At 40.8% G+C, this 72,089-nt stretch overlaps 1 protein-coding gene across 1 annotated transcript; it reads right to left on the minus strand.

Moving 5' to 3' along the window:
- Positions 1 to 445: 445 nt before the first annotated feature.
- On the minus strand, positions 446 to 41,600 carry THEM4 (thioesterase superfamily member 4). The gene is made up of 6 exons (XM_065890830.1): positions 41,499 to 41,600; positions 32,609 to 32,795; positions 12,580 to 12,736; positions 11,880 to 11,990; positions 4,477 to 4,601; positions 446 to 1,088 (listed from the first exon to the last, which is right to left on the minus strand). Exons 1-6 carry the CDS (start codon positions 41,595 to 41,597, stop codon positions 1,048 to 1,050), a joined length of 720 nt encoding a protein of 239 aa, XP_065746902.1. The 5' UTR covers positions 41,598 to 41,600; the 3' UTR covers positions 446 to 1,047.
- Between the last annotated feature and the right edge of the window lie 30,489 nt (positions 41,601 to 72,089).

Consider the following 72,089-nt stretch of genomic DNA (forward strand, 5'->3'; position numbering starts at 1 on the left):
TATCTACAGATAGACCCTGCCCCACCACCCACCCCCAGCCCAATTCATATGTTGAAATCCTAACGCCCAGTGTGATGGTATTAGTAGGTGAAGCTTTGGGGAAGTGCTTAAGGTGGAGCCCTCACGAATGGGATTAGTGTCCTTATCACAAAGGATCCAGAGAGATCTCTAGCTCCTTCCACCAAATAAGGACACGGTGAGAAGGTACCAGATATGAACCAGTAAGTGGGCCCTCACCAGAAGGTGACATGTTGGCATCTTGATCCTGGACTTTCCATTTTAACTGTGAGCAATAAATTTCTGTTTTTTATAAGCTACCTGGTCTGTGGTATTTTGTTACAGAAGTCCAAATGGATTAAAACACTTAGGAAATGAACACAGGCTCCTTCCAGTGATGCTATTACCAATATTATGCTATTGGTAAGATACAATAACACAGCCTATGTTAAAATGGCACAGTAGTTTAATCCCTAGAATCCAAGACAACAGATGTGAGGTATCCGATCCTACAGGAACTAGTTGTGTTTCCTACTGTAGCCAAAAAGATTTGTTTAGATACAACAAAGCTGCTTTTGTAATTTATAATGCACACACACACAACACACACACACACACACACACACACACACACACACACATATTCGTGCACCGACATATTTATTCCTTCCTTTGGTTTTCTGGCATTTCCAGGTTTGTGGTAAAAGTTTCAATATGATTTTTTTTCTCCAGAATGCAATGGATCAGACATCACACCTATGCAAACTTAAGGAGCCCATTCAAATTTTAGGAGAACCAGACACTTATCCTAAGGAGACAGAAAGAACTGCTGATACTCTCACAGGGAGTGTCTCTGTAAAAAAGTTTGGAAGGTGGAAATGGAGCTCCTGGAATTGTATTCAAAAGACTTGTTTAGGAAGGTCTGTGTTAGCAGGCTTCACCTGATGGGGGATTCAACAGTGGGTGAGTAGAATAGGACTGAAGACAACTGCTTCTTCTGGAGGAGGGACAGCCTTACGCAGATTGGTGTGGAATTCACCAGAAGCTCTTTTATATCAAACTTTTTTCAGGATCCAGCTTTATAAATAAGCCTAAACAACAAAATAACAAAAGATGATTATAAGTCAACTGACTTCAATCTATCTGATGGGTCTTCTCTAAGTAGAAATACATATATACACACACAAAAGCACTTTGATTCATATTGGTACCTTCAGGATATCTGCCCACTCTCATTTTTCAGCCAAATTAAGAATCAACTTTTGGGGACTTCCCTGGTGGTCCAGTGGTTAAGAATCCGCCTTCCGATGCAGGGGATGCGGGTTTGATCCCTGGTTGGGGAACTAAGATCCCACATGCCGCAGGGCAACTAAGCCCATGTGCTGCAACTATTGAGCACGCAGGCCACAACTAGAGAGCCCACGTACAGCAACTACACGGCCCACGTGCTCTGGAGCCTATGTGACACAACTAGAGAGAAGCCCCGCTCCACAATGAGGAGCCTGCGCAGCACAGTGGAGGATCCCGCAAGCTGCAATGAAGATCCTGTGTGCCCCAACCGAGACCCAACACAGCCAAGAACAAATAAAATAAAAATAATAGAATTTTTAAAAAGGAAAGAACCTTAAGAAAATTTATTTTAAAAAAAAAGAATCAACTTTTGATTCTCACAATACTGTATTAGCTCTCCTGGGTAACCAGGTCCTCTGCCACTTGGTCATTTCATGGTTCATTACCACTTCCATTAGAGATAGTCAAGGAAGTGAAAGGAAGTAAAATTACAACTGAGCCATCTGTTACCTTTATGATACTGAAAGGTTTAGTGAGACAGAAAGTATAAACCACAGCCTGGAATAGGATTTTTACATTGACTGTGGATTCAAATTATTCATGATCTTCCTCCTGCTTCTTTTATCTATCATTCCAGCAAACAGCTGACACTTAAGGGAAAAATGAATTTCTTAAACAAGATACAAGAAGCATTAACCATAAAGGAAAAAATTTAATAAATGTGACTATATTTACATTAAAAACTTCTGTTCATAAAAAAGATAACTTAAAGCAAATAAAAGACAACTTATATACTAGAAGGAGATATGTGCAACTTATATAGCCAACAAAAAGATTCGTTTTATAAAAAATAGATAAAGAATTCCTATAAATCAGTAAAAAAAGAGGAAAAAAACAATAAAAGAGGCTTAGAAAACAGGAATTTCACAGAATAGGAAACAAATATGGTCAATAAATATATGAAGAGATGCTCAGCTCCATAGGTAATCAGGGAAATGCAACTTTAGATCAAACTGAAATACCATTTTATAACCATTTGATTGGCAAAAATCAAGAAATTTGACTTTACCAATTGCTAGAAAAGACAGGGATCAACAGAATGTCATATATTGCTGGTGGGAATGTAATTTGGTACAGCTTTAGAAAACAATCTGGCATTTCCCTGTAAGGCTGAACACTCTTATACCCTCCAACCCAGAAATTCCACTCCTAAGTATATGCCAAGCTCTTGCCCATATACACCAGCAGGAGACATGAATAAGAATGTTAATAGTAGCGCCATTCATAATAGTCAGAGGCCCACCATTAGAGGAAGAGATAAATCCATTGTGGTATAGTCACACAATGGAATATTATACTGCAGTAAATGAGCAAACTTCATAGCCAACCACATGGGTGAACTTCAGTAACAGGAAGCTGGGTAGAAAAAAAAAATCAAGTCCCAGAAAAGCACATATAGCACAATCTCTTTTCTACAAAGTTCAAAAACAAACAACTAAACAATATATTAGGCACAAATATATTCTTTTTTTAAAATAAATATATTCTTAATCAAACTTAAAAAAAACCCCAATAAGGTATAAAGGAATGAAAATCACAAAATTCTAGATCAGAGTTACCGCTGAAGGAAAAATAGGAGGATGAGGTGGGGAAAAGTAATTAGGGAGGGATCTAATATTATTAAGATTCTGGTTCTTGTTTGATTGTAGGTTTCAGGATGTTTATTATTAAATTAGAAAAATAAATACATTAGTGAATGAGTAAGTAAAAGATGACCATTCACGTACCAATAATGGCTCTGTATCCTAAATCAAGGATTCTGAGTAACCCAAACATGTGCATCTGAGGTCCATTAAAATAAAAACAACAAAAAGGGACTTCCCTGGTGGTCCAGTGGTTAAGACTCCATGCTCCCAAAGCAGGGGGCTGGGTTCGATCCCTGTTCAGGGAACTAGATCCCGCATGCTACAACTAAGACCTGGAGCAGCCAGATTAAATAAATAAATTAAAAAATTAAAAAAAAAAAATAAAACAAAAAGCATTGGATATCTAAATTAACTTGTCTAAGTCTGAAGCTACTGAAGGTGAGGCTTCCAGGACCCCTCACTTGCAAAGGCCCTGTGACAGCTGATGATATACAAAGTTACTCATTACAACAGTATTTGCAAGAGCAAAAGACTGAGAAAATATCCATGTCTAGTATCTCTAACACCAATCCAACACAACAGTGCTCATTCTTGTTAACTCTTTTTCCATATCTGGAACTCCTCTGATGTGAGAAACCTAGCTCCCGTCATGGCTGCCAGCCTGTGCAGACGCCACCCTCTCTCCCTGTGGGCTCTGACACCCACGCTGCTCCCCATGGGGACTCCTTCCTTCCCATAGTTGGGCTCTGACATCCTGTGCTGGGTCACTCCCCTGTGCAGACACCCTCCACTCCACTCAGGCTCCCAGACAGCGATGGGCTGCTGTAGCCACCCCTCCCTGTGGCTTCCCCCTTATCCCCCAGCCTACCATGCCTGACTCTACCTAATAGCTTTAGAAATATTTAGGAAGGAAGGAAGGGGTGAAATGGAAGGAAGAAGAAAAAGGCAAGAGAATGGGAAGAACCTCTCTACTTTTTCTACACTGATGATAACATAAACACATTCACTGTCCTGTAGCTTGTGTTTTTCATTCAATATATAGTAATGATATATAGCTCCATATCATACAAAAAGGAGTTTCCTTATTCTTATTTATGGCACCACAATATTACACAATATTTTTTATGGTACACATAATATAGTTTATGGATGAACTGTAGTCTCTTTACCTAGTCTCCTATTGATAGATATTTATATTTTGCCAATCTTTTGCTAGTCCAAATAACATTGCATGAGTAGAACAACTACTGGAACCCTAGAGCAACCTTACACATTGTAATGTTGCACACATGTTAGTATACCTATGGGATAAAATCCTGAAAATGGGTCAAAAGGTACATGACTATAATTTTCAGAGATATACCAGCTCTCTACCAGCAATGAGTAAGAATACCTTTAACTTGTTCTTTGCATGCAGGGAATTAAGAATTTCTTGGCATGTATGGGTTATAAAACCAAAACAAAACAAAACGACAACCCCCCAAAACAAAAAAACCCAAAATAAATTAAACCAAACCTAAAATAGAAAGTGGCAGCTTCTTACCTGTTGCCTCTGAGTACAGGATCTTCTCATCAGCACTTCGAACAGTACAAGAAAGAAACAATTTCCTCCCCTCAATTTTATCAAGTTGGCTATTTATCACAACAACAGAACAGAGGGGGATAGGTCTGCAGAAAAAAAAAATGAAAAAAATCCAGCTTTTATCAGATTTATGTAGCATTGAGAGATGATCAAGTGCATGACAGGGGTGGAAATTTATGATACCTGGTATCAGTGGGTGCTGTTTTAGATAAAATTCTGACACCACCAGTTGCTCACACCCCCTTCCTCCCAAGCACCATTGCTCTCAGGTGGCTCCTGGGCACCCAGTCCAGAGACTGCTGTTGTGGGTTAGGTTCAAAGAAATCACCAGATGATTCCAGCTCTGCGGTGGCAGAGGCTGTCCCATCTGAAGGGAGCCGAAATCCTTTAAAGAAATGAAAATAGGACCATGGGATGGTCCCAGTCAGCTTCTCTCATTTTCTCTGTCAATCTCTGTCAATTTCTCACCCAATCCCCTTTAGAGTAACTGTCACTAGAAAGACTGAATAACAAACTCCTGGTAACAGCTTAATGTGCTAATTCAGTGCTGTCCAACAGAACTTTGCGATGACAGCAATGCTCCACAGCTGAGCTGTCCAATATGGTAGCCACAGATGGCTACTGAGCACTCAAAATGTGGTTATTGTGAATGAGAAACGGAATCTTTACATTTATTTAATTTCTATTAATTCAAATTTATATTTATATAGCTATATGTATCTAGTGGTTACAGTCACCTCTGGGAATCTTAGAGATATAGTACTATAATGAAAAAGGTATCTCTTTAAAGGTATAATTTTAGTTGGTAGAAACATAATGTAGAGTAGGGAGATGTGTTTTATGTTCCTATAGTACCATCATGTGGGTGAAGGAACTACTCCATGTGGAAAGGAAATTAACACTCTGATTATCCCTCTGTCCAGTTTTTGCTCCCAGTAGATTTTCCTGAACTTCTCGATGGAACAACTGAGCTTTGCCAATCCAGGATTTACTAAGACCCGGGGGACATTAGGTGTTCTTGCCTGCTCAGCATCTCCCTTTCCTACTAACGTTGCGTCTTTCATTTATCCATCTGTCCTACCCCTCACCACACTCTCTCATTCACACACCTACCTTCCCCTTTCTTTGGGGAATCACCTCAATTTTCAGCCCATGTAGGTTAACTAGAGTTGACAGCTGATTCTTACCCCCCCCCCCGCCCCCTGCCCCCCCCCGCCCCCCCAGTGACTGGTTGTGCAGGTGGGCATGGGTTGAAACTGTCAATCCTGGAGCTTGTGCTGCAGCCCTTGGGGCTGGGTTCTTTTTCTGCTGGAGTTGCTAGGCTTGCAAGATACAAGCCTGCCTGGTAGCTGTGGCACTACATTGGGAAAGGCTACCCGAGGATGAAGAAGACCTAAAGGAAAAGTGTGGCTGAGACACAGGCACAGATTCCTAATGGCATCATTGAATACCTGCACCCAGCCATAACTGTCTTCTCAACCATGTAAGCCAATATGTTCCTTTTTTCCTTAAGCTATTGTGAATTAAGAGATCTATCTCTGGGACTTCCCTGGTGGCCCAGTGGTTAAGAATCTGCCTTCCAACGCAGGGGACACAGGTTTGATCCCTGGTTGGGGAACTAAGATCCCACATGCTGCGGGGCAACTAAGTCTGTGTGCCACAACTACTGAGCCCGTGTGCCTCAACTAGAGAGCCCGCGTGCTGCAACGAAAGATCCCACATGCCGCAACAAAGATCCCATGTGCTGCAACTAAGACCTGATGCAGCCAAAAATAAAACAAATAAATAAATAAAATAAATATTAAAGGGCTCCCCTGGTGGTGCAGTGGTTGAGAGTCCGCCTGCCGATGCAGGGGACATGGGTTCGTGCCCAGGTCCGGGAAGATCCCAGATGCTGTGGAGCGGCTGGGCCCGTGAGCCATGGCCGCTGAGCCTGTGCGTCTGGAGCCTGTGCTCCGCAACGAGAGAGGCCACAACAGTGAGAGGCCTGCGTACCGCAAAAAATAAATAAATAAATAAATAAAAATAAATAAATATTAAAAACATTACCACCACCACCGATACATTAAAAAAAAAAGATCTATCCCTTACAATGAAAAATTCCTTGAATAATAAGAGAAAGGAAAAATACAAAATAATATAATAACTGTTTATAGAGTATAATTTTCTAAAGTTCACATGAATCTCAAGGGACCCTGAATAGCCAAAGCAATCTTGAAAAAGAAGAAAAAAGTTGGAAGTCCCACACATCTTGATTTCAAAACATATTACAAAACTACAATAATCAAGACAGTGTGGTACTGGCATAAAGACAGACATATAGATTAATGGAATAGAACAGACAGCGTAGAACTAAACCCTCTCATATATGGTCAAATGAATTTCTACAAGTGACCAATACCACTCAATGGGGAAAGGACAGTCTCTTCAAAAGTGGTGCTGGGAAAACTGGATATCCACATGTAGAAGAATGATGTTGGACCCTTACCTTAAACCATATACAAAAAATAATGTGAAATGGACTGAAGACCTCCATTGGGGAAAAGCTTCATGACATTGGGTTTGGCAATGATTTGTTGGATATGACACCAAAGGTACAGACAACAAAATAAAAAAAATAGACAAATGGGACTACATCAAACTTAAAAACTTCTGTGCATCAAAGGACACAATCAACAGAGTAAAACAGCAACCTAAAAAATCGGTTGCAAATCATATATCTGATAAGAGGTTAATATCCAGAATATATAAAGAACTCCTACAATTCAACAACAAAAAAACTCACAAAAACCTGATTTAAAAAATGCTTCTTCAAGTGAAGGACTTGAATAGACATTTCTCCAAAGATGATATACAAATGGCCAGCAAGCATATGAAAAGATGCTCAATGTCACTAATCATTCAAAATATGCAAATCAAAGCACAGTGAGCTATCACCTCACATCTATTACGCTGGCTACTATTAAAAACCAAAACAAAACCCAAATAACAAGTCATGGTGAAGATGTGGAGAAACTGGAACCCTTATGCATTGCTGGTGGGACTGTAAAGTGGTGCAGCAGCTATGGAAAACAGTATAGTAGTTCCTCAAAAAATTAAAAGTAGAATTACCATGTAATCTAGCAATCCCACTCTGGGTATACATCCAAAAGAACTGAAAGCAAGACCTCACAGAGATATCTGCACACCCATGTTCATTATAGCATTATTCACAATAGCCAAGAGGCGGTAGCAACCCAAATATCCATCAACAGATGAAAGAATAAACAAAATGTGGTATATACATACAATGGAATATTATTCAGCCTTACAAAGGAAGGATATCCTGTTATATGCTACAACATGGATGAATCTTGAAGACATTATGCTAAGTGAAATAAGCCAGTCATAAAAAGACAAATACTGTATGATTCCACTTATATGATGTAACAACAGTAGTCAGATTCACAGAAACAGAAAGTAGAATTATGGTTGTCAGGGGCTGAGGGAAGGGGGATATGGGAAATTATTGTTTAATGGGTATAGAGTTGCAGTTTTGCAAGATGAAAAAGTTCTGGAGATCTGTTTCACAACAGTGTAAATATACTTAATACTACTGAACTGTACATTTAAAAAAGGTTAGGACACTAAATTTTATGTTATGCCTTTTTTTTAACTATAGCTAGAAATTTAAAAAATATTTTTAAAATATAAGGCATGAAAGATGTTAAATCTAAAGTATCAGAGTGAACTCATGACCTTATTAAACATTACTAACTTTCCAGCTCTGACACTGTAATAGCCTAGCAGCAAGGTCATCCTGCCCACCATGAGAATACATGTGGAACAATCTAATATTTTTCTGGTCTTTGGCACTATTCTCCATTAAAAGGAATCAGGGATCTTTGTAGACTAGCTATTCTATGTCTTGGCACAGATGAACCTTACTGTTGTTAGAAGTAAAAGTAATGATAATAACAACAATGTTAATGATAAAAATAACAAGCAGCTAACACTTACTGAGTACTTGTTATGGGGCCAGATTCTGTCCTAGATGCTTTGCATGGGTTAATTCATTTATTGCTCACAATGACCCTATGAGGAAGGTATTATTATTCTCTTTTTAAAGATGAGGACATTGAAGCACAGAGAGGTTAAGTAACTTGTTGAAGGTCACACAGCTAATAAGTGGCAAAATGGGCATTTGAACCTGTTCCAATGTCTGTCCTCTTAACTAGTGATTATACTGTCTCTCAGGAGACAAGAGTACTTAAAAGCTAGCACAAGGAGTCAGTCTAAAGAGACTTCTATCGGCCAAATGTAACATAAGCATAGAAAAGAGGGTGATGATTGTAGTTAACTACATTATGGAAAGTTCCTAATGATTCTCAAAAAAAGGAAAAGCTAGCTCAAGGAGTATAAATCCATAGCTATAATTCAAGGACAATTATGATAGGATCAGTTTAATTTTTTAAGCAGTTTACACATAGAGAAGAGTATTGACAAGTAAGTGTTTCTTCTATGAAGTATGTATCTGTCTTATATGTATATTACTCTGTAGAAGTAGGAAATGGTAGACACAGAGGAAGGGGTGTGTACAGGTAAGGTTTGGGGAGGCTGTATTCAAAGAATTATGCTTGCACACACCATGGCATAAGCAAACCAATAGTTTTCTTAGCTGTAAAGTGTGGGTAGAGGTATGTAGAGGATACCTATGTTCATCAAGGAGTCTTTCACGTGTTTGTCAAAAAGGCTTGAGAGTCTGCATGAACAAGGCAAAGACTTGTACAGCCCTTAGCATCTGCATCAGGACTGTCACCTCTTATGTTCCCCCAAAGTGTGTGAGGTGCAGGTGAGCTGACAGGTGAAAAGAATATTTATGCACATTCAGTGGATTTGCATCATGGATGTATGCCATTTGGGTGTTCAAAGTCCTGCATAATCTCCATAAGAACCCCCAATAATCCCCTCCTCCACACCAACAGGCAGAGAACTGTGAGGAAGCCAAACAATTCTGGAAAATGCAGGAATTATTCCCTTAACAAAATGCAAGAATTATTCCCCTAACAGAAAGGACTGATTACAGAAAAGAACCAGCTAGAAAGAAGGTGAATGTCTTGCCCAGTTGAATATCCCTGAAAGAAAACTACATAGACACTTGTCCTATCTCCTGAGAGATGTTACCTCTGCCAATTAAATGAGATGCATTTAATTGTAGGTAATCAGTAAACCAAGGCAGAATAAATATGACTAAGACAAGTAGATTTAGATACTAAATAAGGGGAAGTACTAGGTTGTAAGGACAGGTGTAGATTTGGAAAGTCCCCCGACACAGCAAGGAATCCTCAACTCCAAGAGGAGCTCAGCCTCATGAATTCAGGCTCATGTTCCAATCATCTTCAAAGGCAAAATCCCGTCACATCAAGAATCACCAGGTTGACGGATTAGAACCTACAAATTTCGCTGATATGAGTTGGTTTCTTTACAGTCTGACACAATTGCCATAAGCCTGGGGAGTTTATAAGAATGAGTTATTCTAACTTCAGGAAAATATAGGTATTGACAGCCAGAAGAAATTAATCAAACCCAGAATGAAAAACATTTAATAGGCTAAGTGTAGCTGAAATAATAAGTTTTGTAATCATTGAGATAATTTTGCTTAGAAAAAACTACCATACTAGGCTTGTTATTTTCTTTACTGAATTAGTTAAATCTGATTATGTTTTTAATTAATGCTTTAGTATTTAAAATAATTTATGTTGTATTATTTATAAGCATGGATTTATTAATACGTCTGTGGTTGTGTTAGTTGCTGACAATGAATTTATTTGAGGTGATAGTGATAGCAGTTAAGGGACCACTTTCCCAATCTCCCTTAATGCTAATGAGATTAAATGGGTGTGCTGTGTAGTACTTCCAGGAAGTCTCTTTGAAAGAGAGAAGACAGCTCTTCCCCACCTTCCTCAATCCTGCTGTGTAGGACATGTGATGATGGCTCTTGCTGCCACTCTGGACTGTAAAAAGATGAGCTACAAAGAGCCTGCATCTCTGGGAACCAGGGAGCTGCCATACTAGATTTCTTTCACATGATAAATTTCTATCTTAAGTCATTTTTATTTTGAAGTTACTAATATTGGCAGTTGGGGAGGAGGAAGTTAAAGCAGCTGGCCTCCAATTTATTCACTCTGTGTGTGTGTGTGTGGTGGGGAGCAAAGAGAAACACTCCTGGGAAAAAAAAGGAGGCAAATGACCCTGTCTAATTTTTTCTCACTGGGTCTGCAGGTAAATAGACCAGGAGTTGGCAAACTATGTTTCACTGGCCAGCTGCCTGTTTTGTAAATAAAATTTTACTGGAACACAGCTATACCCATTTATTTATATATTGTCTGTGGCTGCTTTTGTGCTACAGTGGCGAGTTGACTAGTTGTGCCAGAAACTGTATGGCCTGCAAAGCATAAAACATTTATAGAAAAAGCTGTGATGACCCCTGAAATAAACTAATGATATTTGCTAGGGGGAAGAGTCCTTTTCTATAGAATGCCCTGAGTAGGATATGCCTGGCTAAGTATTACTTAAAATATTCAATAAGTAAACCCATAATCTATGAAGCTTGGCTCCCTGATGACTGCCACATAAGCCATACAACTCTCTGGGGTATAAAATGGAGATGTTCCTACATGCTTCCTACTGTGTGAAATAATAACCCATAGAACCTCATCTGGAGATCTCTATTGAACTCTGTTCTTAAACTCTGTTCTGCCCTATTGCTCTCTTTCTCTGTGCCTATGCCAGTATCCATACTATATGACTTAGAGATATAGCTGCATAATTGAAGAATTAAATAAGCTCATGCTGAGCTTTGTTTTTGACGGATACCAAACTTTTCTTGCTGCCCTTTTACTTCTTTGTGCGAAGTTATGTAAAACTTACGTTTTGTTATATAGTGGATGTTGGTGCTTCACTCAGATCTCCTTCAATCCTTTTTTTCACCTTTGTTTTTTGGATATTTTTCTTAGAGCCTGCTTTGCTCAAACACAGAGAGCAAGAAGTACCTGGGAATTTATAGTCCCCAGGATAGCCCTTATCCTATGAAGAACGTGTGAGAGAATATGAGGACTTCAGCTCCCTTGCCTGAGGTAGGGAAAATACTGAGGCACACATTTCACTCCAGAGTTCCTTACATGATCAGGCTGAAGCTACCCTTTGCAGGACTGAGCGCCTAACCTTGGGTGGCTTCTTCCCCTTCCCTGTCCTTCTTCTCCTACACCCTAGATAGTTTTCTCTGGGAGTACTTCCTTTCTTGCATAGAAATCCTTTTCTCAGGGTCTGCTGCTGGGGAACCTGACTTATGACATCTAAGAAGCAAAGAATACCCATGACTTTACCTTTTAAAATTGATGTTGAGATTGGCAGTCATGACAATTCCCCCAGGTATAGCTGCACACATACCAACAGCAGCATCAATCATTGTTGCAATGGCACCTCCATGAAGGAATCTAGTTACAAGAGGAAAAGAGAAATGTGTTCACAAGTTCTGAAAACAGCCCCTTAAGAGAGAAAAATTATCCAAGCCTCCCATATAATCTACTTCTGAAAGTTCCACTTAATTCATGTTCAATGTACTGAATGTCAAATTATATCCATGTTCTCACCTTCATTTTGTTCATAGCATAACACTGTAGTATTTGTAACAAAGCCAGAACCTAATGATAACCAGGTCACAAGCAAGCAAAAAGCTAAAATCCAATTTAGAAAATTTATATTATGTTTTTATTAAACTAACTATATACATCATTGTTTAAAAATTTAGGAAATGAAGATAAACAGAAGAAAAAGAAATTAAAAATTATAAGGCTATCTAGTGACAAACCAATATTAACATGTTAATGATACTCTCTAAAATTATACTCTTTCGCCCTATGTCCTATACTTCTGTCATTTAATAATTTACAGTAAACATCTATCCATGTCAATAAATATACATCTACATTACCATTTTAATGTCTTCATTGTAGTCCATGGATACAGGGCGATACTATAAGATAACAACCTCTTAGATCCACATTTCTAGGCTATCATTCTTACCCAGGTACCCCTTGTAGATAAGGACCTCCTTGAAACAAGCAAACTGTCCTTTTCTCATCATCATTATAGAATATCACATATTCAAAGCCCAGGCCATCCTCATAGCCTCTGGTGAAGAGCTGGGCCTGTGACAGTTGTTCTTTCACAAGCTTTGAGTCTGTAAGCAAATGAAGTGGACGGGCACATGAGAAACAGGTATGAGAAAAATACCATGACAGAGACAAATATCTGTACCCTGCAAGAATCACAGGTCAATGGATGATTGATTAAAATGCCAACCAGGTGCAAAAGTGAAGGGGCTGGGAGGGTCCCAAAGAAACAGAATACAGGATCTTTGCTCCAGTGGAATTAGTCTAACTGGGAACATAGTAAAAATAAATGAAATCAAAACAAAGTACTAACACATGGCAGTCATGAAATATAGTACATAAATACAAAGGGTATATGGAATAAAATAGTAAGGTATAGACAGAAATCCTTCTTAGAATAAGTGTGACTTAAATGAGATTTAAAGAAAGTGAGTAACGTAACAGTAGAGAGGTTTTCCTTGCAGACATGAGTTTAGCCTGAGCAGAAGGTAGTTATCATACTGAATCAGAAACAGAGGCAGGTCAGCCCGGTATTCAAAGTGATAATGACTCCTGAGTCTCCAACTCAGGGTTAGAACCATTAGGGCTCATGAAATCAAATTAGTGGGTTGTAGGCAGACTTTAAAAAGAAAATGAATGCTTCACATGTATCCTGGATAAGTACTAGTGTGCTCATTTAGATATATTTTTTTCAATTATACAACTGTGCACAAGTTGTGTGTTCTGGGTTGTGAGTCAAAATGTAGGTAACTTCAAAATAAAGCCTGAAAGCTGCTGCTGAGGAAAGGGCATGTTTGTCCTTTAATACCCATTTTAAGATTTAATTCCCCAAACTCTTAGCTTTCTTTCACAGCTCATCATGATTTGCCGTGTATAACGGTGATTCTTTTATTGATACCAAATTTACATTTACAAACTTGGAAAAGGATATGAGATGAGAAGATCTGGGAGAAGTGGGGAGGACAAGGGAGGATATTATTTAGGCCTTGAGCATCTGGGGGCAGGCACCCTGTCTCTTGGACTTTGTGTGCTCAACAACTGGCAGATAGGCACATACTATATGCGCTCTAGCAGTGGTTGAGAAACTGAATGATTTGGAGGGCTAGACAAAGAAACTTAAAATTGAGAATCAGTCTTGTGGTACAGTAGAAAAGAACCTTGTTTTGGAAGTTGGGAAATTTTTCATGACTTACCTTTGGCCTAGAATTTGCTCCCTTCTCCATACTTTATCCATACAGTGAGGAGATAAACCTAAATGACCTATAAGATCTGTTCCAACTCTAACACTCTGGGACTTCAGGATAAGATAGGCACCAAACCCTCCTAAATTTTTAGCTAGGAGTTCAAAATTTCTGGTTTAGATTACTAAACCTTGAGGTTACCTCATAAAAATGGGAAAAATAAAGATGGTGGGGAAGTCTGTTAGAAATGCAGAATATTGGGCTCTACCCCTGACCTACTGAAGCTGAACCTACATTTTAACAAGATTACCAGGTGCTTCATATTCATGTTACATCTGAGAGAAACTGATCTTTTAAGACATGGGATAACACTGAAGGTAGCTGAGGAGTAACGTGATCAGATTTGAATTTTGAATCACTCTGCTAGCTGGACGAAAGGAGAGGGATAAAAAAGTTGAGTGAGAAGATCACTGAAACACTATAAAATCACAATCACCCAACTTTTCTGCTTGGTGGGGTGATTTTCTCCAGCTATGTTCAGCTACGTGAGGGCCTGTGCAAATAAGAGATGGCAGATGTTTAGATTCATCCAGGGCCGGGGTTTTCCTAGATAAGTACGCTACAGAAGTTCAGATAAAAGAAGGCTATGGGGACAATGAGAAAGTAGAGGACTCAATGAACTGAAGGTATTAATGAGGCCAAAGAGTTTTTTCTGTGGGGCCTTTGAACAAGTAAGCTGGAAGGAAAAAGGCTGTGGTCAGAAAAAGGATGTCTAAATGTGTGGATTTCGAGGTTGTGCACTTTCTGAAGATGATAAGGCTCAAGATGTCCTCAGGAGTGCATTGCTGGGGCTGTGCAAAAGAAAGGTCATAGGTGATGAGAAGGTAAATAAACTGAGGAGCCATGGTGTGGATGGTGGGTTGCTGAGAATGGTGAATAGAGTTGGGTAGAGAGGAAAACAGTTAACCAGGTGCTGAAATACTCAACGTATAGGGAAAGGTTGGTAGATGATAGCTACAAGAAGGGGAAGTTGAGGGTGATAAAGTCGGAAAAAGTGAGATGGTATAAACCTCAAAAGGAATGGGGGTTTTCTAAGAAGGCGGGGAAATAATAATTTGAAAGCAAGTATGGGTAGCAAGGAGGACCTCAAACTCCTCCCTCTTCTGAGAGGGTCAAGTTTCTGACAAGAGACGATAGGTTGGATGAAGGGATGAGCAGAAACATGTGGGAACTGAACCCTGGAAACTACTGACATTTAAGGAGTGGGTAGAAGGAGAAAGGGAAAATTGGTCAGAGATTTGTGAAAGCCAAGAGGCAAAACATTTCAAGGAGAATGAGATTAACAGTTAGGTCCAGCACAGTAAGGGCTGAAAAATGCCCACAAAATACGGCAATTAGGTCGCTAGTGGCTTAAGTGAAGAAATTTCAGTAGAGCTATTAGAGTAGAAGCCAGATTGCACTGGGTTAAGGACATTCAATTACTTTTGTGATAATGATAAATAGTTAGAATGGAATTAGTAACACAAATTACTAATTTTCCCCTTCATTCGTAAAACAGAGTTAATTCTTATTTCTCTCTATATTGGTGGTTCTATAAAGAAACTTATGAACTCTACCATTTTTCTTGGTTAAGGTAGTTTTATTTTTGTTTCATTCATTTCTTTGGCTGTGTTGGGTCTTCATTGCTGCATGGGCTTTCTCTAGTTGCGGTGAGCAGGGGCTACTCTTTGTTGAGGTGTGTGGATTTCTCATTTTGGTGGCTGCTCTTATTGCAGAGCATGGGCTCTAGGTGCGTGGGCTTCAGTAGCTGCAGCACATGGGCTCAGTAGTTGTGGTGCCTGGGCTCAGTAGTTGTGGTTTGAGGGTACTAGAGCATGTGAGCTTCAGTAGTTGTGGCGCAAGGGCCTAGTTGCTCTGTGGCATGTGGGATCTTCCTGGACCAGGGACTGAACCCGTCCCCTGCACCAGCAGGTGGATTCCCAGCTGCTGCGTCACCAGGGAAGCCCCTGTTTCATTCATTTCTTCAGCAAATATTGAAGTATTCAGCAAATACCATGAGGAAACTGAGGCAAAAAAAGGTAAAGTAACTTGCTCAAGGTCACACAGCTTTAAGTTGTAGAACCAGAATTTGAACCCACTCACTATATTTCAACCATGAAATTAGTTAAGTTGTCAGCTTTTGGATGGCCTCTAAAGCCGTGTGACTGAATGAGATTACCAACAGAGTTTAGTGAAGCAAGGAGTACTAAGGATTGAGACATGGGGCACCCTAACATTGTTTGAGGACAAGGAGGAACTGGCAAAAGAAACTAAAAAGGACGAACCAGTGAAGTAGAAGACTGTGGTGTCCTGGAAGCCAAGTTCAAGGAGAAAGGAGTTATCAGCTGTGCCAAAAGCTGAGCAAGGTCATTGGTTAGCATCATGAAGGTCACTGGTGACAGTAGTTCTGATGGAGTGGTGGGAGTGAGAGTCTGCTTGGAGAGGTTTAAGAGAGACCAGGAAGAGAGAAACCCAGTTGTGGCATGTCTGTACACTGATGAGAAAGATCTAGCAGAGAGGGATATCCTTAAGTAGGCCAAAGGGATAGACTACAGTGCACCAATAGAAGGCTTGGCCTCTCATAAGAGTATGGTCAGTTCATTCATAACAGGAAAAAGCAGAACATCAGGCACAGACGCAGGGAAGAGGGTAAATGAGGTAGGGGTTGCTTGGAAATTCTCTTCTGATTGCTTTTATTTTCCGTGAAATAGGAGGCAAGATCAGCTGAGAGTGAGGCTTGAGAAAAAGAAGGTAGGAAATAGTCATCTAGGAGAGCAGGAGAGTGAGTAGACGAGGGAAAAATGAAATACGATTGTCAGGCAATGTTAAGGGCCTACTTGAGGTCATTAAAAAAAAAAAACATTGGGCTTCCCTGGTGGCGCAGTGGTTGAGAATCCGCCTGCCAATGCAGGGAACACGGGTTCAATCCGTGGTCCGGGAAGATCCCACATGTTGCAGAGCAACTAAACTCATGTGCCACAACTACTGAGCCTGTGCTCTAGAACCCGTGAGCCACAACTACTGAGCCCATGTGCCGCAACTACTGAAGCCTGCCCTCCTAGAGCCCATGCTCCACAATGAGAGAAGCCACTGCAATGAGAAGCCCGTGCACTGCAACGAAGAGTAGCCCCTGCTCGCCGCAACTAGAGAAAGCCCGCATGCAGCAACAAAGACCCAACACAGCCAAAAATAAATAAATAAGTAAATAAAATTAACAAAACAAAACAAAACAAGAAAACATCATGGGAGTTCCCTGGCAGTCCAGTGGTTAGGGCTCTGTGCTCCCAATGCAGGGGGCACGCGTTCCATCCCTGGTCACGGAACTAAGATCCTGCAAGCTGCGTGGCGTGGCCAAAAGAAAAAAAAACAAAGAAAAAACCCTCCAAACATCACAATCCCCAAACACCTACTAAAGGTATGTTTAGATGATTAAAAGACAATCAGTAAAATAAGAAATATCTGTATAAGCTTCATGCAGTCAGGAACCCTATCTATGTACTCAGGCTTGTTTCAGGAATACAACACTGCACAGCACAGATACTCAACAGATAGTTGTTGAATGAATATATAAGGGACGTTGTGAATAAGAAAGCAAAAAGGTCTTTACAGGCTGACTCTAAAAATGAAGAATGTATATATATTAGGTATATATATAAAGTTCTTCAGTTAGGCTCAGTAAGTCAGCCACATAGGTGCAGAAGAGGGGAGACAATTCAAATGAAAGACACAGGGTGTTAGCTGACTGTCAGTCAACAGTGTGACGTGGCTACCTACTTAGTGCTAATGTCTTACTCTGCATGGAAAGACCATAATTTGAGTTTCAATCTTAGTTCTGGGAAGCATATACTAAGGATCTGAGAAACCGGAACATGTCCTGGGAAAAGCAACTAGGAATATGAAGGAGACTGAAATACCCTCTGGGAAAAAAGCCAGAAAACAACAGAGAAGATTGGCCTGGCAATGAGAATTGGCAGGTACACAGTAGTGAGATACATAGATGTGATTCCTAAATTCCAATATATATTGATATATTCTAATCCGTATAAAACGATGCCAAATGAAAGGATTATACTTATTCTGTGTGTTCCTACATGGTAGAACTAACTGAATGGATGAAAGTACAAGAGAGATTATAGCTCAATACAGTTAGAGCTGTCCAAAATGAAAAAAGCACCCCAGTCCCAAGTACTCCATGATTGGAGGGGTTCAAGTTAAGTCCAGATGACTGGCTGTAAGGTTTAAAATAGAAAGCAAGAGAAGACAGAGAAAGGTTAAGACTATAGTTGTAGCTCCCAAACCGAACAACTGAGGTTAACCTTTTGCAAGGAAAAGTTACATTTATAAAGGAAATCTCCATTTGTATGGGTGTCTCCCTCTCAGTATCGGGAAGAGAAGAACAACTCTAAATCACAAGAGAATCTTTTCAATGGAGAAAGCAGCAACTTACATCTTTTCTTGGTAATCTCCTCACAACACCCCCTACCCCCAACACCCTCCTTTTGTCTTTAGCTGAAAATGGTATTTAAACTGGTGGTTTAGGACTTCCTGGTGGCACAGTGGTTAAGAATCCACCTGCCAATGCAGGGGACACAGGTTTGAGCCCTGGTCTGGGAAGATCCCACACGCCACGGAGCAACTAAGACTGCAAGCCACAACTACAGAGCCTGAATGCCACAACTACTGAAGCCCGTGTGACTAGAGCCTGTGCTCCACAACAAGAGAAGCCACCGCAATGAGAAGCCCACGCACTGCAACGAAGTGTAGCCCCTGCTCGCTGCAACTAGAGAAAGCCTGCATGAGCAACAAAGAGACAATGCAGCCAAAAGTTAATTAATTAATTAATTAATAACAAAAAATAAACTGGTGGCTTAGGCTACCTTGGGGAGTTACTCACTTTTCCCTGGGCATCTCCCAGGTATACATGAGGTATATGTGCTAATAAACTTCTGGTTTTTCTTTTTTCTTTTTTAAAGAAAGCAATGGACAGAAAAGAAGGCAGTCCACTGTTCCTCCCAATTCCTATATGAGGGATCTCCTTTTTTTTGTTGTTATTAAAGTGCATTTAGTTTTTTCACAACATGTATCACCATCTGACCTACTTTGTTTTTGTTTTTTAGTGGTTTGTCTCTCATCACTAGAGTGTTCACTACAGGAGGGAAGAGATTTTAGGTAAAAAAAAAAAAAACAAGTAGAGCATCTTAAGCAGTTCCCTGGTGTGTGTTTCTTCCCTTCCTTCTTATCTTTCTTCGTCCTACAAATATGTATAAGGCACTTACTATGTATCAGGTACTGTTCTAAGCACTGGCAATATAGTGGGGAATAAAACATACAAAAATCTCTGCCCTTATGAAATGTCAACTATGAATTGGCATTTTCCATTGGCACTTGCCATCTACCTTTGCAAGGATTAAATCATGTGCTGCTGCAGCTGCTGACTTTCAACACCCCCTGAAAGGAGTTCAGCGTGGAGAGCAGACATGAGGCACCCTGTGCTCTGAGAAAAACTGGCAGAAAAGGTCTTCAGATAGTTAGATATTTTCAGGAGCCAATTTTATGAGCCCAATTCTTATATCTCCTCATATCTAGAAAAGCACTAAAATCTTTCACGGTGACGTCTGCTCCTTGTGACTAGCAGTAACCTTCACTAGAAACTTGCTTGATTGCATGCATTCCCCCTCCACCAAAATCACATATATACTGACCTTCCGCCCCTACCTCTTTGGAGCAGTTTTTCAGAGCTATCTGAAATGCTGTCTCCTGGGCTGCAGTTCTCATTTTGCCCAAAATAAAACTTAACTGGCAACTCTCACGTTGTGCATTTTTTTTCAAGTTGACAGTTTTATGGCAACCATGAAGGAACCCAGAGTGGACTTCTCTCCTTCACCTAAACTGTACGAGGAACCGGAGCCTTGGTACCAGCAGAGGCCCCTTGCACCCATCTGCCTCCTTGGAGAGTCCAGATGAATTTGGGTAAGTCTCTCCTGGTTCTCAGATCTCCCGTGTTGGTTGATGATCCTGAGTTTTATTTGGCAGAGTAGCAAGTACCTGCCTCCTCCCAGTTGAAAGATATGTGGTGGGGGCCCTGGTGAAAAGATACCAGGGAAATATCCACCCAGTTGAAAGATACTGGGGGAGGCTCAGTTGAAAGATACCAGGGAATACTCACCCAGGTGAAAGATACTGTGGAGGGGGAGCTGGTTGAAAGATACCAGGGTTTGCTCAGTTGTAGGAGACTGAGTGGTCTGCACTGAGTAGTTAGGTAAGAGGCTGTTCTGATGCTTTTCCTCAGTTCAGCTGCCTTAATAGAATTTGTCAAGATAAAAGTGAAGATATTACATGAGAGCTTTGCTCCGAAGAAAGGAAACAAGACTCCTCCCAGCCTGTTCTGGTTTTCTCAGGCGACTGAGAAATTTACGGGAGTGGTGGAGGCAGGGTCCTCATGCCATGCCGTGATCCCATAGGGAAACCTACTCATTAATTAAAAGGCTTCCTCATCCAGGGGCACGCATAAGAATTGGCCATTCAGTGATCCGAGCACCTGTGGTGGCATTAGACCACTGAAGGGAGAAACTGAGACATGTAAGTGGGCTGAAACAACTCCGGGGTGATGCCTGGAGGAGCTAAGCTCACAAGCAGCACACTGGCCCACCACACAATTTCACTAGTAAATTTTATCCCTGAAAAATTCAACTTAAAATGGGAGATAGAGCCTCTCAAACACAGAAACAAGGGGCATCAGAAAGCCAGCCTCTGACTAACACTCCAGGCAGGTTTATGTATGTACAAAACTCGTATTTGCAAGTACCTACTTAATTGGGGAAATATACCAAAGGAGATCTCAACCTAAAATGACCAAATTGGGGTTCTTTTAATATTTCAAAATTAATATTTTTGCACACACAGTTAGAAAAAAGCCAGCCATGAGATCAAACAGACTGAATGGAATGGTTACTTTGATTGGTATCTAGAAGCTTCTAAAAGAGGAAATGATAGAGTAACTTCTTTTCAGGAAACCAACAATTAATTACATGAAACTATATCAGACCAACTTTTTAAAACCATTAAAAAGAAAGAAAAGGGGGTATCTATGAAAATTATGAACCTTCAATTGTGCCAGTTAAGTACACAATGCCAGTCGAAGGTTAACCAACCCCCATTTAATTCCCAACTAGTAGAGAAAGCTAGCTTGAAGGAAAAAAAGAACCTCAAAAAACGGAAACATATCTCTTCAGAATTCTGACCCTGAGGAACAAGTCCTACTAGGAGAACTTGATTTTCTCTCCCTGTGCCTTGAAACTAGGGCTCTCAGGAACAATTATCTTATATAGACCAGCTCTAAGTCCTGAGTCTGAGGAAAATACAGGGAACAAAGCCGTTAAAATTCTTTCTTATTCCAACTGTTAGTTATAAACTAGTGAGTTTTACATTTTGATATCTGATTCATGACTAAGTTTAGAAAATGAAGCTATATAGATCTCTCGTTGTATCTCTCTAGATATATGTATGTCTCAGTATGTGTGTCCCTTTGGATAATGCTGCTGAGGTTAATTTGTAAATGACCTCTACTTAACTGGCTTAAGAAAAAGTAAGCACTGACATTCACAGAAAGATAGACAAGATGAAAAGGCAGAGGGCTATGAAGCAGATGAAGGAACAAGATAAAACCCCAGAAAAACAACTAAATGAAGCGGAGATAGGCAACCTTCCAGAAAAAGAATTCAGAATAATGATAGTGAAGATGATCCAGGACCTCGGAAAAAGAATGGAGGCAAAGATCAAGAAGATGCAAGAAATGTTTGACAGAGACCTAGAAGAATTAAAGAACAAACAAACAGAGATAAACAATACAATAACTGAAATGAAAACTACACTAGAAGGAATCAATAGCAGAATAACTGAGGCAGAAGAACGGATAAGTAACCTGGAAGACAGGATGGTGGAATTCACTGCTGCAGAACAGAATAAAGAAAAAAGAATGAAAAGAAATGAAGACAGCCTAAGAGACCTCTGGGACAACATTAAACGCAACAACATTCGCATTATAGGGGTCACAGAAGGAGAACAGAGAGAGAAAGGACCCAAGAAAATATTTGAACAGATTATAGTCAAAAACTTCCCTAACATGGGAAAGGAAATAGCCACCCAAGTCCAGGAAGTGCAGAGAGTCCCATACAGAATAAACCCAAGGAGAAACATGCCGAGACACATAGTGATCAAATTGGCAAAAATTAAAAACAAAGAAAAATTATTGAAAGCAGCAAGGGAAAAACGACAAATAACATACAAGGGAACTCCCATAAGATTAACAGCTGATTTCTCAGCAGAAACTCTACAAGCCAGAAGGGAGCGGCATGACATATTTAAAGTGATGAAAGGGAAGAACTGACAACCAAGATTACTCTACCGGGCAAGGATCTCATTCAGATTCAATGGAGAAATCAAAAGCTTTACAGACAAAACAAAAGCTAAAAGAATTCAGCACTACCAAACCAGCTCTACAACAAATGCTAAAGGAACTTCTCTTAAGTGGGAAACACAAGACAAGAAAAGGACCCACAAAAACAAACCCAAAACAATTAAGAAAATGGTAACAGGAACATACATATCGATAATTACCTTAAATGTGAATGGATTAAATGCTCCAACCAAAAGACACAGGCTCGCTGAATGGATACAAAAACAAGACCCATATACATGCTGTCTATAAGAGACCCACTTCAGACCTCGGGACACATACAGACTGAAAGTGAGGGGATGGAAAAAGATATTCCATGCAAATGGAAATCAAAAGAAAGCTGGAGCAGCAATACTCATATCAGATAAAATAGACTTTAAAATAAAGAATGTTACAAGAGACAAGGAAGGGCACTACATCATGATCAAGGGATCAAACCAAGAAGAAGATATAACAATTATATATGCACCCAACATACGGGCACCTCAATACATAAGGCAACTGCTAACAGCTATAAAAGAGGAAATCGACAGTAACACAATAATAGTGGGGGACTTTAAAACCTCACTTACATCAATGGACAGATCTTCCAGACAGAAAATTAATAAGGAAACACAAGCTTTAAATGACACAATAGACCACATAGATTTAATTGATATTTATAGGTCCTCCATCCAAAAACAGATTACACTTTCTTCTCAAGTGCGCACGGAACATTCTCCAGGATAGATCACATCTTGGGTCACAAATCAAGCCTCAGTAAATTTAAGAAAACTGAAATCATATCAAGCATCTTTTCTGACCACAACGCTATGAGATTAGAAATCAATTACAGGGAAAAAAACATAAAAAACACAAACACATGGAGGCTAAACAATACGTTACTAAATAACCAAGAGATCACTGAAGAAATCAAAGAGGAAATCAAAGATACCTAGAGACAAATGACAATGAAAACACGATGATCCAAAACATATGGGATGCAGCAAAAGCAGTTCTAAGAGGGAAGTTTATAACAATACAATCCTACCACAAGAAAAAACAAACATCTCAAATAAACAATCTAATCTTACACCAAAAAGAACTATAGAAAGAAGAACAATCAATACCCAAAGTTAGTAGAAGGAAAGAAATCATAAAGATCAGAGCAGAAATAAATGAAATAGAAACAAAGAAAACAATAGCAAAGATCAATAAAACTAAAAGCTGGTTCTTTGAGAAGATAAACAAAATTGATAAACCATTAGCCAGACTCAACAAGAAAAAGAGGGAGGGGACTCAAATCAATAAAATTAGAAATGAAAAAGGAAAAGTTACAACAGACACTGCAGAAATACAAAGCATCCTAAGAGACTACTACAAGCAACTCTACGCCAATAAAGTGGACAACGTGGAAGAAATGGACAAATTCTTAGAAAGGTATAACCTTCCAAGACTGAACCAGGAAGAAATAGAGAATATGAACAGACCAATCACAAGTAATGAAACTGTGATTAAAAATCTTCCAACAAACAAAAGTCCAGGACCAGATGGCTTCACAGGTGAATTCTATCAAACATTTAGAGAAGAGCTAACAATCCTTCTCAAACTCTTCCAAAAAACTGCAGAGGAAGCAACACTCCTAAACTCATTCTATGAGGCCACCATCATCCTGATACCAGAACCAGACAAAGATACTACAAAGAAAGAAAATTACAGACCAATATCACTGATGAATATAGATGGAAAAATCCTCAACAAAATAGTAGCAAACAGAATCCAACAACACATTAAAAGGATCATACACCATGATCAAGTGGGATTTATCCCAGGGATGCAAGGATTCTTCAATATATGCGAATCAATAAATGTGATACACCATATTAACAAACTGAAGAATAAAAACCATATGAGCATCTCAATAGAGGCAGAAAAAGCTTTTGACAAAATTCAACACCCATTTATGAAAAAACTCTCCAGAAAGTGGGCATAGAGGGAACCTAACAAACCCACAGCAAACATCATTCTCAATGGTGAAAAACTGAAAGCATTTCCTCTAAGATCAGAAACAAGACAAGGATGTCCACTCTCACCACTATTATTCAACATAGTTTTGGAAGTTCTAGTCACGGCAATCAGAGAAGAAAAAGAAATAAAAGGAATACAAACTGGAAAAGAAGAAGTAAAACTGTCACTGTTTGCAGATGACATGATACTATACATAGAGAATCCTAAAGATGCTACCAGAAAACTACTAGAGCTAATCAATGAATTTGGTAAAGTTGCAGAATAAAAAATTAATGCACAGAAATGTCTTGCATTCCTATACACTAATGATGAAAAATCTGAAAGAGAAATTAAGGAAACACTCCCATTTACCACTACAACAAAAAGAATAAAATACCTAGGAATAAACCTACCAAGGGAAACAAAAGATCTGTATGCAGAAAATTATAAGACACTGATGAAAGAAATTAAAGATGATACAAACGGATGGAGAGATATACCATGTTCTTTGATTGGAAGAATCAATATTGTGAAAATGACTATACTACCCGAAGCAATCTGCAAATTCAATGCAATCCCTATCAAACTACCAATGGCATTTTTTACAGAACTAGAACAAAAAATCTTAAAATGTGTATGGGGCTTCCCTGGTGGCGCAGTGGTTGAGAGTCCGCCTGCTGATGCAGGGGACACGGGTTCGTGCCCCGGGCCGGGAAGATCCCACATGCCGCGGAGCGGCTAGGCCCGTGAGCCATGGCCACTGAGCCTGCGCACCTGGAGCCTGTGTTCCACAATGAGAGAGGCCACAACAGTGAAAGGCCCACGTACCACAAAAAAAAAAAAAAAAAAAATTTGTATGGAGACACAAAAGACCCCGAATGGCCAAAGCAGTCTTGAGGGAAAAAAATGGAGCTGGAGGAATCAGACTCCCTGACTTCAGACTATACTACAAAGCTATAGTAATCAAGACAATATGGTACTAGCACAAAAACAGAAATATAGATCAATGGAACAGGATAGAAAGCCCAGAGATAAACCCATGCACCTATGGTCAACTAATCTATGACAAATGAGGCAAGCATATACAATGGAGAAAAGACAGTGTGTTTAATAAGTGGTGCTGGGAAAACTGGACAGCTACATGTAAAAGAATGAAATTAGAACACTCCCTAACACCATACACAGAAGTAAACTCAGGATGGATTAGAGACCTAAATGTAAGACTGGACACTATAAAACTCTTAGAGGAAAGCGTAGGAAGAACACTTTGACATAAATCACGGCAAGATCTTTTTTTTCCACCTCCTAGAATAATGGAAATAAAAACAAAGATAAACAAATGGGATCTAATGAAACTTAAAAGTTTTTACACAGCAAAGGAAACCACAAACAAGACGAAAAGACAACCCTCGGAATGGGAGAAATATTTGCAAATGAATCAACAGACAAAGGATTAATATCTAAAATATATAAACAGCTCATGCAGCTCAAAATTAAAAAAACAACCCAATCAAGAAATGGGTAGAAGACCTAAAGACATTTCTCCAAAGAAGACATACAGATGGCCAAGAAGCACATGAAAAGCTCCTCAACATCACTAATTATTAGAGAAATGCAAATCCAAACTACAATGAGGTATCACCTCACACCAGTTAGAATGAGCATCATCAGAAAATCTAGAAACAGCAAATGCTGGAGAGGGTGTGGAGGCAAGGGAATCCTCTTGCATGGTTGGTGGGAATGTAAATTGATACAGCCACTATGGAGAACAGTATGGAGGTTCCTTAAAAAACTAAAAATAGAATTACCAAATGACACAGCAATCCCACTACTGGGCATATACCCAGAGAAAACCGTAATTCAAAAAGACACATGCACCCCAATGTTCATTGCAGCACTATTTACAATAGCCAGGACATGGAAGCAATCTAAATGCCCACCGACAGACAAGTGGATAAAGATGTGGTACATATATACAATGGAATATTACTCTGCCATAAAAAGGAATGAAATTGGGTCATTTGTAGAGATGTAGATGGGTCTAGAGACTGTCATACAGAGTGAAGTAAGTCATAAAGAGAAAAATAAATATCATATATTAACACATATATGTGGAACCTAGAAAAATGGTACAGATGAACTGGTCTGCAGGGCAGAAATTGAGACACAGATGTAGAGAACAAACGTATGGACACCAAGGTGGAAGAGTGGCAGGGGTGGGGAGGTGGTGGTGGGATGAACTGGGAGATTGGAATTGACATATATACCCTAATATGTATAAAATGGATAACTAATAAGAACCTGATGTATAAAAAAATAAATAAAATTAAATTTAAAAAAAAGTAAGCACAAATCAAACAATTCTAAATACAAGAGAAATTAAGCTAAATGAATTTCAGGTTCATGTGAACTGGGAAATATTCAGTATTAAATTAATATCTGGTATTAATGTTTTAAGTTTGTTGATCTAATTAATACAGACATGTTTTTAGAGTCATCAACATTAAGTGTAATACTTTTATTGTACCTAGGTGTAATATAAGCTAAATAAAACCTTGTTATATCTGTTACAAATATGTCAGCAGGGAAAGTAACTTGATGTGAAGAAACTTTTAAGGAAAGAAAATGTAAGTGAGATAGGTGCTTTTAGATAAACTCTTTAAGAATAATTATGCTTTACGAATGTCTATCTAAAAGAGTCTCTTCAGGTTCTGGTAACTTGAAATTGTAGAGTTGTGCTAAATTAAGTTAAGTGATGGAAGCTTATTGAATAGCTAGGTCATTCCCAAATAAAATAAGATACTGAAACATTAATTACTGAACATTGGCTTCCTTTTACAGGAAACAAAAGGTATTTAGGATTATAAATGAATATGTTTCGTGCCACATTCTCTAAAGAAAGCAAATGTTTTTAGAAAATATCACTGGTATTTATGTTCACCAATCTACAGAATGCTAACGTAAAGGACACTTCATAATTGCTTACTTAGTTTTCAAAAGAAATTAAGGTTTTAAGAGCTGAGGATTCTAATTTAAACATGTAACTAAAGTTAATAGAAATAATAAAGGAAACATTACAGTATACAGTAGGAAAGTAGGATGTATGTTTCTAGTAAAGAAGTCATGAGGAATGGAATCGCATTTTTTTAAGGGAAAAGGAAGTAGGCCTGACTTATAGCTGGCTGTTTCTGAATGGGAAATAAAGTGATGGATACAGAAAGTCATAAAAAGGTTTGTGGAAAGGGGACCCCAAGAAAAGAGTTTTGTGCATGGTCTGGATTGACTAAGGTTAAAATAAATTTAATTGAGTAAATGAATGTTATTTATTTATTTTTTATTATTTGTTCATTAATTTTGGCCATGTTGGGTCTTTGTTGCTGCACGTGGGCTTTCTCTAGTTGCAGTGGGTGGGGCTACTCTCTGTTGTGGTGTGCAGGCTTCTCATTGTGGTGGCTTCTCTTGTTGTGGAGCACGGGGGCTCTAGGCATGTGGGCTCAGTAGTTGTGGCTTGCGGGCTCTAGAGCGCAGGCTAAGTAGTTGTGGCGCATTGGCTTAGTTGCTCCGAGGCACGTGGGATCTTCCCAGACAAGGGCTCGAACCCATGTCCCCTGCATTGGCAGGCGGATTCTTAACCACTGCACACCAGGGAAGTCCCGTAAATGAATTTCAAAAGTAAGTGGGTGCAAAACTTGAATTTGTTTTTTCTCTCTCAAGAGGGCAAGATTTCTGATAATGTTGAAATGCCTTTGATAACAGATTTCAAGTTTCTTTACCTTGTAAGTGATCTGTTCTGTATTTGCCTTTGGAATCTTTTATTGTTACTTGGGCTAAGTGAATAACTATTGTTTCACAGTGACTTGTGATCCTATCTGACTGAGTGTTCTAAATCCTTTTTGATATTTTTTGACAAAACTTCCTAAATCAAATTTTAATGACATCCTTTTGATCTCTAGCTAACTCTGGGATGCTTCAAAGGGCCCCTGATACATCCCAAAGAGAGATGTTAAACTAATTAGATTCATTTGGTATGTTAAATTACATGGGAAGTAATGTCAAATGAGTAATAAATCTTCTTAGGTTATATTGTATGGTAAATGTTACTAATAAAGATATCCTAGAAATTATATGGAGTTCCTAAAATTCTGATATGTTCTGGTAAAATGTTATCAGTCATAATTCTAGTTATTATCTTAAAGTGTTGTATGTCACAGTAGTAACCAAGTTTCTTTGTTAATTGCATTGTAATCAGATTTTAAACGTGCCTTAAATTTTCTGTCATTATAGACACTTACAGTTTCACTCTAATGCCTTTGCAAAAATGCTTCTTCTTCAAGAAAACTTATAGAAAGGACTTTTGGATAAATACAAGTTTCTGACTTTCAGACCATAATGCTGAACTGGGTAAGAAATTGAAGAATCTAATGAAAAACCTGATGGCTTCATAAAGCTGTTAACAAAAAGGATTAGTTACATAGGACTGAGTGAACTGGTGAATACGGTTGTAAATTTTATGGTTTCTATCTGAAAAATTACTGGTTTAAATCTGTGTTTTCCAGGTGTAAGGAAAATCTTCCCCTCAAACTAATTATGACTTATAGTAATTTGGTAAATTATACCTTTGTAAGCAGGACTGAAACATTTATCTTTGCTATCTGTCCGCTCCAGACACTGGAAACTCTCAGGTTGCCAGTAGCTTTATCAGATAAATTAGGAAGGCTACCTCACTAACAGGTACAGAAAACTCAAGGTATTTTGGGACCTTGAAAAGGGAGGAATTCACCTAGATCTGTTAGGTGAAATCTGTGATAAGCCCTTGGTGACTTTCTTAGCCCTGAGAGGTATTTTAAAAGTCCAGCCTGAGACTCCTTATAAAAGTTTCAGCAAGCAAAAAGCCTATATGATCAATTATAGTTATATATCATCAGGCCAAGTGTATTGAGACCAGATTTATTTTGCAAACAAATTAGTCTTAATTTGGTTATATTTGGTAGAAATGAGGGTAATTTTAGAGAGAAAAAGATGTTTCAATGAATGTTAAATCCCAGTTTTGTTAATGGAGGTCTGTATTTACTAAGACTCACTTCCAGGATAGTTCCTTGTTGTTATGTTATATTGATATAAAGTTAAATTGTATTATTAAAAGCACACTCTAAGTTTGTTTTTGAAGCTTATCTCAGTAATCTATCTTTGGATGAAGATCATTTGCCCTATGACCTGCAACCAGGGGACTATGTATATTGGAAAAGACATCATTTAAAGGACTCACTCCAACCCAGATGGAAAGGCCCTCACCAGGTACCCTTAACTAGCTCATGTGCAGCAAAACTAAAGGGATCCACTCTTGGATTCATATTTCCCACTTAAAAAGGGCTGCTGGGGCTTCCCTGGTGGCGCAGTGGTTGAGAGTCCGCCTGCCGATGCAGGGGACACGGGTTCGTGCCCCGGTCCGGGAAGATCCCACATGCCGCGGAGCGGCTGGGCCCATGAGCCATGGCCGCTGAGCCTGTGCATCCGGAGCCCGTGCTCCGCAACGGGAGAGGCCACAGCAGTGAGAGGCCCATGTACCAGAAAAAACAAAAACAAAAACAAAAACAAAAACAAAAACAAAAACAAACAAAAAAAAAAAGGGCTGCTGCACCGGACTGGTCTATAGAGAGGACTGCTGACCTCAAACTCACCTTAAAACACCGCTCAAACAGAGGAAACTACACTCACACCAGGATGAGAAGAAGACAACATCAGAAGCAGACAGCTTACCCAAGATGCTGGACCTGATTCGTATTATCATTTATAAAGCTTTCTTGACTTCTCAGACCTTTGCATATAAATCAAATGTTTTCTATCATGGACACGATTCTATGCTAGTTTAAAAAATCAATCCAATTGTTGGGTTTGTGGCCAATCACCTTTGTCTAGTACTTCTGGATTACCTTGGTGGATTGCTCTACTCCAAGGCTCTACTTGGATGGTCCTTAGGAAATTTATTTCAGAAGAAAGAAAGTTCAGTCCTGTTCAGGCTACTCTTGATATTACCAGATGGGATCTCCTCACCTAGACAGTTAATAATACCTGCTCTGACCCTGGCCATAAAAAAATGAATTTTCCTCTAAAGTTACTCAAGCTCAATCAGAGCAACAGCAAAATTTCAGCCAAGGAATAAAAGCTCCTGCAATTATGGGATGGATTTATGTGGTTAACACCAGGCTATGGTCATTTAAGTTTTAAGGCACCATTTTACCTTGGGAACAATCAAATTATACTAAGGATAACCAGCGTAGTAACTAGGAAATTGGGCTGGGAGCCTTATGGACAGTGACAATACACCATTTCCCTGAAAGATAACGATTGGTACAGAACAGACTAAGTCAGGTGAGCTGAAGATATACTGGGCTGTACCTAATGGAAGTTCTTGGCTTAATTCTCACTTATGACTTTAATAATATTGCTAGCTATGCTATTTGCATTTTTCCTGTTTTACAAGATTGTTGTTTCTTGCATTACCAAATGTGTGACTGAGCCTCCAACAAAAATATATAGTTTTATATGAGATCAATGATTGTAATACTGTAACTCTAGATATGGGAAGATACAACAAGTGGGAATTTTCCTGGACCATAACAGATTAGTAAGACAGGTGGTCCAGAGTCTTTAGTTACTGTTAAAAGACCTAGTCCAGTAATAGCACACTGAGTGGCCTATCAGCAAAATCTTCACCAGACCTAGGAATGAGCCTTCCTAGCACCGTGGGACAAAATGGTCATGAAATGCCTCCCAAATCATGGTCGAATTTATGACCATGAGGAGGCGCTGTCAACTACAAATTGGCACTTGCCATTGGCACTTACCAACTCCCTTACAAGGATTAAATCATGTGCTGCTGCAGCTACTGATTTTCAACACGCCCTTAAAGGAGTTCAGGGTGGAGAGCAGAAATGAGGCGCTCTGTGCTCTGGGAAAAACTGGCAGAAAAGGTCTTCAGATAGATATTTTCAGGACCGATTTTATGAGCCCAATTCTTGTATCTCCTCATATCTAGAAAAGCACTAACGTCCTTCACGGTGATGTCTGCTCCTCGTGACTAGCAGAAACCTTCTGCAAAAAAATATATGCTTGATTGCATGCGTTCCCCCTTCACCAAAATCACATATATACTGACCTTCCCCCCTAGCTCTCTGGAGCAGTTTCTCAGAGCTATCTGAAATGCTGTCTCCCGAGCTGCAGTCCTCATTTTGCCCCAAATAAAACTTAACTCGCAACTCTCACATTGTGCATTTTTTCTTAAGTCGACAGAAGTAAACACTCTAGTGGTGAGAGACACACTGTTAAATAAACACAAGGCATGCCAGATGGTGTTAACTGCTGTGGAAAAAATAAATGTACCTTAATAAATGTATATTATTAAGTGAAAGAAAACAATCTGAAAAGTCTACATACTGTATGTATTCTGGAAAAGGCAAAACCATGGAGAGAGTAAAAAGATCAGTGGTTGCCAAGGGTTCGGGAGAAGGAAGGACAGATGAACGGGGGACACAGTGAATTTTTAAGGCAGTGGAACTATTCCGTATGATATATGTCATTATACATTTGTCAAAACTCATCAAGTATTACACAGTGAACCCTAATGTAAACTATGGACTTTAGTTAATGTATTAATACAGTCTCACCATTACAACAAATGTACTTTACTATCGCAAGATGTTAATAAATGGAAAGCTGGCAGAAGGAATTAAGGGGTATATAGGAACTCTGTTCTTTCCACTCTTTTTTCTATAGACCTGAAACTACTAAAAAAAAGAAGTCTATTAATTAAAACACACACACACACACAAAAGACAGGAAGTGCAATGTGTATGTGTTGGAGGTGGGGTAGTTTGCCTTGGGAGTTTAGAGTCTGGGAGATGACGGGATGACTTGAGTACTCTGAGCTTCTTAGGGTGACAGAGCCATATATTGGGATAAACAGTAAATTGAGGTTAGTGATGACAGCCTCAAGACAGAGAGGTGATGAGAATGTGGTAGGGTGGAGTCTTTCTGGGGCCCCTTCCTGATAATGGTGATGATGATGCCATGGTGGGGGCATTCTTATTAATGGAAACAGATTTCATGCTCTCCCACAATCTGTGAAATTTATTGAGATTTCTGGCCTATAAAACTGGAGAATATAGCAAATCCCCTGCACTATCCTCCTTCCTTTTTCAAGTGGTAACAAGTACTTCAATCTGCTCTTAGTTTTATATTTGATATTTAAATATTCTTTATGGGAGTGTACCTATTCCTACCAAGAAAACAGGTTTTGAAATCTTCACTCTTTTGAGTATATTTACTTTTATATGAAGGTAAACGTTCCCAGGAGCCGTCTTCACATTTCTTCATGAACTGGTCAAAGAGGAGTCTTAAGTCCTTGCTCCAGCTGGGGTTGGGGAGAGCATGGTCCTTAGGAATGACTTTCTCCGTAGAAAACCACCTCTAAAAGAAAGGAAAAAAAGGAGAGTAATGGGAGGTACATCCTATTTCATAACATATTCTCTTATTTTCTAAGACTATCTTGCTGCTTTTCCTCTTCCCAAAAGCTTGTTTTTTGTTTTGTTTTGTTTTGTTTTTTGCGGTAGGCGGGCCTCTCACTGTTGTGGCCTCTCCCATTGCGGAGCACAGGCTCCGGACACGCAGGCTCAGCGGCCATGGCTCACGGGCCCAGCCGCTCCACGGCATGTGGGATCTTCCCGGACCGGAGCACGAACCCATGTCCCCTGCATCGGCAGGCGGACCCTCAACCACTGCGCCACCAGGGAAGCCCCAAGATTGTTGTTTTGAAGTGGAAACAAATTTCTAGGATCACCTGGTCCTCTCTCCTTGGGAGAATTGGGAGATTGAGAGAGGATAAATGATTTGCTCAATGTCACCCAACTAGCCATTAGCAGAGTTGGTATTAAGCCCAGGTCTGCAGACCCCCTTCTTTTTTTTAAACCTTAACCCAACACAGGTCAGCCATGTCAACTACAAACCGGCACTTGCCATCCACCTCTACAAGGATTAAATCATGTGCTGCTGCACCTGCTGATTTTCAACACCCCCTGAAAGGAGTTCAGGGTGGAGGACAGAAATGAGGCATCCTGTGCTCTGAGAAAAACTGGCAGAACAGTCTGCAGATAGTTAGGTATTTTCAGGAGCTGATTTTTTTTTTTTTTTTTTTTTGCGGTACACAGGCCTCTCACTGTTGTGGCCTCTCCCGCTGCGGAGCACAGGCTCTGGACACGCAGGCTCAGCGGCCATGGCTCACAGGCCCAGCTGCTCCGCGGCATGTGGGATCTTCCCGGACCAGGGCACGAATCCGCGTCCCCTTCATCGGCAGGTGGACTCTCAACCACTGCGCCACCAGGGAAGCCCCTCAGGAGCTGATTTTATGAGCCCAATTCTTGTATCTCCTCATATTTAGAAAAGCACTAAAATCCTTCATGGTGACATCTGTTCCTTGTGACTAGCAGTAACCTTCACTAGAGACTAGCTTGATTGCATGTACTCCCCCTTCACCAAAATCACATATATAGTGACCTTCCCCCCTGCCTCTTTGAACAGTTTCTCAGAGCTATCTGAGATGCTGTCTCCCGGGCTATAGTCCTGATTTTGCCTCAAATAAAACTTAATTCGCAACTCTCATGTGGTGCATTTTTTTAAAGTCAGCAGCCAGGAACTGGTGATAAAGAGAGATGAAGGACAGACAGTTTTCCTCCATGTAAAAAGTGTTACCAGTGGGAAACACACAGGAAGCCAGAGCACAGGGGAGAGGTATTCATCTGAGATTGGGTATTCAGGTAGGGGTTCTTTGACTTGAATCTTCATTAGACAAGCAGAAATTAGCCAGATAGAAAGGGTATTGTAGGCAAAGGAACACTGTGTGCAAAGGCAAGGAGGCATGAAACAGTTTTGAGGGGCCTTACAACAACCATATGAAGTTGGTACAAATTATTATCCCCATTTTACAGATGATGAAACTAAGGCCTCAAGGAAGCTTGGCATTGTTTCAGTACAAGGGGAAGAACAGATGGCTGCAGAGACGTAGGCAAGTGCCTGACTGTGAGAAGCTTCCACACTAAGTTAACTGGTTTGAATTGCATCTGCAGTGCTCTTGGAGGGATTTTAAATAGGGTAGTGACAAGATCAGATCTGGCCATAATACAAAAGATAGTGGGAGTGATTTCAAGATTGGAATCAGAGGGCCCTGTCTAGAGGCTACTGGAATAACTCAGGTGAAAAATTATGAATGCATGAAGCAGAACTTGGTGACTATTTGGATAAGGAGAGTGAGGGAAGAGGAAAAATACAAGAGCCAATCTGAGGTTTCTGAACTGTTCAACGGAGTAGGTGACAGACCCAAATGCCAAGAAAGAGAATACAAAGAAAGAGGAGGAAGGGGTTGGAGGGGGAAAGTTCTTGGTGTCATAATAACCACAGCTTCCACCAGTGCTATTTCTCTGTAGCACTCAGCACTGCTACCACTCCAGTGCCCACACAGCAGGTGGAAAGGTACATGGGCCCTGGAGGACTTGGGAGACAAAGTGTCACCTACAAAAGAGCTGGACAAAGCAAATGCCCATCGGCACCAGAAAGGAAAATCAGTTATTTTGACTTCTGCAGAAATCCTGGAACATTAAGATTACAGAAGCTATCAACTCTGTGGCATTCTACTTCCAGGCACCCTTATCAATTCATTCAGATTCAATGTACCTACAACACTGGGACTACACCCCAGGGTACAGGGAGGTGCTGTTATTGTGATGGAAGAACCAGCCAACCAGCCTTCTGCTGACCTCTGGGCTGGCTCTGATCCTGGCCTGATGGTAAGAATTTAGGGAGCCTGTCCCAAGAACTCTATGGAACTAAAAACTTCCCGGCTAACCAAAGGAAGTCTTGAATTCGTGAGGGGAAACATGAGTAGGGTTGAGACCACTCCACTCCCTAGCTCAGTATTTGTACCTTTGTTTTTTCCTATGGTTTTGGATTGGCTTATCCCTTCAGCCTTTCAGCTCAGAAAATCTGGGAAGGAAAGAAAAGAAAAACAAAAATTTTTAACCCACTCATTATCTCTCCATCTTAATATAACTAATGGTAAAATTTTGATATATTTCCTCCAAGTTATTTTTTTTAATATTTATTTATTTGGCCGTGCTGGGTCTTAGTTGCGGCATGTGAGATCTTTGTTGCCACGTGCAGGATCTTCAGTTGAGGCATGTGGGGTTGCAGCATGAGGGATCTTTTAGTTGCGGCATGTGGGATCTTAGTTGCAGCAGGTGGGATCTAGTTCCCTGACCAGGAATTGAACTCGGGCCCCCAGCATTGAGAGCTTGAAGTCTTAACCACTGGACCACCACAGAAATCCCTCCTCCAAGTTTTTTTAACTACAGCTTTTCTTAATATACTTGTAATCTCAGTAAGAAATATAATTTTTCTTTTGCTTCATCACTTAAAATTCTTTAGTGTTCACTTTCTCATGCCCTTAATCTCAGTTATCACCATTTTCAACAGCAGAAAAATAGTCCTTTAAAATGATATACTATAATTTACTTAACCATTTAAATTGTACATGTAAATTGTTTCCAGTCTTTTGCTGCTTTAAATGAAAAGGATCATTGGAACACTGTGAATATAGTCTTTTCTCTACTTTTGTTTATTTCCTTAGACTCCAGTCCCAATCATATAGTTTTTTTTTCTTTTATTTAATTTATTTTTCAAAGCTATTACTCATGTGCCTATTCTTGCCATCAAATTCCAGTATGCACTGATGGCTTTTTTTTTTTAACATCTTTATTGGAGTATAATTGCTTTACAATGTTGTGTTAGTTTCTGCTGTATAACAAAGGGAATTAGTTATATATATACATATATCCCCATATCCCCTCCCTCTTGCGCCTCCCTCCCACCCTCCCTACTCACCCCAATCATGTAGTTTTTAAAGTACATAAATTCTGGACGTAACCTTACACACACAATTAGTCATAAATTAATATGTATTGACTAATACCTGTCAATTAAGAGGTAGAATAGGATGTGTAAGCTTTGGAGTTGTGAATTTGGGCTTACCGCATCCATAGGTCTCATCTTAAATAGGGAACTCTAGGTTTGATCAGTTCTAGCATCCTTTCATGGACCAGTGCAACAGAGATAATAAAGGCTTTTAGGAATTAGAATGACTCCCTTGACCCTGGGCTCTCCTACCTGATTGTAACTTTGAAAGTCTGGGGGATTCAGCTAAATGCAACAATCTTTTTTTTTCCCCCCTTTTTTGGCACTGCATGGCATGTGGGATCTTAGTTCCGAACTGACCAGGGATCAAACCCACTCCCCCTGCAGTGGAAGTGCGGAGCCTTAACCACTGGGCTACCAGGGAAGTCCCGCAATTAACTTTTTTTTTTTTGGCGGTACGCGGGCCTCTCTGTTGTGGCCTCTCCCGTTGCGGAGCACAGGCTCTGGACACGCAGGTTCAGCGGCCATGGCTCACGGGCCCAGCCGCTCCGCGGCATGTGGGATCTTCCTGGACCGGGGCACGAACCCGTGTCCCCTGCATTGGCAGGCGGACTCTCAACCACTGCGCCACCAGGGAAGCCCAAGAAAGGAGTCTTTAAAGAATCATGAAGGTGGTACTTGAGTGGCAAAGTACTTTTTCCATTATGGGGAGGCTTAAGGAGTTTTAAGCAAAGCAGTAACATGAAATTAGGTTTTAGAAAGCTCCCTCTGATGTAAAGGATGAATTGTAAGGTGAGAAGCAATGGTAAGGAAACCAGTTAAAAGACTGTTGTAAAGGTCCAGGAGAAATGTGGTCAGAAGGTGAACTAGGTAGAGAGGAATGAAAAAGAGTTAAGAGATATTTAGGATATTGGGACCAAGGATTGTGGCATGGGTTTGATCCCTGGTCAGGGAACTAAGATCCCACATGCCATGCAGAGCCAAAAAAGGGGAAAAAAAAAAAAAAAAGATTGTTGCATTTAGCTGAATCCCCCAGACTTTCAAAGTTACAATCAGGTAGGAGAGCCCAGGGTCAAGGGAGTCATTCTAATTCCTAAAAGCCTTTATTATCTCTGTTGCACTGGTCCATGAAAGGATGCTAGAACTGATCAAACCTAGAGTTCCCTATTTAAGATGAGACCTATGGATGCGGTAAGCCCAAATTCACAACTCCAAAGCTTACACATCCTATTCTACCTCTTAATTGACAGGTATTAGTCAATACATATTAATTTATGACTAATTGTGTAAGGTTACGTCCAGAATTTATGTACTTTAAAAACTACATGATTGGGGTGGGTAGGGAGGGTGGGAGGGAGGCGCAAGATCATGTGGGAAGAGAAAGTAGAAGAGTTTTGGATGATTCTTGACTTGTGGTTTGAAGGTTGGAGTGGATAGAAGGAAAAGAAAGGGGAGGTTTTCGTTAGTGTTCATGTACACGTCAGGAGGCGGAAAGTGGGAGTGAAACCATTAATTTTAGTTTGGGGCATGTTGAGTTTGGGACCACAGATGAACACTATGATGTTGTGAGAAATAAAAATAATGAAAGTTTCAGTCCAAGGAGATGAGAATTAAGAGATACTTGAAGTAAAGGCACCTGTAAATACACAGCATAGACTCTGGGCATGAGGGATGTGAGGGATAATCACAATTTTTTGTTGCCCCGAATAGAGGAAAGGTCTTGCTAGATCTCTGATTATGTATTTTTCAAGTGGGACTTAAGTTACAACTTCTTTTTTTTTCGGTACACGGGCCTCTCACTGTTGTGGCCTCCCCTGTTGCGGAGCACAGGCTCCGGACGCGCAGGCTCAGCGGCCATGGCTCACGGGCCCAGCCACTCCGCGGCAAGTGAGATCTTCCCAGACCGGGGCACGAACCCGTGTCCCCTGCATCGGCAGGCGGACTCTCAACCACTGCACCACCAGGGAAGCCCAGTTACAACTTTTTAATGTGTCTCTTTTTAAGATTAAGTTACTAAACCAAAAGAAGCATGATTTGTAAGCCCTGTAAATACTACTGTTATAAAGCCTGAAATATTCTCAACATAGATTACAAGACACCAACATATTAAAGAAACGAATCTATCTTTGTTGTGAGATTAGCACAGGGCATTTTATTTTCCAAAGTGCACTATGGTACAGGATTAATAACCGATCTGCACTCATTATTCTTTAAAAGTAAGCTGGCACAGGCTCCTTCTCTGGGCTTCGGTTCTGTGGGAGACGCAGCAGAGCCCGCGTCGTCACTTCCCGGCGAGCTTGAGGGGGCCACAGGGCCTTGTCCTACCGCAGTGGTCCGCCGCTGGCTCGCTGGTTCGGGAGCAGGGCGCTGTAGCCACCCATCCCGGTCAAGGTGTTTGATAAACAGAAGCCCCAGAGTATCGGGAGCCTGCAACCCTTCGCCTGGAACGGCGGTTCAGGCGTGAACCGTGCTGACAGAGGATGGCAGCCTCCGGGGTGGAGAAGAGTGGCAAGAAGACCGAAAAGAAACTTGCTGCTCGAGAGGAAGCTAAATTGGCAAACTTCATGGGCGTCATGAATAACATGCGGAAACAGTGATTTAAATCCACCACCCAACTATAGTTGAATCTACGGTCTACCCAGGGATTTATACCCAGGGTCAACTTGAAATCACGCTGGGAGGCACTGACTGCAGAACCTTGTTGACAAGCTACATAAATCCAAAGAAAACACTGTGTGATGTGCTCCTTATGGTCCAGGAACGAAAGACAGCTGTTCACTGTGTTGTCCTTGCTGCAGCCAGTTATTTTTTAAACTTAATGTTCACAACTAACATGCTTGAATCAAAGTTCTTTGAAGTAGAACTCAAAGATGCTGAACCTGACATTATTAAATAACTTGTGGAATTCACTTATAGCATTAGAATTTCTATGAATAGCAACAATGTTCAGCCTTTGTTAGATGCAGCAAACCAGTACTAGATTGAACCTGTGAAGAAATGTGTGTTGATTTTTTTCAAAGAACAAGTTGATGCTTCCAATTGTCTTGGTATAAGTGGGCTAGCAGAGTGTCTAGACTGTCCTAAATTGAACGCAACTGCAGATGACTTTATTCATCAGCATTTTACTGAATTTTATAAAACTAATGAATTTCTACAACTTGATGCCAGGTGAGTTACACATCTCCTCAATCAGGACACTCTGTGAGAGCAGAGGATCAGGTTTACGACGCTGCAGTCAGGTGGCTGAAATATGATGAACCTAATTGCCAGCCATTTATGGTTGACATCCTTGCTAAAGTCAGGTTTCCTCTTATATTGAAGAATTTCTTAATTAAGACAGTAGAAGCTGAACCACTTATTCAAGACAATCCTGAATGCCTTAAAATGGTGATAAGTGGAATGAGGTATCATCTCCTGTCTCCAAAGGATTGAGAAGAACTGGTAGAAGACACAAGGCCCAGAAGAAAGAAACATGACTACCGCATAGCCCTATCTGGAGGCTCCCAACCACAGTCTTGTAGATACTTTAACCCAAAGTTGAAAAGAGAAGTATATTCTGCACGAGCCTGGAAGTGAGACTGTAACTTTAGAATTCTCTTTTGACATCTTTGTTCTTATAAATGGCCCATACTTAATGCTCTTTTTTATATTCAACCACAAGTCTTTAGATTTCAAGTGGAAAAATTTAAATAACTGCCAATAAAAACATCCTCATTCCATCAATTATTACTTATTCCCTAAAGCTAACACCATTAGAATCCCATTACAATATTTATTAAATGTTTCTATTAGAAGTGCCAGCCTCTCCTTTCTTTTTGCTAAAAACTTCACCTTAAAATTTTTTAACCATTTACTATTACTTATTTTAATGTAAGTTGGTTGTCTTTATTATTTCTAATATTAAAACAATCAAGGAAGCTGATTTCATTATAAATTATTATTAGTTACCTTGACTCTCCCAAAGTGAACATTATTTCATTATTCATTCAAGCAGACTGCTTAATAATAAGGACTGTATAGAAATTGTTTTAACATTTTGAACTTGGGACTTCCCTGGTGCTCCAGCGGTTAAGAATCTGCCTTCCAATGCAGGGAACACGGGTTGGATCCCTGGTCTTGGGGAACTAAGCTCCCACATGCGGTGGGGCAACTAAGCCCATGCACCACAACGAAAGATCCCGCATGCCACAACTAAGCCGCAACAAAGATCCCGCGTGCCGCAACTAAGACCTGATGCAGCCAAAAATAAAATAAATCAATATTAAAAAAAGAAAGTTCTTGAACTTAACATTTTCAGAGATGTTAAAATGGTTTTAACTATCATTAAATGGGATCCACTTGTGTGTGTCCTTTACGAGTCCAAAATGATTATTTTCATTGAACTGATCTCCTTCAGAGAGGACAATTTAAGCAGTACCACTTAATTTAATTATCTAGAATTAAGCCAATATCCCTATAAACTATTATCTTTAGATATTCCTTGGATATAGCTGGTGAGAGGCAGCAAATATCTGTATTAATTGCTGACTGAAAAATGGTAAGACAGAATATCTTAACGTTGTTTTTCTAGTAGATAAGTAAAGTAGTAGATAAACTAGTAGTAGAGAACTAGGATTAAACCCTTGTTAGAGACGTACTCTTCTCCTGAGGGTATAAGGTAATGGTTAGGAGGCAGACTGCTTCGGTTCAGATTCCAACTGTACCACGTGTTTTCTATGTGACCTTGCTTAAGGCACAACCTTTCTTTATTAATATTAGTAGCAGCTGTATTCCTTGACCTGCTAACATGACTCAAGCATCCTGCACACTTATTCAAAACGGGTCACCCCACCTAGAAGGGGGGATGGGATGGGAGGCTCAAGAGGGAGGAGATATGGGGATATATGTATATGTATAGCTGATTCACTTTGTTATACAGCAGAAACTAACACACCATTGTAAAGCAATTATACTCCAATAAAGATGTTAAAAAAAAAAACCAACGAACGGCGTCACCCTCCTGTGCAGTTTCTTACGGCTTGAATCTCAGGACTGAAAGATCCGGTGACCCCGTTAACATTGATGCCTCTTGGAGCTGATGTTAGCTTTTATTCTGAGGTCAGCTGGCTGAGGAAATGGATAAACAGCTGAACATATCCATATCACAGGGTTGTTCCTGACGGAAAGTCCCACCCCTCTGCCCACTTCCGCCGCCCAGCGCCCGGGACTTACCCGCGCGAGTACCGGGTCCCTCGCAGCGGGGGACGCGCCTTCCCGCCTGCCGCGCAAGGCCCGGAGCGTGCGCAGTGCCGCGGTGCAGCTCCTCAACATGGCTCCGAGCGTGCGCGGGGCTCCGGCCGCCGGAAGTGCGGCGGCTGGCTCCCGGGCGCGGCAGAGGCCAACTCACCCAACCAGCCTCCCAACGGCCCGCTCTTCCTCTTTAACTTAGGGGAGCGGAGGGCGGGGCGTGAAGGCAGCGGGGGCGTCGGTCTTTTCGTCCGGTAAAATCCTAGGCCCTCCTCTGGCGCCGGAGCCACTTCCGGAGCAAATGTCAAGCCTCGAGAGGGCGGCTGGAGAGGCGCGCGCGGCGCCGGCGGCTCGGCGGCCTAGGGAGGACCAGGAGGCCTGGGAGGGCGGGTTCGCGGCTACAGCTCACGGCCCTCAGCCCCTCAGCCCCTCAGCCCAGGCGGCCACGCGCTACTAATGAGGATTCGCTGGCTTTTTTCCCGACTCGCGCCGGCCGACCGAATTCTGTGCTCTCTGTTCCCTAGTAGTTCTACCTCCCGCAGAAGACTTAAGCCGTCAGGTCGGTAGGAGCGCACACAGCGGATTGTAGAAATAGAATATTTTCTTGGAGGCCGTGGACAAATCCATGGTTGGGATTGATCTGTAGAGAGACTTCTGGGTGCAGAGGACATAACGCTTAGAAAGCTACGTTCTCCACCTCTTGCGCCGCCCCTCCACACACACCCTTAAGGCTCCGGGCAGAGCTAAAAGTCCTCAAGTCTGGCTTTTTCAACTAGAAATTGTAGCAACACCTGACGGATGTATTCATCTCTTAGCTTTGGAGACATATCTGAGCTCCAAGTCCCACTCCACCACCTAACACCTTGTACGCTATTTAATTGTACCTGGGCCCTTGTTTCTTCATTGTTGTATTAAAAAGAATATATCAAGTTTTACTTGTTGCCAGGACCTTCTCTTTCAGTAGGAGTCACCGAAGTTAGAAGTTACTTGAAGTTACTTTGTATTCACCTAAGAAAGAAAGTACCCCCAGGCCAGTGGTGTGTTGAAGGTGACTTGAACAGTCTCGTTAAAATTGTAAGTATTCGGCTAGCCAATCCTTAAACACTGCCATTATTAAAATTTAAATTATATAAACTTACAATTAAGTAATATTAAAAAAATGAAGGTATTGTAATGACACTCCCCAGTGAGTCCCCAGCAAGTGTCCTGACCGGTATCTTGGAGCCAGTAGGAGACCAAGTTTGGTTCGAACGAAAAGGAAGTCAAAGAATGAAGAGGTGGGAGTTCAAGCTTTCGAGTACGTGCTGTTCCCCAAAGGCGTTTGGCTGGGGCTGCTTTATAGGGTTCTTTTGGATTGCAGGGGCCTGTGCAGCACTTCTGGACAGGGGCCCAGAGCTGAGGTGCCAGGCCCAGCCTTTTCACACTAGGAACTCTGGTCTGAAGGGCCTGGTGTAAGATCTCTGCATGCAACACCCTGTGAGCAAGTGAAACTGGACTAAGCACAAAGAAAAAGAAAAAGGTTAAACTTTGTCTTATTACCCAGATTCTATTTTTATTTCCCAGGAATTGTTAATGGGCTTGGCCGGTGACAGTATCAGATACTAAAAACTGTAACTACCTAATTATTTTTACTACATTTTACTATTGTATGTGCTCTTGAGGTTATTTATCTTTATCTCATTTGTATGGGGGGGAATACTAGGCACACATCTTCCCAACATCGCATTTAGTCACATCACAGTGGTAGCTTAAAATTGACTGACTGGGAGTATTCACTTAGATACTGCAAATGAGGGCCTTCCTTTCTTACCTTATTAAATATTTACCAATATACCACAGTCTTAGTTCATCCCGAGGTGAAGTTTTAAGACTCTTAATGGTTACTAGAATAACGGGTTACTAGAATTGCTTACCCCCAGCACATCATTACACAGTATTTTCCCACCAACAGAGCTTTGTAACTACTCACATAGTAAAGGTGGGACTGGAGGGATTAGTATCAGGAGAGATTTATCAGACATAAATAAACTTGGCTTTGGGCTTGGGTCTAAGTTCAGAGAGTCCCCTTCTACTTTTTTTTTTGTGTGTGAGCAATTAGTATCAGATATTTTCCTTGATTACATGAACTTCTCCATCAGTTTGTCAGTAGGAAAGAATGCCCGGTGTATTTTAAACCCACCATATTAACTGGGAGTAAGGGTATAGCATTCTGAGATAGAGGGAATTTGAGAGTTAAGGCGTGTAAGAACGACTCAAACTGAAGATGATTTGGCATAAGGGGTGGCTGTTGATATTCTGTAATTTTAGGAGACTATCTCATGGCCCCCCTTCCCCCAACACACGTACCATACCCTCTATCTCTAAGAGAAGTTGTCTCCTTTTCAGTATAGTATTCCAGTTTCCTGAGGGCGTGGACAGTGCCAAATTGTCTTGTTAATTGTAGTACTTCTTTTAATAGCTCACACACATTGCTTCAATACTTGTTTAGCAGCAAGAGCCCGAAGTATTTTTTGTGTTTATTGTCTTTCCATGTGGTGCATGCAGATAGAGGCACATTATAAAACAAACCCATAAATCAAGATGACTTCTGTTAGTGAATAAAAAGATAGGTTATACAGATAACTTAAAATTATATATATGTACAAATTACAATGTAGTTAGAGTCCATCAAAACCCATAAATAGACTCCAGCCCTGCTAAGATTGTAAATGTACCAACAGCTCTTCTAGGTCAATTTCACTCAGTATAACTTTCAAATTTGTCAGGTAGTGGCAGTGCATTTGGATCCGTCACCCACACTCTGACCTGGCTTCCTCACCAGGTATTTATCAGAGGTATTCATGCTGACAACACATGAAATGTCTGGCCGAGTTTGGAAGGAGATGGGGCGGATGACGGTCTAGGAATAGGATTGGTAGTCTTGGAAATGGAAGTTTTTCTTGGATGTTTGTGCGGCTTACGCAAAGAATAAATTTTCATCCTTGTTTTTGATAAAACTGTGCTTTAATGAAATAAGCCCACTGTGTGAAATTTGTGTTTTCACCATTCTCCTTTAATACTGTAAACAGCTTTATAGAGGTTTAATGGGGGCATATAATAAACTGCATGTATTTAAAGTGTACAAGTTGGTGAATTTTGCTACATGTAGACACCTATGAAAACATCACTACAATCAAGATAATGAGCCTGTCACCCACAAGTTTCCTTATGCCTCCTACCCTCAAGGCAAACACTGGTCTGCTTTCTTTTTTTAAAAATAAATTTATTTATTTTATTTTATTTGTTTTTGGCTGTGTTGGGTCTTCGTTGCTGTGCGCGGGCTTTCTCTAGTTTCTTTGAGCAGGGGCTACCCTTCGTTGTGGTGTGCAGGCTTCTCATTGCGGTGGCCTCTCTTGTTGCAGACCACGGGCTCTAGGCAGGCGGGCTTCAGCAGTTGTGGCACGCAGGCTCCGTAGTTGTGGCTTGTGGGCTCTAGAGCGCAGGCTCAGTAGTGTGGTGCACGGGCTTAGTTGCTTTGAGGCATGTGGGATCTTCCCAGACCAGGGCTCAAACCCGTGTCCCCTGCATTGGCAGGCAGATTCTTAACCACTGTGCCACCAGAGAAGTCCCTGGTCAGCTTTCTATCACTTATAGTTTACAATTTCTCACGTTTTAAATAGAATCATATAGTATATACTCTTTTTTAACATCTTGATTGGAGTATGATTGCTTTACAATGTTGTGTTTCTGCTTTATAACAAAGTGAATCAGCTATAAATATACATATATCCCCATATGCCCTCCCTCTTGCATTTCCCTCCCACCCTCCCTATCCCACTCCTCTAGGTGGTCACAAAGCACAGAGCTGATCTCCCTGTGTTATGTGGCTGCTTCCCACTAGCTAGCTATTTTACATTTGGTAGTGGATGTATGTCCATGCCACTCTCTTACTTCATCCCAGCTTACCCTTCCCCCTCCTCGTGTCCTCAAGTCCATTCTCTATGTCTGCGTCTTTATTCCTGTCCTGCTCCTAGGTTCTTCAGAACCATATATATATTTTTTAGATTCCATATATATGTGTTAGCATACGGTATTTGTTTTTCTCTTTCTGACTTACCGCACTCTGTACGACAGACTCTAGGTCCATCCACCTCACTACAAATAACTCAATTTCATTTCTTTTTATGGCTGAGTAATATTCCATTGTATATATGTGCTACATCTTCTTTATCCATTCATCTGTCGATGAACACTTAGGTTGCTTCCATGTACTGGCTATTGTAAATAGTACTGCAGTGAACATTGTGGTACACGACTCTTTTTTTTTTTTTGCGGTACGTGGGCCTCTCACTGTTGTGGCCTCTCCCCTTGTGGAGCACAGGCTCCAGACGCTCAGGCCTAGTGGCCATGGCTCACGGGCCCAGCCGCTCCGCGGCATGTGGGATCTTCCCGGACCAGGGCTCGAACCTGTGTCCCCTGCATCAGCAGGCGGACTCTCAACCACTGCGCCACCAGGGAAGCCCCATGACTCTTTTTGAGTTATGGTTTTCTCAGGCTATGTGCCCAGTAGCAGGATTGGTAGTTCTATTTTTAGTTTTTAAAGGAACCTCTGTACTGTTCTCCATAGTGGCTGTATCAATTTACATTCCCACCAACAGTGCAAGAGGGTTCCCTTTTCTCCACACCATCTCCAGCATTTCTTGTTTGTAGATTTTAAAAAAATTTTATTTATTTAGTTTTGGCTGCATTAGGTCTTCATTCCTGCACGTGGGCTTTCTTTAATTGTGTCAAGCAGGGGCTACTCTTCGTTGTGGTGCATTGGCTTCTCACTGGTGGCTTCTCTTGTGGAGCACGGGCTCCAGGTGCGTGGGCTTCAGTAGGTGTGGCTCGCTGGCTTCAGTTGTTGTGGCTTACGGGCTCTAGAGCACAGGCTCAGCAATTGTGGCACATGGGCTTAGTTGCTTTGCGGAATGTGGGATCCTCCCGGACCAGGGATCAAACCCGTGTTCCCTGCATTGACAGGCAGATTCCTAACCACTGCACCACCAGGGAATCCCTCCATATGAATTTTAAAATAAGTTTGTCAATACCTACAAAAAACCCGTTGGGGATTTGAATTGACATCTTAGCATATTGAGTCTTCTCATGAGCAAGTTATACTCATCAACAAAACTTCTCATGAACAGGTTGTATATCTCCATTTATTTAAATCTTTTGTGATTTCCCTCAGCTATAATTTGTAATACAGGTCTTGTACATCTTTTGTAATATTTATCTTTAGGTATTTCATATGTATTGATGCTATTGTAAATAACATTTAAAATTTCAATCCCTGATTGTTTATTGCTCATATATGGAAATACAATTACTTTTTAATATATTGATCTTATATCTGTAAACTTGCTAAACTCATTTACTAGTTCTGGTAAGTTTTGTTTTTAAAAATTTTTTTTATATAAATTTATTTTATTTTTGGCTGCGCTGGGTCTTTGTTGCTGTGTGGGGGCTTTTCTCTGGTTGCGGCGAGTGGGGGCTACTCTTCTTTTTGGTGCACAGGCTTCTTGTTGCAGAGCATGGGCTCTAGCCGTGCAGATAGTTCTAGTAACTTTTGATTAGATTTCTTAGATTTTCTACATAGACAAACATTTTATCTGCAACTTTTTAATAGATTCCTTAGATTTTCTACATAGATGATCATGTTATCTGAGCTTTACTTCTTCCTTCACTCTCTGGACAGATTTTTCTTTTGCCTATTGCACTGGCTAGAACCTCATGTACAGTGTTGAATAGTAGTGATGAAAGCAGATATGCTTGCCTTGTTGCTGATCTCGGGGAAAGTATTCAGTCTTTCACCATTAAGTATGATGTTAGCTGTACGTTTGTTGTATTGATAGATGCTCATTAACACATGGAGAAATCCTTCCTATTCCTCATTTGCTGAGAGTTTTTATTAGGAGTGGACGTTGGATTTAATCAAATGCTTTTTCTGCATCTATTAAGATGATCATGTCGTTTTTCTTTTTAAATTTGTTTAATATTGTGAATTACTCTGATTGACTTTGAATGTAAAACTAACCTTGCTTTCCCCAGATAAGCCACATGAGGGATATTGGTCTGTACTTTTCTTGCCTTGTAATATCTTTTTCTGGTTGTGATATTAAAGTAATGCTGGACTTATAGAGTGAGTTGGGAAGTATTATCCTCTTCAATTTTTTGGAAGAGTTTGTGTAGAATCGGCACTTTTTTCATATATGTTTGATATAATTCACTAGTAAAGCCACCTGGGCATGGAGTTTACTTTGTGGGAAGGCTTTTAACCATGCATTCATTTTCTTTGGTAGATGCAGGGCTATTCCTACTGTAAGAACCTTGCAATAGTGTAATTTCTTCTCTTCTGGCCTTTATGCTCTTTTTGTCATGCATTTTACGTTTGTAAATGTTAAAACCCTCACAGTACATTGCTATTATTTTTGTTTATGCAGTCATTTGTCTTTTAAAGAATTTTAAATAATAAGAAAAAAATCTTATTCATTTAACCATGTAGTTTTAATTTCCAGTGCTCTTCATTCATTTGTGGAGATCCAGATTTCCATCTGGTATCATTTTCTTCTGCTTGAGAACTTCCTTTATTTTTTGTACTGTGTGTCTGTGTGTGTGGTATGGGGTTCTTCTAGTGGGTAGTGTGGTAATGAGTTCTTTCAGCTTTCATATGTTTGAATATATCTTTATTTTACTGTCACTTTTGAAAGATTTTTGTTAAGTATAGAATTCTATGTTGACAGTTTTTTTTCCTGTCAGTATTTTAAAGATACTGCTCTACTATATTCTCACTTGCATTCTTTCTTTCTTTTTTAAAAAATTAATTTATTATTTTTATTTTTGGCTGTGTTGGGTCTTTGTTGCTGTGTGCAGGCTTTCTCTAGTTGTGGCGAGCGAGGGCTACTCTTTGTTGCGGTGTGCAGGCTTCTCATTGGGTGGCTTCTCTTGTTGCAGAGCACGGGCTCTAGGCGCGTGGGCTTCAGTAGTTGTGGTGCTCGGGCTCAGTAGTTGTGGCTCACAGGCTCTAGAACGCAGGCTCAGTAGTTGTGGCTTATGGGCTTAGTTGCTCTGCGTCATGTGGGATCTTCCCGGACCAGGGCTCGAACCTGTGTCCCCTGCATTGGTAGGCGGATTCTTAACCACTGCGCCACCAGGGAAGCCCTCGCTTGCATTATTTCTGATAAGAGATCTGATGTCATCTTTATTTTTGTCTATATGTGAGATGTCTTTTTTCTTTGGATGCTTCTAAGATTTTCTCTTTATCACTTTTTTTTTTTTTAAACAATTTGGTTATGATGTGCCTTGATGGTTTTTTTTTTTTCATATTTCTTGTGTTTGGGGCTCATTGGGATTCTTGGATCTGTGGATTAATAGTTTTCATCAAATTTGGGAAATTTTTGGCTATTATTTCTTCAACTTTATTTTCAGTTCTCTCTCCCCTTTCTTTTAGGGACTCCAAATACTTGTATGTTAGGCCACATAACATTGTCTCACAGCTCACTGTTGCTCTTTTCTTTCTTTTTAAGTTTCATTAAAAAGATTCTCTTTTCTGTGTTTCATTTTGGATAGTTCATATTGCTATACCTTCATGTTAACGAATCTTTTCTTCTGAAATATGTAATCTGCTGTTAAATCCCATCCAGTGTACTTTTCATCTAAGACATTGTACTTTTATCTCTAAAAGTTTGATTTGGGTCTCTTTTTATATCTGCCATATCCCTACTTAACCTGTTGAACTTATAGAATACAGGTATAATAACTGTTTTAGTGTCATTTTATGCTACTTCTAATGTCTGTGTCAGTTCTGGGTTGGTTTCGACTCGCTGATTTTTCTCCTCAATATGAGTTGTATTTTCCTGCACCTCTGCAAGCCCGGTGATCTTTATTTAGATGAGGAAGAACTGAATGCCAGACATTGTGAATTTTACCCTGTCAGGTGCCAGATAGTTTTGTATTCCTGTAAATCTTGAGCTTTGCTCTGGGATGCAGTTAATTTACTGGGAAACAGTGTGATCCTTTTGAGTCTTGCTTTTAAGATTTGTTAGGAAGGACCAGAGCAGCGCTGAGTCTGCGGCAAGGTTTCTCAACCTCAGCACTGTTGGCATTTTGGACCAGATAATACTTTGTTGTCCTGTCCACTGCAAGATGTTTAGTAGCATCCTTGGCCTCCCCACTGGATGCTAGTAGCACCTTGCCTCTAGTCCTGACAAATCAAAAATGTCTCCAGATGTTACAGACGTTGTCCCCTGGTTGGGGGCTGGGGAAACAAAATTACCCCTGGCTGAGAACCATTAGTCAAGGGTTAATGATTTCCCACTACTGAAGAAAGACCTTTTTGATACTCTATCCAATGCCCTATGAAACATGATGTTTTCCAGTCTAAGCTGTTGGGAACAGGCTCTCTTCCTGGCCCTCTGTGAGTGCTGGGCACTGTTTACTCTCATTCTTTCAGTAGTTCTCTCCTCAGCATCTGTGGGATAGTTTCCGCACACAAAGGCACCAATCAGTACTCTGAATACACTCTGCAGATCTCCGGAGTTCTTTCTCTGTACAGGTCTGTCCTCTCTAGCACTCTGTCCCACAAACACTAGCCACCTTGGGTTCCCCATACTCTCAGCTGCAATTCCTCAACTCAGGAGTCCAACAGGTTCACCTGAGTTCCCCTCCCCTGTGTGGCAGCCTGGAAACCCTCTTAAGTTAAATCATAGGGCTCTCTCCTCATTTGTTTCCAGTCTCTCAGGGATCACTGTCCTTCATTGGCTGCTGTCCAGTATCTTGAAATTTGTTGTTTCATATATTTTGTGTGGTGGTGGTATTTTTTGTGGGGAGTGGGGTAGGGTCAGTGTTCTTTAAGGTGAGAGGGTAAATCCAGTCCTTGTTACTGCATCTTGGACTACAAGTTGGTCCTTTAATTTTTAACCTTAAACTGGGTGCCTTATTTCCTGGTAAACTTCCCCCCAACCCCCGGTAAACTTTTACATTACTTTTTTTAAAACTGCAAACTTAGACCTCTTTATAAAACAGAAGTCAGAATGAACGTGAACATATAAGCTATAGTGGACCTTAGATATTCTTGAGAGTTAAGTTTCAAGACCTTCACAAATCTCCAAAATTTCCAATATTACCATTGAGGGGGAGCAGAATATGTGACCCCAAAATATACCACTTTGGCATGTGGATTTTTTTTTTTTTTTTTTTTGGCATGTGGATTTTAAGTTGATGACAAACAAGGCCCAACAGACTTTGGAAGAGCTGTTTACCTTCCCCTTAACTGCCTAAAAGAATTTAGATTGATAGCAGGAAAAGAGCTAATACCAAAGATAACTTTTTATCAGAGAGACTTAGCTATGTGGTATGGCAAACATTTGTTTATCAAATATTTGCTCTTCTCATCCTCCTGTGAATTGCCTTCCTCCCGTTTGAAGCCCCAGACCCTTACCCCTTCTTCTTAGCTGAGGGTGGCATGTAAACCTCAATTGCCTGAATATCTTTGGGGCTCCGATATGCATGAAATTTGTTTTTCTTCTGTTAATCTGCTTTATGTCAATTTAATTATTAGACAAGCCAGAAAGGAAGAAGGGAAAAGTTTTCCATCCCTACACCGTAATATACCATCTCCTCTAAAATTTAATAAAGTAGGGAACCAGTGGTGATCCATTGGTTAGGACTCAGCGCTCTTACTGCCGGGGGCCCCAGGTTCAATCCCTGGTTGGGGAACTAAGATCCCGCAAGCCACAGGGCTCGGCCAAAAAAAAAAAAAAAATTAATGAAGTATAATGGAAAAAATTTAAGAGGTACCTTAATGAACCATGAACATACATGAATTTTAAAAATTATTATACTTATTATGTAATGAGGGGACCAATGATACGTACAACTATTTTAAAGTAGAATTCAAAGAGCAAATACATAAATACAATCACATATGCTAAAATGGATTTGTTACTACAAATATAAATTCACAAGGTAATAATTGCAAATTATTGCAAATACACAAGACAGAGTCAGCTACCCTCATCAGGAGTTATTTGCACTGTTTTCAACTCTCAATGTGAACATACATGAATTGTGAGTTAATCTCAAATTTATATTTCCTGGTTATAAATCTAGGGATCACCCTTGACCTCTCCTTGTTTCACATTCCTATACCCCATTCAGTTAGCGGACACTTGAGTTAACCCTGTAAGCCAGTGGTCTTCACATTTTTGTTTTTTTGCTAGAATAACCTGAAAATAATTTTGAAAAATTATGTATTCTCATACATCTTAAAATTGATATTTAAATTTTTTCTCATAAGCTTAGTTATAAGGTTTATAATTTTTATGTATTGTATAATGAATATGTACTTTAAATATATTTTTGTCAAAATCTTATGGCTGCATATTTAAGTTTTGGAAAATGTTTGCCATATGAACTAATTGGCAAAATCAATCCTCACTGGAAAATCAGTCAGTGAAATCAATCTTTCTATTAGAAAGAGTCTGTAATTTTTCAATTCAAATAGTGGTGTTAATATGTATCCCTCTGATAACCATTTCACTTTTGAATTTTAAATTAAATTCGGAACCTTGCATTTATACGTAGCCTGGATGACAGTAAGATGCTGCCTTGTTTAATATTTCTTGCTGAATTTCTCTCTGATTTGTTATCACAGGACTCTTCCTCAGGAAGGACTTATTCTTGACTTCTTATCCCCGGGACAATGCACCAAAGTGAGATGCTGGGTAGGTGAGGGAACATAGTGGGAGAAGGGTGGCTGTGAAAGGGGAAGTTGGAAAGCAGACTGCAGGCTTATTTTCAGGCAGATACAATTCATTTGCATCATTACTGTTTTGGTGTAGTACTAGAGTTGTGTGGTTTCTTAAAATGATTTTCATCACTTGGGGGGAAGGGAGATTTCTACCTTGGGTGGCCAGGTAGAAGGTGTTATCATTTCCCAACTATCATGTGCTGTAGCCATACAAGTCCCCTTTCAGCTCTGGGAACATCCCAAGCTCTTTCCTGCCTCAGGGTCTTCTTGTGTGTTCTTCAGCTGGCAGTGCTCTTTCACTCCATTTTCTACGTAGCCAACTCCAACTAATCCTTTGCTGTCAGCATAATTGTCACTTTCTTAGTGAGGCCTTCCTTGGCTAGAGGGTTTACTGTGTGTCAGACACTATACTAAGTGCTTTACATATAATATTTTATTTAATCTGATTAGGTCCTCATTAAATTCTTCCATAATGGCTGGAACTTTTCCTTTAAAGCACTTATTATAGTTTGTAGTTAAATATATATTTCTCTGCCTCTCTCAGGAGACTATAAGCTTTCTCTGTGTCTCTTTGGCTCACCCCTGCATCCATAGTGTCTAGTACAGTAACTGACTGATCATGGGCACTCAGAAAATAGTTGTTGAATGAAAAAATGAATCGGAAACATTTGGAAAGAGGGCTGGGGCTTTTTATTTTTCTCTCTGAACCCTCTCTCTTTAGGTTATCTCATCAATTCTCAATTTAAACACCATCCATATGCTGATGCTCCCAACTTTTTACCTCCAGTTCAAAGTTCTCTTTAGTTAATCATCTGGATAATTGTGTGAAAGAACCATTATTATCCCTATTTTACAGATAAAACCCCTGGAGAAAATTACATGGTCCAGTGCCATCATCAAATGTAGGGTTTCATGGATGTTATAATGCATTCCTAAGAAGGTTCTACTATATCGTTCTCATTACAGAGTGCTGGATCAGTCTTTTTCAACATTACTTTCATTGAATTCAGAGTTAAAGACTCCCGTAAGATTTGTTATGTAAAGACACCTGGATTGGTTGATCCAAGATGTTAGATAAAGATTCTGGTAATGAGTGGCGTCTGTTGTACTGGATAAGAAGGATTCTTTACAGAATTCTGTTTAACAAAGCTTATTTTTGCCTTGGTATGCCATGAGTAATAAAAAGCACCATTTATAAATACTTACAAATGCCCAATACAAATTTTAAGGCACCAACATGTACATAAAGAAACAAATCCACTTCTGTAGTTGTGGCATTACTATAGGCCATACTTTCTTTACTTTTGTGTAAAACCATTTAGGATTAGACACTAACCCAAATGCCTTAAGAGTCTTGGAAAGGAAAGCTACAATAGATTAACAGTAACACTGTCTCTGTATGAGTTACTAAATCCCTGAGCAGGTGAAGTCTGAGTTAAGTCTTGAGGGGCAGATGGGAGTTGGCCCAGAACTGAGGTAGGAGAGGACAGGACATTGCACGTGCTGGGTGTCCAGGCATCATCCTCCATGCCAGAGGACAGCATGGGGGTCACTCAAATTCAGGGAACTACCAACAGTTTCTGTGAGGTTTGGGCATTGTTAGGACAGGGGTGTAGGGAGAGATGAGGCTGGAGAAGCAGGTGGGGCCTTCAAGATCCTGAAGGATCATTACCACCCATACTAATATGCTGGGGGTTTACTCTGGGCAGCGGGAGCCAAGGAGGACTGTTATGTCCTCTGAGGGTCATTATCTGATCGATACGTCAGAAAGATCATGATGGAGACTATTAAAATTGTATTGGAATCAGGAATATACTTTAGACTCATGGGGGTGGGTGGGAGTGAAGGGATTTGGTAATGGATGAGACCTGGGGCATGGAGAGAGGAGGAGTCAGGGTGTCACTCGGTTTCTGAGCTTGGATGGGGGATGGTGGAAGGTACTCTTTGAAGTGGGAAAAGAAGTGTTTGGGGGCAGAGGAAAGAAAGGTGAGCTCTGTTTTAGAGATACCTATGGAGATGTCCAGTGTGCAAATAGAAAAGTCAGGAATTTGAGAGAGAGACCTGAAAATGTCTTTTGATTTAATGACACAGAACATATTAGCGACCTTAACAAATGCTGCTTATGTGAAGTGAGGCTGGAGGCCAGACTGGAGGTTGCAGAGGGATGAGTGGCATGTGGACAAATTCATACAAACAGAAATAGAATGACTGAGGAGGGGAGAGGGCAGCAGCCAGGGGTGAAGAAAGGATTGTTTGTTTTTTGAAATAAGGATCTTTCTTTGTTTTTTTTTAAATTAAATACAGAGAAAATATCAATTGTACATGCTGAGAAAATTTAACAACACAGAAGTTATAAAAATAAAAGTAAAAACTTGTCAGCCTGCTTTTTAACCAGACTCTTCAGCTGTGGGCCTGGCATCTACCATTAAGCACTCTCCACTTCTGGCCCATTTCTGTTTAAACCTGTTCAAGCCTCTTTCACCCAAAACAATAATCAATAATTATAGTAGAAACCCTCACTCCTATACTACTAACCCATTGCTATCCCTTCTCTTTCTACCATGGCCAAAGTTTTCAAGAAGAAAAAACAAACACATTTTTCAACTCTTTATGTTCAAGCCCCAGGTACTGTTTGAATTGTCATCCACAACTACTAAATTTAGTAGATATTTGTCAAGCCTTGTCTTATTTAATCTCTTCACAGCATTTAATAGTATTGATTACTTTCCTTTAAACTTCCTTTTCTCTTGGTTTCCTCAGCATCAACTCATCCAAGTTTAATTCCTATGTCTCTGGAAATTTGCTTCTTTGTGGAATCATTTACTTTCTTATTGAATTTTGTGACATCTGTCCTCTGCCCTCTTTTCTTTTCATGTGGCATGATCTGGCAGCCTTAGTTATTCTTTAACTACATTGTGGAACAAAATTTGGGTTCAAATCAGACTCTGTCCCTTCCTGACTGAATGTTTGGTTTTTTGAAACAATGACCAATTCTCCAATTTTCCGATACCAACTGGGTGTTCTATAATTTATTTTTTTAAATTTATTTTTATTTTTTTGTGGTACGCGGTCTTTCCCGTTGCGGAGCACAGGCTCCGGATGCGCAGGCTCAGCAGCCATGGCTCACGGGCCCAGCCGCTCCGCGGCATGTGGGATCTTCCCGGACCAGGGCATGAACCCGTGTCCCCTGCATCGGCAGGCGGACTCTCAACCACTGCGCCACCAGGGAAGCCCTCTACAACTCTTATATCCATGGCAGGACTAAATATGCTAGAGGATGATGAAGGATGTTTAGCAATTCAAACTAGCTCAGAAATTACCACCAAGAATACCTATCTAACTAGTTCTCCTTGAAACCTGGACTGCAGTGCTTGTCACCATCAAATCTTCTGCAATAGCAGAGGGGATAGACTTTTGGATTGTTACTTTTGGGTGCTGTGCCAGTGTGGCTGTACAGCAGACACATGAAGAGTGGCTAAAGAGCAGTACCTGTGTCCTCCCCCAATGGGATTAAGGTCAGAGAAAGCAGGTTCCAAGGCACAGAAATCTATTGCATGAAAAGTCTGTAGGTGGAGGCTCTGCCAACTTTCTAGGGCTGCAAAACAATAGCACTGTGAGCTGTAAGGGCCCTCCTGGAAAATGCGTCACACGGAGGACAGTGCTTTCTCACAGGGGAGCTGACAGCTGCAGGTAGCAAGGGCTCTACCTCTAGAACTTCTCACTTCAGAGCACAAACCATAGAAACTACAACCATCTTTAGCATGGAGGAATAGGCAAAAAAACAAAAGGAGAGAGGGAGGAAGAATAAAGAACATAAGACTATTATTTACATTTACTTGGTTTCTGGTATGACGAGGGATATAGAGCTCTTAATATAATATTTCAATATTTTTCTCTTTGGAATGAGGTAATAAAAGCTACCACTTACTGAGGAGCTACCAGGTACTAGATATTGAATGAGGCACTTTATACCCATAATATCTCACTTTATCTCATAGCAACTGATAAGGTCTGTCTTGATATCTCCATTTTAAAGGTGAAGAAATAGCTTCAGGAGATTAATGAACTTTCCCAGGATCACACAGTTAGTAAGTTATAGAGCAGGAATTCAAACTCAGGTCTTTCTGACAATATAAATCATGGTGAAATATCTCATTTCATAAATATGGGGAATTCCAAGGCATAATCTCAGTATCATTCCCAGAAACATACACTTGTTGAAGCCTGTAGTTGCTCTCTCTCATTGCTGGACCCAGGTTTCTATGTAAAGATTAAGTACCATCTGGTAAATCACATTAAAAAAGAGAGCAGTTAGACTTGAGGACCTTCAGGGGGCATCAGAGGACCACTGAGCCTTAGGACTCAGCACAATTCAGAAAGAAGCCAAAGGGCACTGTGACTAGGGGTGTGGCTCTGTGTGTGGGGATGAGGGGCAGGAATAAAGTGAAATGAAGCTGACAGATGGAAGGAGATGTCTCACTTTGCTCCCTGCTGTTTTCCTACCACATTTCTCTTCCTCATTTAAAAAAATTTTTTGTTTTGTTTTCATGCTCTTTCAACTTTCTTCCTAATCCTGTCTACCATTAATTGCATTTTACTCTCCTCCCTATTTTTTTCCCCTTCCCTTTAGGTTATTTCTCTCTCTCTGTTTTTTTTTTTGGCTGCAGCTGCAGCTTGCAGGATCTTAGTTCCCCGACCAGGGATTGAACCCGTCCGTGGCAGTGAAAGCACTGAGTTCTAACCACTGGACCTTCAAGGAATTCCTTTCCTCTTATTTTTAAGAACCTCAAATTTGTCTTAAAATGTACTCATTTAAAATTGTCTCTACACATGTAAATTATAGGTAACACTGGACTTTCCTGGTGATGCATTGGTTAAGAATCCACCTGCCAAACCCATGCACATATGGTCACCTTATTTTTGATAAAGGAGGCAAGAATATACAATGGAGAAAAGACAGCCTCTTCAATAAGTGGTGCTGGGAAAACTGGACAGCTGTATGTAAAAGAATGAAATTAGAACACTCCCTAACACCATACACAAAAATAAACTCAAAATGGATTAAAGACCTAAATGTTAAGGCCAGACACTCTTAGAGGAAAACATAGGCAGAACACTCTATGACATAAATCACAGCAAGATCCTTTTTGACCCACCTCCTAGAGGAATGGAAATAAAAAGAAAAATAAACAAATGGGACCTAATGGGACCATTTTCCTTTGCACAGCAAAGGAAACCATAAACAAGATGAAAAGACAACCCTCAGAATGGGAGAAAATATTTGCAAATGAAGTAACTGACAAAGGATTAATCTCCAAAATTTACAAGCAGCTCACAGCAGCTCAATATCAAAAAAACAACCCAATCCAAAAATGGGCAGAAGACCTAAATAGACATTTCTCCAAAGAAGATATACAGATTGCCAACAAACACATGAAAGGATATTCAACATCACTAATCATTAGAGAAATGCAAATCAAAACTACGAGATATCATCTCACACCAGTCAGAATAGCCATCATCAAAAAATCTAGAAACAATAAATGCTGGAGAGGGTGTGGAGAAAAGGGAACCCTCTTGCCCTGTTGGTGGGAATGTAAATTGATACAGCCACTATGGAGAACAGTATGGAGGTTCCTTAAAAAACTAAAAATAGAACTACCATACAACCCAGCAATCCCACTACTGGGCATATACCCTGAGAAAACCAAAATTCAAAGAGTCGTGTACCACAATGTTCATTGCAGCTCTATTTACAGTAGCCAGGACATGGAAGCAACCTAAGTGTCCATCGACAGATGAATGGATAAAGAAGATGTGGCACATATATACAATGGAATATTACTCAGCCATAAAAAGAAACGAAATTGAGTTATTTGTAGTGAAGTGAATGGACCTAGAGTCTGTCACACAGAGTGCAGTAAGTCAGAAAGTGAAAGACAAATACCGTATGCTAACACATATATATGGAATCTTAAAAAAAAAAAAGTTCTGAAGAACCTAGGAGCAGGACAGGAATAAAGACGCAGATGTAGAGAATGGACTTGAGAACATCGGGAGGGGGAAGGGTAAACTGGGACGAAGTGAGGGAGTGGTGTAGACTTATATATACTACCAAATGTAAAATAGCTAGTGGGAAGATGCCACATAGCACAGGGAGATCAGCTCTGTGCTTTGTGACCACCTAGAGGGGTGGGATAGGGAGGGAAGGAGGGAGACGTATGAGGGAGGAGATATGGGGATATATGTGTATGTATAGCTAATTCACTTTGTTATAAAGCAGAAACTAACACAGCATTGTAAAGCAATTATATTCCAATAAAGATGTTTAAAAAAAAAGAATCCACCTGCCAATGCAGGGGACACGGGTTCGATCCTTGGTCCAGGAAGATCCCACGTGCTGCGGAGCAACTAAACCCGTGCACCACAACTACTGAGCCTGCGTTCTAGAGCCCGAGAGCCACAACTACTGAGCCCACGCACCACAACTACTGAAGCCCGTGTGCCTGGAGCCCACTCTCTGCAACAAGAGAAGCCACCACAGTGAGAAGCCCGCACACTGCAATGAGGAGTAGGCTCCGTTGGCCACAACTAGAGAAAGCCTGCACGCAGCAACGAAGACCCAACCAAAAAAAAAAAAAAGGAACACGGCAGCAGCACCGACATTATAAATAATTACTACCAAGAGAGGAGAATGCTAAGTGCTAGTAGGTGCTCATTGGGTTTTTTTTTGTGGGGGGGGGCGCTGAATTAAAATGATATGGAATTGGGTAATTCACTGGCAGAACAGTGGTTAGGACTCTGTGCTTTCACTGCTGGGGGCCAGGGTTTAATCCCTGGTCAGGGAACTAAGATCCCACAAGCTGCGCAGTGCCGCCAAAAAAAAAAAAAAAAAAAAAAAATGAAAGTAATAGCAATACCTATACCTTAATTTGGAAAAAAGGGAAAGTTTAACAAAGGTGCTTTGAATTGAGATACATTGAGATTGTGCTTTCTTTTACTGTTTTAGAGAACATTTTTCAGTGATCTAACTTCACGTAACTGCTTCCTGCAATCTAAAAAAATTATGGACTCAGGCAACCTAACAAAACACATCCATGAAAGGTAGTGAGCATTAAATTCTATTTAGACTCAAGGATTACAGACAGTTAAAGATGAATGAGACCTCAGAGAGCATCTAGTCACCCCCTTTCTCTCCTGCAGTGACTGAATCTCCTTGAGACCAAGGACAAGGTCGCATTCTTTGACTCCATAAAGCCTAGCCCAAACCCTCATCAGTAGCAGGTGTTCTGTAAATACTTGAATGAGAACACTTGAGGCCCAGAAAGATGACTGATTCTTATAACTCCATACAGCAAGTCTGTTGTGGAGCCAGACTCAGACGGTGGTCTCCTGACTCTTGCTCACTGGTCTAGCTTGTCCATCTTGAATCACTGCAGCACCACCTTTGCACTCATCTGTCCACCTGAATTTAAAACCAGCTGTGGGCTGTGTGTGTGTGTCTGTATTCTGAATTCTGCTTTTTTCATTTAGTAATATTTTATATTTTCAGGTATATTGGTTCTCTGTTGCTGCTGTAACAAATTACCACAAGTTTAGCAGTTTAAACACAAGTGTATTGTTATCTTACAGATCTGTAGATTAGAAGTCCAACACGGGTCCCACTGGGCTAAAATCAAGGTGTCGGCAGGACTGTGATCCTTTCTAGAGGCTCTGTGGGAAAATGTGTTTCTTTGCCCTTTCCAGCTTCTAGAGTCTACTCACATTCCTTGGCTCAAGGCCCTTTCTTCCATCTTCAAAGCCAGCAGTCTGTACCTTTCTTTAATCACATCTTCCTTGACTCTCACTCTTCTGCCTCCCTCTTCCACTTTTAAGGACTCTTGTGACTACATTGGGCATACCTGGATAATTCCTAGCTTAAGGTCAGCTGATTAGTAACAATTCCATCTGCAACCTTAATTCCCCTTTGTCATGTTATCTAACATACTTTTATGTTCTGGGGATTAGGACATGGACATCTTGGTGGGGGGCATTATTCTGTCTGCTACATCAGTTCCCAACATAGCTGACATACTTAACATCTATTGACTAAAGAATTTGTTGTTTGCATAATCTGTCGGTTAATGAATTCTCTTTTAATCGTGGGCTCTGAGTATGGTCCTTCCATCACTTATGGTCCAACATCCCCTTTCATAACAAATACTTTGTAATGATCCCTTTACTCTCCTGAAACAAAATTCATAGATAATATAACATCTACATGCATAACTTAAAAAAAAACTAACATCCAAATGGTCATGTAAAAGAGAAATAAAAGGGAAGTAATTTATAACAAAACACTATCAGTTACAATATGTAATTGCTCAGGCATAGCTCCCTTAGAAGACATAATGATGCAATAAGAATCTTGCAAGTACACATAGAACCACTGTGATTGCAATAGCTGTAGATACTGGCTGATACAAGTATGCTGATGACACAAATCATTGTTGGTCATCTAATTTTACAAAATGTGAACACTTCTTAGGAAGGTTCTGAATAACATAAAGTTTATGATAGTTGCATTCCTGGAAAATTCAGTAATATTTAAGCTGTGTAAAAAATGCTTTGCATTTATATGTGAAATGGAATTAGGCTCCAGGTTCAGATAATCAAAGTTTTTTCACCTACATGAAGACTGGGAGGATATTTAAAGTTGTGTAGGATGTGGGGCCGTTGACCATTGCACTGACCCATGAATTGCAGAACATCTAGTATCTAACGCCAGCCCTAACCCTACCCACTGAGTGCTGGCAGTGCTTGCCGATCATTGTGACAACCAGGCCAAAACATCACACTTGTAAATTTCCCAGGCTAGAGGTGACATCATCCTTGATGAGAAACACTGGTTGATGGGGTCAGCATTTTTGAGTTACCAGTGATTTTCACTGGGAGAGATGAAAATAATAAAGTTGACATTTGTTGAGTACTAAGTATGTGCCATCCACTGTTCTAAATAAATATTTAATCTATTTAAACTCATTTAATCCTCACAACAACCCTACTAGGTAGGGTCTATTATTATTCCCAATTTACAGATAGGGAACTTGAAACTTACTAAGTTTAGGCAACTCATTCAAGAAAACCTAGCAAGGGAATTTCCTGGTGGTCCAGTGGTTAGGACTCTGTGCTTTCACTGCTGAGGGCCTGAGTTCAATCCCTGGTTTGGGAACTAAGATCCCACAAGCCGTGCTATGTGGCTGGGAAGGAAAAAAAAAAAAAAAGAGAGAAAGGAAAAAAGAAAACCTAGCTGGTAAGTAAAGAAATCGGAACTCAAACCTGGGCAGTCTGGTGCCAGAGCCTGTGTGAGTAACCATTGCACCCCACTGCTTTACATCAGAAGCCGGTCAGTCTTGAATCACTTCTCCCCAAATAATAGTGATTCCATTATAATTTATCAGCATGTCCTAAGCTAATCTGACTAAGCCTGCTGCTGGGGAAATTGATCAAGATATTTGACTCCCTTTCTAGCTGTCCTGCCCCATTTCTCACTTATACACACACACACATGGCAGTCACGTTTTTTTCTTTCCCTCTGGCTCACTGAAAGGAATGATGATATCAAAGCTACTGCAGATCTCTGAGCGATGGTAGTAAGGACTGGAGAAAATGAGTCAGGAGCCATTCATTGGAAAGATCATGTGTGTGTGTTGTCACTACAGATGTAGTAACTTGGTTACAGTTGCTTGGTAACTATTCACCGTTATACGTAATTTAAAAAAATTGAAACTGGCTCTGGTAAAAGTCTACACGGCTTTTTCCACCGCTTTTACAATCTCTAGTTCTCACTACTGTCATGGGAAAACAAAAAGCTAGTAGCTCCATGCTTTACCTTTCCCCTTAACTCCTCCCTTGGGTTTGGCAGCCACTCCTAACACTCTTTATGCCAAATTTTGCAGATTCAGACATTTGAATGCAGGGCATAGAATTGCTTCACAGTAGCTTTTTAGATTGCTAATTTTAGATATTTGCTGGCAAAACTGTAACACTCCTTCACTGAAGGAGAAGAATTAAATACATTTTGTATTTGGAGTGGTCAACATCCTACCACACTGATTTTTTAAAAAAAATAAATATCGTATATATTTTTAAATAAATTTATTTATTTATTTTTGGCTGTGTTGGGTCTGCGTTTCTCTGTGAGGGCTTTCTCTAGCTGCGGCGAGCAGGGGCCACTCTTCATTGCGGTGCGCGGGCCTCTCACTGTCACGGCCTCTCTTGTTGCGGGGCACAGGCTCCAGACACGCAGGCTCAGTAGTTGTGGCTCACGGGTCCAGCTGCTCCACGGCATGTGGGATCCTCCCAGACCAGTGCTTGAACCCGTGTCCCCTGCATTGGCAGGCAGATTCTCAACCACTGCGCCACCAGGGAAGCCCTTTAGGCCCATTCTTGAGAAACATTTCAAGCTAGTGGACAAGAATGTATTTACATGCCCGTCACATTGGGGTATTTAGCTGGAAATTCAAAAGGAAGTTCTCGAATCAGGAGAATGGCTCCAGTCAAATAGCATTTATATGGCCTGTCGTTTTCCCTTTTCTAATACATCTAGACAAAGCCTAGTTTTGAAATACTCCAGGATGCCTCATTGATCTTGATGGGGGAGGGGAGAGTGGGAAAATAGGAAATTCTCAAAATACTCTTAAAACATGATTGATAGACATCCTTGATGTAACTAAACACTTCTGCCATAGAGTATGAAATGAGAGAAGTGGCAGTAAGCAAGGGGCAATTTGGGGCACTTTGGCACTTTATTCTCCTCATGAGTACCTGCCACAAGGCCCTGCAAGTAAATAAGTAAATATGCAACCAGGTCAAATAATCCTTTTTGCTATCGCAAAAGAAGCTGCAAGGTAGGTTACCCATGGCCCCCCGCTGCCCCCCTGACTGATACCTCTAGATCCCTTCTTTTTAGGAATTCTGAGGAAATGTGGCTGATGGCAGCTTGCACCCCTCTTGCTGAAGGGTACTGTGAGTTAAAACAATGGGGATTGGGTCCCCTTCCTCAGAGCTGGCCATCCTTGCATTAGCGGATTCATAGCAAAGAAGGAGGTGGCTTTATGGTTTGTTTTTCTGAAATCCATCTGACTCCACCCGACTCCCCTTCAAAGTTGATCCAGGTGCTTGGTTGGGACTGTGATCTGAGTTACAGGATTTAAAAAAGTGACTGTGCTTGACTTTGCCCTGTTAGGGCTCCAGTATTCTGCGGAGGCCCCTTTGGCTGTAAATACTTCAGAAAAACTGAACATGAGGAACATAGAGACAAATTAGATAAATTAAAAAAAACCCTTTTTATATAGTGACCTCCCAGTTAGCAAGCAAACTGTCCTCCCCCACAAAGCATATTTCAGAGGTCAGGCTGAGCTCAGGTAGAAATAAGTAAGCTCAGCTGAACGGCAAGTTCTTAAATCTAAGATTGAAATGTGTGGCAGGATGTCCAGGAAGCACCTGGCATGAATTAGTTTCTTTGATCCTCACAATCACCTTAAGAGGTAGGAACTATTACTATCCCCCTATTTTGAGTAATGAAACTGAGGGACAGAGAATAAGGTAACTTGCCCAGTCCCAGAGCTAGTAGATGGCAGAGGTAGGGGATGAGCCCAGGCAGCCCCACTGCAGGGTCTGCACTGTGACGGTGAGATGAATTTCTGGCCATCACATGTTGCTGACCTCTCCGGGGCAGGCCTCACAGTGACAGGCTGGTGCACTTGTTTATTGTGGCATAGCCATTTTGCATCATGACACAGCATAATGCCATAAGCCCACAGGGACTTCATCTTACCTTTAATGACCTGAATTAGGTCTAAGAAAACTGCTAGCCAACAGTGACAGAATACTTAAATCACTTCAATGCCTTAAAAGTGATTATATTTAATTCTCTTTGCTTTTGAATTTAGGTTCAACCAAATCTCTACTCTTAGCTGCACATTAAATGAATGTGGTCACTGCCTCCCTTTTCATCTTCTCAAATAATGGCTCTGGACCCAGAGTTAATAGCCCTTTCTTGAGTTCAAGCAATTCAAGCAGCAGATGGGGCATCCTGGCAAATAAGGACATTTCTTCAGGGTATAACGCTGTCCTTGGTGTCCCTGATGGCCCTCTGTTGGTAGGATAGATTCTGTGGGTTGTGTTTCCAGTAATGGCGGTGGACTTGTGCTGATCTGTCCCCAGCAGAACACCCTTGTGATGAGGGCTGGGATTTGTGAGGTGCCTGGCCAAAGTGGGCCAAATCTGTGGTTGTGGAAGAGTGAAGCTGCCTGCCTGGTGTAAGGAGGAATTTAGGTTGATTGGCACCAAACACAGAACTTTCTCCATGCATCTGTGTGTGGAGCATGTCCGTCCTACTAGTCGGTCTCTGCTGTACCACTTCTTCTGTTTTTTGCTTATTTATCAGTTAACCTTCAAATTAGAAATCCATCCTGTTTTAGTCTTTAAAGCCTTGGTATAATTTGACTTTAGTTGGGAAAACAAATAAACCAACAAAGAACACAATCAGACAACTTGTGAGGCTCCCCCTCTCCTATAAGCTGTGGTAATCAGATATAGCTGGTATGAGTGTGGGTCCTTGGATCAGGCTGCCTGAGTTTGAATCCTGGCTCTGTAACTTACCAGTTGTATAACCTTAAGCTCTGAGTGTCTCAGTTTCTTCATCTGTAAAACAGGAATAATAATAAGTGATGCTGTGAGGATTAGGATGCCTCATAGTAAGACCTCAGTTATTATCATCTCTATTTCCCGTCTTCCTCAGGTCATTCAGTGTTGTCTGTGACAAAGTTAAAAGTTATTTGTTTTGGTAACAAAAAGTTACTTTTATTGTTTTGGGTCTCCCTCTTTTCTTTTTGCCTCTTGCACTGCTGTATGACAGCTCTGTCGTACCAAATGCCCTCTTCCTGTGATTAATATTTCAAATCTATAACTAGTCAAATAAACAGATACAAAAAATAAATAAAAATTTACTTAGCACTAAGTACATAGTACTTAGTTTAACCTCACCCAAGTGAGGGCAGATGCTTGGCTATTGCCATGGTGATGCACAGTATTTTGTAAAACACTTGGCCTGGGAGACAGGTGATGAGTCATACTCATGGCTGGGTGGGGAGAGGGCAACTGCTTTCAATTAAAACCGCCAGCCAGACCAATAGCTGAGTTGGGAGACTCCCCTGTTTCCTGCAGTAAATCAGAGACATCTCAGGTCTGGGGGTTTGGTTGTATACATGGTTCATTTGCCGTGTGAACATTTTCTCCTATTTTCTTCCTCTGGGTAGAGGGAACTATAGATACCCTTTTGCTCTTCCATGTATGTCAAGAAACTGCAAACTTAGTTCTGATAAAAATAAGGTCTGTTTTCCCGTGCAGTCCTGACACAACTAAACCTAGAAAAGGCTTTTTTTGTGAGCTGCTTCTTCGCTCATTCCCTGTCTCTTCACACATACTCATTGTCCGTAAGTAAGGCATGCTGAAATGTGTTATTCAGCATTTTCTTTTTAGTAGGAGCTAAGCACATGGGAGGACATTTTTCAGACAGAAGTGTTTGAACAACTACAGGCATTGTAATTTCAGGATGGAAAATCTGTACCAGATATGACTCCTCTGGAATTTACTATCTGGCTGAAGTCAGTAAATCCGCATCAAGCAAGCTGAGAAGCAGAGTGACATGCTATCCCCTGGTTAGGATGTGCCATGGGTCTCAAGTGGTTAGTCTGGATTAATATTGCTCAATTGTCGTTGATCATCCATAGCATATTGGGCAGGAGCAGAATTTACATATGCCCTCTAGGTCTTACTGAGCTGTCGTCATGCCCAAGGTAACAGGCTAGGCCATGAGCAGAGATGTAACCACTCTAAAACACAGCTCTTACCTTCTGAGAGTTTCTAATCTAGGTGAGAGAAGACAAAAAAAGCAGGAAAAAATAATTAGCAATAATATGATGCACAAGGTAATATAAAATGAATAGTATCAGCAATGGGTGGTGATACATGTGTGGAAGAGAGAGAAATCGCCATGGGTTGTGGTCAAGGCAGGTGGGATTTGAGATGAACCTTGAAGGATGGGTAGAGAAGGGGGAGAGGGCACTCAGGAACGGGAAAGACAAGAGCAACATGCAAAAGTCGAGTCTCAGCACTGGAACTTGGTCTAGGAAGGGGTGTTAGCACAGACCTAAGGAGGGTCAGAAACTGAGGACAAGACAAGGCATAGGTGTGGGGTGTTATTAGCCTATAGTGGGGGGGTGGGCGGTCAGCAGCACAGAGCCTAATGATTGTGGAGCCAAACAAAACCAGGAGACACATGTAGAATCCAAAGGAGGCTATTTAAAAATTTGTGAGTTATGGCCTTGCCAAGAAAGGAAAAGACGAGGAGAATACAGAATTTGGTCGACTCGAATCATGCAATAAAGCACAAAAGCTTACAACGTAATTCCATTAGGATCAGAAGATCTGATGATATTACAATGACTTGAGAGCCAAATAGAAGGTCTCATTAATAGAAAAAAAATTAAAAGTAAAAGCAAAATATACTAAATCTACGAAGTCAATTTTAAATTACTTAAGGGCATTTAATTAATTTGTGAAGACACACCTTAAAAGTGATTGTTGAATTTTGCTTGATTAATAACTAGAATATGAAGATTTGTACTAGAAATACTAGGCTTTAAATTTTAACTTTAATAAACCAAATGTTAATCTTAAAAATCAAAGCATCTGCAAATAATTTTTTCTCTGTACAACTGGACACCAACAACCTGATCTTGGTGTGGGGCAGGTTTCAGTAGCAGACCTTCTGGGGAGGAAGACTGTGGCTGCTGCTGAAGGGCAGGGATGGCTGCAGGCCCAGCACAGCGTGGAGGGTAGGCCAAAGGTTGTTCAGGCAGGCAGGTGGTGAGCACCAGAAGAGGGCTGTCAACCGTTGGGATTGAGGTCTGGGGAGGGACTTTAGTCCCTGGAAGCATGGAAAGGAACAAGATACAATGACAGCATAGGATCCCGGGCAGGAAATGGAGTCAGCTGTCAGACATTCTAAGTGGCAAAAGGTCTTCTCTCAACAAGGTAATTGAGCACAGGGAAAAAGAGAACTTCTTATAAGGAAGAACATGTGGAAATCTAACTAAATATTTTGCTTTTGCTTTGTATCTAATGAAACCCTATGTAACCATGAATAGAACTGGTACTGGTCTCTTTGTTATACTGGACATTAATTATCATTAATCTGGACCTTTAAGTAGAATTCAGTGTGCGCTGAGATCGGGCCACAATTCAGAGGCTTGATGTAAAGCACATTAGAACAGGAGAGCTTTTAAAAAATAATACTGATTTAGGTCCCACTGCTGACCAACTGAAGCAGAATCCCTGGGGTGGGGACCTGGCATCACTGGGTTTTTTTTGTTTTGTTTTGTTTTGGTTTTTTGCTGTACGTAGGCCTCTCACTGTTGTGGCCTCTCCCGTTGCGGAGCACAGGCTCCGGACGCACAGGCTCAGCAGCCATGGCTCATGAGCCCAGCCACTCCGCGGCATGTGGGATCTTCCCGGACCAGGGCACGAACCCGCATCCCCTGCATCGGCAGGCGGACTCCCAACCACTGCGCCACCAGGGAAGCCCCATCACTGTTTTTTAAAAAGCTCCCCCCATGATTTTATGCACATCCAGGGCTGAGTTTTTGAACCACCAGCGTGATGGAAACCATGTTCTGAACTGGAAGCTGAAAGACTAGTTTTAGAGTCCTTGGTCTGAAATAGCTCACTGTGTATCCTCAGGGAAGTCATTTTGACTCTCTGGTTATCTGTTTACTTCACTAAATAAGATTGGTCCCTAACTAGTTCCAACATTCTGTGATTCACTGAGGAGAAACTGCCTACCTTATTAGCTCAGATACTGACCTGTCCACAACCACAACCCAATGGCCCACTCATTCTGGAGGAAGTTCACACCGGAAAGAAGATGCTTGTAGTCACTCCACAGGCAAGCAGGGCTGGTCAGGAAAACAAATGAGAAAAGAAACAATAGCAACAACAAAAGCAGACTCACCTTCCCTTGGCTTGCCTGCATCCTTGTTTCTAAAGTAAACTTGAGGGCTTCCCTGGTGGTGCAGTGGCTAAGAATCTGCCTGCCAATGCAGAGGACACGGGTTCAAGCCCTTGTCCGGGAAGATCCCACATGCCGTGGAGCAACTAAGCCTGTGCACCACAACTACTGAGCCTGTGCTCTACAGCCCGTGAGCCACAACTACTGAGCCCGCGTGCCTAGAGCCCGTGCTCCGCAACAAGAGAAGCCACCTCAATGAGAAGCCCGCGCACCGCAACAAAGAGTAGCCTCCACTCGCCACAACTAGAGAAAAGCCTGTGCACAGCAACAAAAACCCAATGCAGCCAAAAATAAATAAATAAAATAGATACAACATTAAAAAAAAAAGTGAAATAAACTTGAACAGGCAAAGAATAATTAACTCTCAGGAGGCTTATGTCTTGTGTTAATTTTCTACTGTTGCTGTAACAAATTACCACAAATTTAGCATTTTAAACAACACAGATGCATTATCTTATAGTTCTCTAGTTTAGAAGCTTGACATGGTTTCACAGGGCTAAAATCCAGGTGTCCACAGGCTGCATTCCTTTCTAGAGGCTCTAAGGGAAGACTTGTTTCCTTCCTCATTTGGGTTGTTGGCAGAATTAGTTCCTGCTGTTGTAGGACTGTGATCCCTGAATCCTTGCTGGCTGTCAACTGAGGGCTATTCTGGAGACCACCCACGTTCCTTGACTCATGCCCCCTTTCCTCCCTCTTCAAAGTCAGCAATGGTGGGTTGAGTCCCCCTTACCCTTCCAATCTCTCCTTCTCCCCTTTCTTCTCTCTAATCCAGCCAGGAAAGTTTCTCAGGACTAGTGTGATAACATGGAACCCACGCAGATAATCCAGGATAATCTCCCTATTTTAAGGTCCTTAACTATAATCACATCTTCAGAGTCTCTTTTGCTATGTAAAATGACATATTCACAGGTTCCAAGGATTGGGATGAGGATGTGGGGGTGGGGGAGCATGGGACGAATAAGGCAGTCTTCTGCCCACACTATGCCTCTAGGTGAAGATTTTTTTAAAAGATAGGAAACAGGAGTGGGAGTTTGTGGTATGGGGTAGGTCTGAGTTTTATTTTCAGAATCACTGCCTACTGATCCTGGAGGAGATGAAAATATTTATCTGATATAAATGGTTTCCCAGAGTAGGTAGAAGGGAATCCCAGACACTGAGAATGATAGGTCTCGTCTTTCTTTTTAGTTCAGGCATAAGGAAATAGCATGTCTAATTCTATTAGTGTACATTCTTTGAGAGCAGGCATCAGGGGCTAAAAACACCCTACCTTCTGGGCAGAGCTTTTCATCCCTGTCCCATGGAATTCTCTGCTTTTCTAGGGATCCTTTTTAGAAAGAAGTTCTGGCCCTGTTGGTTCTACTTAGTTTGCTTCCAGTTCATCTTCTTTAGCACTAACAACATCAAGGAATGGAATTGGGGGCATTGACAAAATGAATGAAAGAAGCTTCAAAAAAGATGAAAATAATTTCTATTTTTCAGATCCTCCATATATTTAGGGTCTGAACTCCAGGTTAGATGGCTTTGAGCTCTTAATACAGGAATGGCGAGGATCTATTTGTTCAGTAAGTGTTTATTGGGTGCCCACTGAATACAAGACACAACAAGTCGAAAGATCTCTGAGAGGAAGAGGCAGGATGGTGGTCTAATCAAAACAGGCATGGAGCCAACTCTGTGTTCTTGTGAAAGGGCTGGGCTTGTTGACTTGGAGTGTGTGCACCTCCCACAATTGTTTGATGGAAGAGAGGACTCTGAGTCTCCCTGGAGTTATGTCCCTTAATTATATAGTCAATTAATTATTCAAAAGATTGCTTCCACTTTATAGCAGGAGGAAAAAAGATACAGTCTTTTGACTTTTTCTTAGCTTTCTTAGGAACATTTTTTCCTGGCACACTCTGGCAGAGAAAGGAAACAGCTTTGTTTTGAAGAGGATGGAAATATTGCATTCCAGTGCTTTCTACTCTGGTGGTTGATTCTGATAAGTGGAATTTGGAAAATGTTGCTGGAAAAAAATGATTTTTCCTGATCTTCCATTGAAATGTTGTGCATGACTTTCTCTATGTTAATTTAACAGTTTCTTTGATTTGAAGGATTTCAGTTCTGGATATTGCAGTGTGCCAGAGTGGGAAAAGCACAGACGAAGAGAGACAAATGGGCCTAGATCGAAACCAGCCCTGCCACTCCTGGGTTATATCTTATTTTGTGGGTCACTTAATCTCTCTAAGATGTTGATTTCCCTGTGAGGGAAATGAGATAACATCCACCTGCATTAGCCAGGGTTCTTAGTTTATAACACTTAAGCAAATAAGGATTTATTACAACGGTATTGGATAACTCATGGAGTCTCGAGAAAGGAAAATGCATAGGAACAGGAGAGGCCAGGCAGCTGCCAGGACTACAGGGGAAGTATGTTACAAATACTTCTCCTCCACAGGTGGAGACAGCAGTGTCCTGAAGCTAGACACTGATGCTGCTGACACTGGACACTGGATGTTATATGGTACCTTTGCCCTCTCTGCTTATGGAAACTCAGGATTGCTGTCCCCCTGCCCCGCCACCGAGTCAGTGGATTCTCTGCAGTCTCTAACTAGTGTCACTAACTTCCAATTCAGTGTTTGGAGCAAGGTGTGTCTGCTTGGAGAACTTAGGTCATCTGCTGTTCTCTAGCAGTGAAGGAATCTGGGAAAGCAAGTATGTAGTGTTTCAGCTTTCAGTGAGAGGTGGGCTCTCCCCATTCACCCAAACTCTGAAGATTGGAAAATTTCCAAACACAGGAAGAACATCCAGATGCCAGGTAGCCCAAAAAACCCCCACAAAAAAACCAAAAAACACCCCCTACTGGAGTCCATTCCATTGGTAGCCCAACAGTGACCTACATCCTTTTCCCTATATTTATACTTCCAAAAGAAAAAATTTCTCCCACTCAACCTAATGCAACTATAATTTGTATAATTTAAAATGCTTTCACTTTTCCCCCAAGGGGCATACAAAAGTCTCATTTGTTCATCTCCATATTCAAGATCTGTAGGTGGTGTCCATTCCTTCTTCAGGTCTAGCATGATCCCATCTCAATGTTCTGTAATATTACAGACTGAGTTGTAAAATTAATCATCACCAACGTACCCTATGTAAGAGAGAGAAAGAGAAAATTAGTTTAAATATGTATTTACATATGTATCATTGCAAGAAAGAAACTATGGATAAATGCTATATTCCATGCTACTGCATCAGATCACAAGGCCAAAGTAAGTATTTGACTTCCCTCCTTCATTCCCCCATTCCACATCCTTTTATCTTGGCAGACTGATGTTCTTTATACAGTGGTGGTGTGACCCAAACCTCCACTCCTGGGGATCCAAGCCTTTGGCAATCCTATCTGTATCTTTTCATTCTGGTCATTGGACATCATGGCAGTACTAGGAGTTACCTTAAGGATCTCCTGCATCCAACCATCCTCTTCCCAGCCTTATTATATGGCAGCATCTCTATTTCCTCTTAATAGTCAGGGTCAACCATCTCTAACAACTCTGTAACAAGCAGAAAGCCATTTCACCAATGGCATCAGGAGTCTGACCTTGTAGTTGGCTCTTCAGGGCATGTTGAGATCTGCTCTGGTCAAAGGCTCAGGACAATGAGTGTCGGTGTGGGTCAGTTGATAGGCGATGAACAGGCTTCCCGTTGTGCAGTGCCTCACTCA

The sequence above is a fragment of the Phocoena phocoena genome, chromosome 1 (genome assembly GCF_963924675.1).
Source record: "Phocoena phocoena chromosome 1, mPhoPho1.1, whole genome shotgun sequence".
NCBI classification, from domain to species: domain Eukaryota; kingdom Metazoa; phylum Chordata; class Mammalia; order Artiodactyla; family Phocoenidae; genus Phocoena; species Phocoena phocoena.

Coding starts and splice junctions, on each gene's coding strand:
- THEM4 (XM_065890830.1), bottom strand. CDS start 41,597: ATGTTGAGGAGCTGCACCGCGGCACTGCGCACGCTCCGGGCCTTGCGC. Junction 32,796..41,498: donor GGGACCCGGTACTCGCGCGG/GTAAGTCCCGGG, acceptor CCTTTCTTTTAG/AGGTGGTTTTCTACGGAGAA. Junction 1,089..4,476: donor CCTGTACTCAGAGGCAACAG/GTAAGAAGCTGC, acceptor TTTGTTGTTTAG/GCTTATTTATAAAGCTGGAT.